General features: G+C 41.0%; 1 pseudogene across 1 annotated transcript; it reads right to left on the bottom strand.

Annotated features, from left to right (window-relative positions):
- Window positions 1–39,096: 39,096 nt before the first annotated feature.
- LOC147887995 (5-methyltetrahydropteroyltriglutamate--homocysteine methyltransferase 2-like) lies at window positions 39,097–44,147 on the bottom strand (annotated as a pseudogene). Its single transcript, XR_015543083.1, has 13 exons — window positions 43,635–44,147; window positions 43,463–43,550; window positions 43,252–43,379; window positions 42,801–42,992; window positions 42,499–42,701; window positions 42,175–42,338; window positions 42,010–42,090; window positions 41,520–41,686; window positions 41,036–41,428; window positions 40,879–40,951; window positions 40,573–40,701; window positions 40,263–40,484; window positions 39,097–40,123 (listed from the first exon to the last, which is right to left on the bottom strand). The product of XR_015543083.1 is annotated as a 5-methyltetrahydropteroyltriglutamate--homocysteine methyltransferase 2-like (transcript).
- Between the last annotated feature and the right edge of the window lie 27,942 nt (window positions 44,148–72,089).

The raw sequence follows: 72,089 nt of genomic DNA, 5'->3' as shown, positions 1-72,089 counted from the left end.
GGCCCTCGTGAGCTGCGCCTGATCCCTGGCCCTCATGAGCTGCGCATGATCCCTCATCATCATCGCTCACCTCCACTGATGGGATGCTTGAGCTTTGATTCTAAGAGTGAAACCATATTAATTGGAAATTAGATTGGAACTTAAAGAATAAAACAGTTTAAAAAGTCAGATTACAAGTAGGAGTAGACTTATACTATGTGAGCAGCCATCTCAGCCCAATCAGCTGTCTCTCCCATTGCCTCCTACTCAATAAACACAGATTTGTTCCTATGCGAAACGTGTGTCTCGTATCTGTGTCTATAGGAAGTTGATCGATCGCAGCTTGTTATGGGCCCAATTTATGAGAGTTAGATAAAGTGCATGCAATATGTAGTAAAACAAATAGAACAATACATTAAATGAGAAGAAGTAGACTTATCACGGTTGCCTTGAACGCCAACCATCCGCCTGTACCAAAGTGCAAAGTACCTATGGCATCCAGCTGTCTTCTCGCAGCCCTCGTTTGACCCTCGAACATTTTGGGATGGTCCCTGTTCTGCTTCTTGAGAAACTTCGAATCAGCTTTGTCTACCCAGCTGGGTTTAGCCCTCCCCATTGCGATGGAAGTATGAAAGATTGACCTATGATGCTTCAAGACCAAACCCATGCACTCTTGCATGTAATTCTCATTGAACTCCCAATTTGGGAGGTTAGGGTATTTTGCTTTCAATTCATCGATGACTGCCTACTTCTTTTGGTCATCTTGATACCGCTAGTCTGCCGCTTCTAAAGTGGTGGCTCATCAACCGCCTCATGGTGTCCATCATTGCTATGCCTTTTTTATCTTCTATTATCTCTCCAACAGCCGTGATTTAATAGGACAGGTCCTCGACCGGGTAAGGAGGACTCATGGTAGTGGCAGAGTCAGAGCAAGTGGTGTTTGTGCGAGCACTTCCGGAGCGAGGAGTAGTAGTGGGAGTAGGAGAGGGCAAGAGACCTGACCTCGGGGGGGTCACTATATATAAACCCTCTATGCCACGTGCGTTCAAGGTCTATTTCTAAAATCCCTTATCTGTAAAATTTTCATTAATAAAATGTACCCCTTTTCTATACAAATCTGTAAATTTTTTCCAAAACTATTTTAATTAGTCCCTTATGTATATTTATTTTTGTAAATTTTATAAATTAAAAATATCCTTCTGTTGAACTCATGTGATAGGGTTACATATGATGAGTGACCCCCCCGAGGACCTGACTGGTAGTGGGTCTCGGGACCAAGTGGAAACCTGTAGGTATGTGAGTGTGCTGACTTGTCTACATTTCCTGAGTCAGCACAATATAAGCAACCCCTCCTACTCTTCCTTCCCTTACGATGGGCACACCTAGCTGATGACCCCTCAGTCAAAGGGGCTAGAGGGGACGGCTGGGTAGTAGGTCCAGCCATCGGTGTAGGAGAGGGATTTGTTGAGGTCCTCTAGGATAGCAGAGAGAAGAATCTCCCTACCTCCTCATCGGTCATCTGTGTAACAAACTCGTCGGGACTCCCAACAAAGCCATGGGCTGCTAGCAAAGGAGTTCCCCAAAAGTCCTTCGGAGAATAGAGATCATGATGTCTCCTCCTACGAGGGTTTCCATACTCGTCAGACATACGATGTGATCCCATGTCTAATTTGGGGGGATTGGACAAACATAGACACAAACACGAAAACAAAAAATAAAAAATAAGATGTATTCTCTCATGCATATGCTTTCTCTCTTTTTTCTCTTATGCATATTTGGTTCTTTTCCCTCTTTCAATCTCTTTTTCCCTTTTCTTTCTCTTCTTTTTCCCTCTCCTTCTCTTATGCTTCTCCTTCTCTTTTGCTTCTTATGCTTTCCCTCATATGCTTTCCGCTATATGCATAGGCATAGGCATAGGCATATGCTTATGAAAAGAAGAGAAAAAGAGAGGAAAAAAGAAGAGAAGGAAAGGAGAAGGAGAAGGAGAAGGAGAAGGACATGCATAAACATAAGCATAAGCATAGGCATAGGCATAGGCATATGCTTATGAAAAGAAGAGAAAAAGAGAGGGAAAACGAAGAGAAGGAAAGGAGAAGGAGAATGAGACATATGCTCATGCATAAGCATAGGCATAAGAGAAGGAAGAGGAAAAACGAGCATAAGCAAAAGAGAAAAGGAAAGAAAGCATATGCTCATGCTTATGCATGAGCATATGAGCATAAAAGAAAAAGAGAGAAAGCATAAGCTTGTGCTTATGCATGAGCATATGAGGATATGCTCCTGCATGAGCATATGAGGATATGCTCCTGCATGAGCATAAGCATAGGCAAATACATATGCTTTATGAAAAGAGATTGAAAGAGGGAAAAGAGGGGGGAAAGAGAGAGGAAAAGAGGAAAAGAGGAGAAGAAGAAGGAGAAGAGGAAGGCTCAGGGGGGTCACTATGTATAAACCCTCTATATCACGTGCATTCAAGGCCTATTTCTAAAATCCCTTATTTGTAAATTTTTCATTAATAAAATGTACCCTTTTTCTATACAAATCTGTAAATTTTTTCCAAAATTGTTTTAAATACTCCCTTATGTACATTAACTTTTGTATAATCTAGATATTAAAAGGGCATAAACATAAGAGAAGGAAGAGGGGAAAAGAGATTAAAAGAAGAGAAGGAAAGGAGGGAAAAAGAGATTGAAAGAGGGGAAAAAAGAAGAGGGGAAAAGAGATTGAAAGAAGAGAAGGAAAGGAGGGGAAAAGAGATTGAAAGAGGGCAAAAAAGAAGAGGGGAAAAAAGAAGAGGGAAAAAGAAGAGAAAGAAGAGGGGAAAAGAGGGGAAGAAGAGGGAATAAGAGAAGAGAGGGGAAGAGAGGGTTCCTACGCCCATCATTGCAGTTAGCGCTTAAGGCGCTAGCTATAGGCCAATGCAAATAACAAAAATAACAAAAGGAAAAAAGAGGAAGCACTTTCCTACCTAGGATAGTCCCGCTCGATGTTTTGTGGACTGGCCCTACAAAAGAGAGGAAACGTACCATTTTTTAAATAACTAGTTAGAGGAAGGAGGTGTTTAGAGAAGCAACTTCTCAAAGGGATTGGATTGAAGAGACAAGCATAAGCCTACAAACAAAGAGAAAGCATAAGCCTACAAACAATGAGAAAGAGAAGGAAGAGAAATACCAAAAAAAGAAGAGGTGAGTATTCTTTCTTTCACCAAATCTCGTTTTTTGTCCTTATCCTCTGAAAATCAAGCATGAAAACTAGCACATAACCTTAGCAATACAAGGAGAAACATGCTTCAACACTCACAAAACGAAATCTCACAAAAAATGAACCTACATTACTTAAAGAGACTCGCCTTCTTGAAAAACTTCTTTTCACACAAGCAGAGAGGGAGAAGGGTGGAGAGGGAGCACAAGGGTTAGGAGAGGGGTTGGGTAGGGGTGAGGAGTGGAGAATAGAGAGGAGGAAAGCGAGGTCATCGAATATAAGGTTTTTGCTTTTCTCGCAATAGAGATGCCAAAGAAAGCATCGTGCGAGGTTTCGGGTTTAAGCCCCCAGCATCGCTATATAGCGACGTTGGTCAATCGCTATATAGCAACGTTTATATGTAAAAAGCATCGCTATATAGCGATGCTTTTTAGCGATGAAACAAGGCAAATCGTCGCTATATAGTGATGGAACAGTGCAAAGCGTCGCTCTATAGCAATGGTTCAGGGCACTTATTGTTAGAAGAGAGAAAAGTAGCTCATGGGTGGCTATTTTTTAGATCTTAATAGATTTCTCTATAGCTCATGTTGTGATTTTGAAAGTGTACAGAGGGAAGGGACGAGTGAAAGCTTGTCAAATGATGCGCCAATGCTCGGGAGCACAGAGTGGCTTACTAAGAGGTTGTATTGTAATTGCACTCATTGCAAGCGAGAAGTACGACATCAACGTCATATTATCATCTGCCACTTGCGGATGTATGGAGAGGAGCCCAAACCAGTACCCACCATTGGTGTTGCACGTGGTGATGGATCATCGATAAGTCAATGCTATTTGATCAATTCGTGGTTAATATTGGATACCATTATGACACAAAACCTTGAGACAAGATCTTATATTTACACAAAATCTTGAAACAAGATGAGGAGGGTGGAGAGGGTGCACAAATACCTTCACACTTTGAGCAAGACTATAGTCTCCTGGATGATGATGAGGGTATGGTGGACATGATGGATTCTATTTTTAGGGGCACTATATCACATGTACACGTGATGTCAAAGTCTGAGGTCAAAATACGAGAGTTGCAATCAACACAGATGTACGAGGGTGCTAGGATGTCTAAACCATGGGCTTGTCTCTCAATCTTGAATTTGCAAGTAAACTATGGGTGGTCGGATACAAGTGTCTCGGCCTTAATGAGGTACGGTTCCTGCATAATTTGACTCATTATTTGGATATTGTTTGTTTTGAGAATCATCATGTATGTTTGAGAATCATCATTATTTGAAGCTGTGTATGTTTGAATTGTGACTCTCTTTTATCCTCTCTTTTCGTCTCTTTTCTCCTCTCTTTTTCTCTCTAATCTCCTCTTTTTGTCTCTTTTTCTCTCTTTTCTCCTCTCTTTCCTTCTCTTTTATCCCCACTTTTTCTCTTTTCACTTTCTCTCTTTTTCTCTCTTATCTCCTCTCTTATCTCCTCTCTTTTTCTATCTTTTTTCTCCTCTCTTTTCTCCTTTTTCTCCTCTCTTTTTCTCTCTTTTATCTCCTCTCTTTTCCTCTCTCTTTCCTTCTCTTTTTTCCCACGTGAAGCTTCAATAGCCTACCATTGAGCAAACAAATACAGACTTCTGTCACTCTAATTCAAAGAATGCAGGAGTCTGTAAATGTTTGCTCAATGTCAAGCTGTAGGATAAGCTGTAGGATTAGTGGCATGACTTCTTTGTTGCTTTGAGGATCATCATTTAAAGCCTATGTATGCTTGAATTGTGATAGGTTGCTCCAGAAGATGTTGCTTGCACCAAATACCATCCCAAATCAAGAGATGAAGTGAAGAAGATGTTAAAAACGGTGGGTATGGATTATGATACCATCCATGCTTGCTGTAATGACTGTATTCTGTTTTGTCATGAGCATGGAGATTTGGCTAGTTGTCCGAAGTGTGGGGAACAATGATATAGAGATGACTTGCAAGGTGAGCAGATACTTATAAAGATCTTGAGACACTCTCCCATCATTGCAAGAATACAACACATGTTCCAATGTAAATCCATAGTAGAGTTGATGACATGGCATGCATCTCATCCGCCCACTGATGACACATTGAGGATTCTTGCAGATTGTGCAACTTGGAAGCACATAGACAATCAGTGGACAGACTTTGCAAGGGAGCGCCCACGTAACTTATATCTTGCGCTCGCCATGGACGGCATGAATCCTTTCGGGTTACGCTCGACATGGCCCATAGTCTTGGTGAATTACAATATCCCACCATGGCTAATAATAAATAAGGGACACCTCATGCTTGCAGTACTTATGCTAGGGAAGTACAAGGCTAAAAATATGGACATGTATATGGCACCTTTGATAGAGGAGTTATAGATCTTATGGAGAGGAGTGCAGGTCTTTGATATTTCCCAAGCTCCTAGACATACCAATGATATTTTTGTCAGGGGTATCTTGATGTGGACCATGCATGACTCCCTATGATATGGAGAGTGTGCAGGTATGTGATTGTGTCTTTACATGTATAATATAGGATTATGCTTTTATGACTCTTTCGCATGCATGTCTTATACTAACACATTCATGCACGCATGCAAGACTTGTTACAAGTGGGTACCATGCTTGTCATGTTTGTGGACCGGGTTTGAAATCGCTTGCACGATACTCCAAACATATGAGGAAAAATGTTTATGAAGGTCATGCTCGATACCTTCCACTGGACCATCTCCCGCGTGGAGGTCAGCTTGATCCACCACCACCATATTTGAAGGCAAGTGACTGGATTTAGGCTTGTAGGGAAAATGGAAAGGAACCTCCTCATGGTATGAAGAGGCTATCGATCTTTCACAAGCTTCCTTATTGGGTTCAATTACAAATCAATCATCTCTTGGATCCCATGCATATCTTTAAGAATGTGGGGGCTACTATTTGGGCACACTTGGTTGGTTCCAAAGACTCGAGAGGAGTGCGAGAAGACTTACGTGCTATAAATAGGATGTCTCGTTTGTCGTCCCAAGTGCGTGCTTCAGGAAAAGTTATCCTCCTGAAAGCAATATGGATCTTCTCTATGAGAGAGGAGGCAGCAATCAAGGCAGACATTGCCTCTTTTCAAACACCCACATGGTACATGCGTTGCTTGAAAGGAGCATTTTCAAAGGACAATAAGCTTAGTGGGCTCAAGTCCCATGATTGGCAAAAGGTCTTACAGGTATTCTAAGCTGTAGGATTAGTGTACCGATAATTGTGATGCATTAGTGTAATTATGATTATGTTATATTGTTGACATTCAACTTCTTTGTTGCTTTAATAGTTCATCCTCCCAATTACAATAAAAGGGTGCTTACAAGAAGATGTTAGAAATGCTATATTCAAGATCAGTGGTATTGTGAGGTATGCTTACTATCAAATCGCATTGATTGCATTTTCTTCAATTTAAGCTAAATAATTTGTAGACTGATTATGAATATATCTTACATGGGCATGTGAAAAAGGTGGATATCTCAAAAAGTGATCACGCGTACCGTATTCGTAATTTTGAAAAAATCCCAACATTTTGGGAAATGAAATGCGAAGAGAGGATCTTACATTTTCCCATTTTAGGGTCCCTTCCTCATTTTTTTCTCATCTTTCTTGTCCACCTTTACTCACCTCAAGCATTTCAATTTCATTAATTTTGGGAATCTCCTATTCTATCTATAGTGGCAATTTCATTTTGATATTTTAGAAATGTATCCATTGTTTGATCAATTTGGAAAATGATTCTTATTATCGTTGATAATTTTAATTTATTAAAAAACTATGTCAAACGTTTTATTAATTTTGGGAAAAAATTATTGTCACGTGTAATCTCCAAATTTTGGTTCAATTGTAATACTATACAAGTCACCTATACATCTTACTTAGTATTTGATAGTGAAAAAGTAAAAACATAATGCAGATGAGAGGATTTAATTGTGATTTAAAAAAAGTATTTCAAGCGTTTATCAAATTGTCAACATATCATAGGTGATGTAAAGGTACGTCATTTGTTTGAAGATATAAAAAGCATGAAGGTACACCATTTGTTTAAGACAACTCCCTCCTTGTTCATTAAAATTTTTCAACCAACTAAAAAAATAAAGACAACCAGCTTTTGAAGATAGCAACATGTTAGACCAATCCACACTCTTATCTATTACTTCATCGACCCCTTCTAGGTTGCTTCTGCATTGTCACATGTAGTACATGGAATTTTGGTCTTCTTGGGATTTCCCCCTCCTTTTAGTGTCCAACTCCATACTATTCCTCCATACTCAGACGAGCGACCAGGCTAGAGGGGTACCCAAGAAAGGCTATTAAGAAGTCAATGCCAGAGAAAGGGGGATTGAAGAAGAAAATCCATGGACAACTCAGAGAAGCAACATCACTGCCATGGCATTCCATTCCTGGTTGAAAAACAAGACTTTATCATGCCGATGGGGTCATAGGGTAAATAGGGCCATTTATGTGAGGCTGATCCATGAGAACCAAGGCTTTTCTTAGTTCTTGCTTAGCACAGATGCATCCTTTGTGTTCTATAGAGCATTGTTGAACAGAAGGGCTATTGACCAAAAGCATGCGAATCATGAAAGAAATACTTCATAATGCAAACGAAGTTCTTGATTTGAGCTCCATAATGCCCCTAAGGTGGAAACGGCTTGGTTGGCTTCCTGTAGCACAAAGCTGAATCATGGGGCTCTTCTCCCTCACCATTGTCCTCCCCCTTGGTATCCTCTTCTTCTTTTCTGGCCTCATCATCATCAATGCTCTCCAGGTATCTACTGCTTTTCTTCTCTCCTTTTTGTAGTCTAAGTTTACTGGATCGGATTGCAAATGGTGCCGCTTCTTTATGAGATGGTGTTTCTAGTCAAGTATTAGTTTATTTTCCCTCATGTCTCTCGATCATGCTCATGTGACTGCCTTCTTCCATCATTCAAGCCTTGCTAAAGCCCTTGTCAGCAATTATGTTCACGATTACCATGGTTGTATACTACTATAAGTAACATCATTATACCTCATTGTGTCAAGTCCTCCTTTCATTTTTCTCAAAACCTGTGTGGTTGACGGATTGGTGGGTAGGTGTTCAAGTCATTTGACATTGTTTTTGTGATTGAGATAGGGACATATTTTGTCTAGGAATTTTCTTTCCATAGACAAAGTATTCACATTTGCATACTCGTCCTTTCCACACAAAAGCCATGAACATATAAGATTTTTAAATCTCTGCTAGTGGAATATGCTTTCGATAGACAATATTCACGTTTGCATACTAGTTCTTTCCACACAAAATCCATAAATGTATAAATCTCTATTGTAAATTTATAGTCATTTGATTAGTTTTATATTAGAATTTTAAGAGGAAAGATAAATATTTTGCAATAGTAAAAAATCGTTATTTTATGCATAGTTTCCAAAGACTTACAACATGGGTAAGTCCCAACTACGCAGTGTACTCTCAAGGCAGCATCCTTTGTATAGGACAAATTGGAGGATAGAAATATAATGACCATCAAAACCTATAATGTGTTATCATAATATTTATTCACTATAGGGGGAAAATGCTGGGACTTAACTTTCTTACATTGTAGTTCTTGTGTGTATACAACACAAGTTTTTGCCTTTCTTTCATTGTGACAATTAATGTGTCAAGTCAAAACATCTTTTACTAGTATGTGTATGTGATTCTATCAAACTGCTTTGTGAAAAAGATTTGCATAAAATGTTGGTACCTGGACATGCTTTACTTTAGACGAATCATACATACATGCACACATATAATGTATATGTATATATATGTGTAGATATTATTTATTTTATTTGTATCATATGGCTTTTGATCTCGGGGGGGTCACACAAGTTTTGGTGGGTGCAAAACACCCTAATCTTCTTTTTCATTCATTTATATATGTGTTTGAGTATTGTACATAACTGGGGTAAAGGCACATTGACCTTTAACCCCCACAACCTCCCACTTAAAGGACAATTTGCCTTTAAGGGAGAACAACCAGTGAGCATACTATCCAATGCCCATCAATACACGACAATACTCAAACCGCTGACTAGGTAGACTCTTCGTCAGCATATCTACAGGGTTATCATCTATATGAATCTTGACAAGCTCTATGCGCTTGTCCTCAAGTACCTCCCTGATGAAATGGTACCTAACCTCAATGTGTTTAGTCTTTGCATGAAAGACCGGATTTTGTGCTAGCTGAATAGCACTCATGGAATCACTATGCAATGTCGGTACACCTATATGAATCTCCAAATCTCCTACTAGCTTATCAAGCCATATAGCCTCCTTGCAACCCTCTGTGGTAGCAACATACTCAGTCTCTGTGGTAGACAAAGCAATGCTCTTCTATGCACGAGACATCCACAACACTGCACCACCTGCAAAGGTGAACACATAACCAGAAGTGGATCTCCTACTATCCACATGCCCTGCATAGTCTGAATCTGTGTACCCAAGTACACGCATGTCTCCTCTACCAAAGCAGTTGGTACCCTTGATGTACCTCATGATGCACTTAACTGCCTCCCAATGCCTCTTTCTTGGATTAGCCATATACTAGCTAACAACTCCCACTGCAAATGCAATGTCTGGTCTAGTAGCTATCATAGCATACATAAGACTCCCAACTACTGATGCATAAGGAACCTTGGCCATCATGTCCCCTTTCCTCATCTGATTTGGGACTATCTATATGACTCAGTTTCACATATGGAGGCAATGGAGTACTCACTGCCTTCCCCCCCTCCATATTGAAATGCTACAATACTTTTGTAACATACTCTTTTTGTGAAAGCCAAAGGAGTTTCCTACTTCGATCACGCGTGATGCACATACCAAGAATATGACCTAAAAGTCCCAAATCCTTCATATCAAAGGCCTCATGCAACTTGGCCTTTAATGCATCTAGCTCATAAGTATTCTTGCTAGCCAATAGCATATCATCCACATATAGTGCCAAGATTATCAGGCTATTATCCTTAGCCCTTTTAGTGTAGAGGCAATGATCAATTTCACTCCTTCTAAAAACCTGGGACCGAATGAAAGCATCAAACTTCTGATACCATTCTCTAGGCGCTTGCTTAAGACCATAGAGACTCTTCTTCAACTTGCAAACTAAATGCTCTTTGCCCTTTTCTTCAAAGCCTTCCGGCCACACCATGTAAATTTCCTCATGCAAATCCCCATGCAAGAAAGATGTCTTGACATCCATCTGCATAAGCTCCATATCCTCTGATGCTACTAGTCCAAGCATGCATCTAAGTGTGGTCATCTTCACAACCGGAGAGAATATCTCATCAAAGTCCACACCCTTCTCTTGCTTGAACCCTTTAGCGACCAAATGGCCTTGTACCTAGGCACTTCATCACCTGTGACCTTCATTTTGTAGACCCATTTACATGGCAATGCTTTCTTTCCATGTGGTAAAGAAACCAAGTCCCAAGTCTTATTCTTCATAAGTGAACTCATCTCTGATTGCATAGCATACTCCCACTTGTGTTGATCCTCGTGCATCATAGCCTCTCTGTAGCAAGAAGGATCCCCGCAATCAATAAGCATCACATAGTCTACCCCTGGAACAATCCTATCAGGCAGTCTAAACACTCTAGATAATCTTCTCGAGGGCATTTCAGCTTGCTGTCCCACCTGCATATCAGCCACATTTGGCTCATCATTTCCACCAATAGATGATCCATCATCTACCCTTGATTGTATACCTGTGGCAGTACTTGTTGGTACCATTTCTTGCACATTTGGTGCATGGACAGCTTGCTGTCTATCAACATATGCAAGTGGATTCACATCCTGGAAAGTGATTCTCCTCATTTCCACATCCCTCATGGGTGCATTATGCATCTTCTTCTCATTGAAGACTACATCATGGCTACATATGATCTTCTTTGCTTCTGGCTCCCAGAGACGATAGCCCCTCTCTCCACTTTCACCATAACCCAGAAAGATGCATTTCTTAGACTTAGGATCTAGCTTCTTTCGAAGCTCTTTTGGCACATGTGCATATGCCTCACACCCAAATATACGCAAATGCATAACACTAGGAGGAAAACGATGTATAATGCATGATAGACCATGCAAATCATATCATATGCACACAATAATCTGCATTAATCTCAAACTAGATGTTATTGACTTGGTTGCAAAGTTTGATAGTACTTGTAAGGATAACACATGGATGTGCATCACAATGAGACAAAAACGGTGTTTAATGCGGGAATCGGCCATGCAAAGCATATCAAATGGGCATAATAATTTGCAAGAACCTTAACCTAGGTGTTATCTACTTGCATGCAAAGTGGCGCACCCATCCCATAAGTACTTGTTGAGATAACACACCTATGAGCACGTTTTTTTGACGGTTGTGCATAACACTAGGGAAAAAATAGTATATAATGCATGATTGAGCATGCAAGGCATATCCGATGGGCACAATACTTTGCACAAACCTCAACCTAGGTGATATTTATTTTTCTGCAATGTGGCATGCCAATCTGATAAGTACTTGTTGGAATAACAGACCTAGGACAATGTTTTTTGACGCTTGTGCATGACACTAAGGCAAAAGCGGAGGTTAATGCTTGGTTAACCATGCATATCATATCCGATGGCCTCAATACTTTGTACAAGTCTCTATTCATGTGATATTGGTGTGCATGCAAAGTGGCATGCCCATACCATAAGTACCTATTCGGATAACACACCTCGGAGCGCTTTTATTGACGGTTGTGAATAACACTAGGAGGAAAACGTTATATAATGCATGATTGAGCATGCAAATCATATCTGATGGAGACAATACTTTGCATGCATCTCAACCTAGATGGTATTAACTTGCATGCAAAGTGGTACACCCATCCAATAAGTACTTGTTTGGATAACACACCTATGAGCATGTTTTTGGACGGATGTGCATCACATTGAGGCAAAAATGGTGTTTAATGCTTGATTGACAATGCAAATCCTATCTGATTGGAAAAATACTTTTCAACACCTCAACCTAGGTGATATTTATATGCTTGAAAAGTGGATTGCCCATCCAATAAGTACATGTTGGAATAACACACCTAGGACCATGTTTTCATATGGTTGTGCATGACACTAAGGCAAAAACAATGTTTAATTCTTGGTCGACCATTCAAAGCATATGCGATGGGCACAATACTTTGCACACACCTCAACTTAGATGGTATGGACTTGCATGCAAAGGTTCGCATCCATATGATAAGTTCTTGTTTGAATAACACACCTAGGACTATGTTTTTTTTATGATGGTGCATAACACTAGGGGGAAAACGATGTATAATGCGTGATCGACCATGCAAACCATATCCGATGGACATATTACTTTGCATGAATCTTAACCTAGGTGTTATTTACATGCTTGTAAAGTGGTGCACCCATCCAATAAGTACTTATTGGAATAACACACCTACGACCATGTTTTTATATGGTTGTGCATGACATAGGCAAAAACGATGTTTAATTCTTGATCAACCATACAAAGCATATCCGATGGACGTAATAATTTGTATGCATCTCAATCTAGATGGTATTGACTTGGGTGCAAAGTGGTGCACCCATCCGATAGGTACTTGTTCGGATAACACACCTAGGAGTGCGTTTTTTTAGGAATGTGCATCACACTGAGGAAAAAATGGTGTTTAATGCTTGATTAATAATGCAAAGCTTATTAGATGGACACAATAATTTTCATGCCCCTCAACCTAGGTGGTATTGACTTAGGTGCAAAGTAGCGTACCCATCTGATAAGTACTCGTTTAGTTAACACACCTAAGAGTTCATAAATTTAGTAGTTTTAAAAAAGGCATGATTCAATGGATAGCCAATTTTGAGTAACAATTGACATGAAAAGTATTTGTGAGGTTAGTAATTTAAAACAACTCATATTTATTAAGAAAATAATTGAGTCTAATTATTATGAAATCATTTATGCTTAGTAGGATATTTATTAATTAAGAAAAGGATGCCTATAGAAAACTATTTGTGAGGTTAGTAGATTTAAAAAAGGCATGTTTATTATTAAAATAATTGAGTATAATTAATCAAGAATAATTGTGCTTAGTATGAAAGAGAGAGAAGGGTGAAAGTAAAGGAAAAGGAAAAAGGCTAGTGAAAGGAAAGAAAAGGAAAAAGAAAAGAGGGGTAGAAAAGGAAAATCTTAATTTGCCCTAAAGAAGTATAAAAAGGTCTTCTTCTCTTCATTCGTTCTTATCTCAATCAATTGGAGCAAGAAGGAGCAAGAGGAAGAATCAAGGAGCGTGTCTACAAAACCGAGTCTACATCCTATCTACAAAACCTTCAACCAGCTTAGCTAGGTATATAGAATTTATATTCATGTTTTCTTTTCTCAAATATTTAAGAAACTGAAATTGAGAGAAAGGAGAGAGAAACGAATCTTTTGGCCGACGGAAAAAGGAAGACAAGAGAGAGAAGGATGAATGGAAGGGAGGGAACGGGACCTAAGGAAAGGGATGGGATGAGAATGACCGAGGGAGGGAAGTCGTGAAGACAAAAGGGAGGAAACGGCCGTGTGATGAAAGGGAAGCGATGTGCACAAAACAATCGCAATCATTGCGACGGAAGGGTGAAATCAGGACACAAGGGAGCGATGGAATAAGGGCGGAGGGAAGTGACGAAATGGCATGAGGATCCATTCTCTTATTCCCTGGTAGCTGTGGTCACTAGGTAATAAGGGAAGGACTTATCCCTTCCCTTTACAAAGTGTGGGCGGGCGGGTGGGTGGTGATTGCACCGACGGGCGGGCGGGCGGCAAGCGCGGGTGGCGATGGCTAGCTGGCAGTGGCAATGGCGATGGAATTTTTGGTGGATAATGAGTGATGGTGGTGGCGAACAAAATTTTTGGCGATGGCGCATTGTGGCGATGGCAATGGTGATGGCAGTGGCGATGGTGGCGATGGCGATGGGGAACGACAGAATTTTTGAACATAAATCGATGTAGTAGCGGGGACTACGAGAAATCAACGTTGTGGCAAGTGATGGACATGAACGTCGACAAAAATTTTGATTGACGAACATTCCGAAGCAGGATGGAGGGAGAGAAAGAGCTTGGAAGAAATTGGGATGGAAAACCAAGTAGAAGTACCAGAGAAGGGAGTGAAAAGAAAGTGGGAGGAGCCAACTAGAAGTGTCGTACTCTTAAAAAATACAACAGAGAAAAAATGTCGGAAAGATCTCTTACTCCCGTACTATTGTCAGTAAGACATCTTGGGAAAGAGAATGTCGTGCGAGAGAATGTCGTGCATTTTCGGTGAGGAAAGGATGAAAGAATGTTTAGGAGAATGTCAGGTTTTTTTGTTTAGGAGAATGTTCGCTCTTTTATTTGTAGTTTAAATTCAAATCCTCCTACTCTTTTAGTTTATATTTCAAATTTGAATCTCCCAAGCAAATTTTCTCCTAGACTCTCTAGAAATTTGAATCTTCTCATTTCTATTCTCACTTTCATCATCTCTTCTTTTCCTAATCTCCTCCTCCCCTAATTCATCGTCGTCAACACCAATGATCCTAACAAGTCGAGATTTTACTCTCTCCTCCCCTTTCTTCCCACCCCTTAATCTCCACCATATCTTTAATCCCCACCCCTTAATCTCTCCAAACTTCTATTGCTCTATCTGAATCTTCATCGTCGCAACGCGATGGAAGAGAGGGAATGGGACGATGGAAAAAAGGAGAGGGGATGGACATCGAAAGAGAGGCGATGGGATTGGGGAAGGTTCACTACCCCTCCCCTTATTCCCTGGCATCCACTTCACTACCCCTCCCTATTGTCCCCTCCCCCTTATTCCCTAGCGGCCACCATGGAATAAGGGGGAGGGGGTAGCGCGGCCGCCAGGGAATAAGGGGGAGGGAGTAGTGAGCGTGGCCGCCAGGGAATAAGGGGGAGGGTGTAGTGAACCACCCCCTTATTCCCTGGCAGCCACAGCTGCCAAGGAATATGGAGGGGGGTTATAAGGGAGGGGTAGTTAATATAGGGGATTATAAGTGAGGGGTTAGTTAAGGGGAAAGGGGTTATAAGGGAGGGGGGTTGTAAGGGATGGGGTTAGTTAAGGGGAGGGGTTATAGGGAAGGGGGGTTAGTAAATTAATTAGTTAAGGGAAGGGGATTAGTAAATTAACTAGTTAATTAATAAGGTATAAGGGGAGGGGGTTAGTAAATTAATTAGTTAATTAATAACGCGAGGGTTATAGGGGAGGGGGTTAGTACATTAATTATTTATTTATTTATTTATTTATTTATTTAGTTGAATACTTACTTAGTTAATTAGATATTAGTTAATCTAGTGTAAAGTGGAGAGGGAGGTCTACCATTTCAGAATTTCAATTTCATTAGTTTGTATATCATTTTTTATTTAAATTAAAATTAATGAATTTAGTATATATTTATTTATTTTAAATTTTTGAATTTAATTATATTAATTTTTAAATTCATTTTACATTAAATATATATTTAATTTAGTTTAAAATGTTATGCTATATATACATATGCATATATATATATATGTATACATACATACATACATACATACATACATACATATATATATAAGAGGAAAAAAAATTGAAGGATTTTTTTTATGTCTATCATTTTGTCATTTTATTTTTATTTATTTTACCTTAGTTTATAATTTATGTGTTTACATACTCTCTATTTCATGAGTTTGTAATTTTTATTTAATCTTTAATTTTTAATTCATTTTACATTAAATGTATATTTGAAGTATATTTAATTTAGTTTAAAATATTTTGCTAAATTAAATATACTTTAATTATATGTGAAAAGAATCAAACTATATATATATATATGTGTGTGTGTGTGTGTGTGTGTGTGTATATGTATATATGTATATATAAAAGAAAAAAATGAAGGATTTTTTTTTATGTCTATCATTTCATCATTTATTTTTATTTATTTTACCTTAGTTTATAATTTATGTATTTACATACTCTCTATTTCATGAGTTTGTAATTTTTGTTTGATCTTTATTTTTAAATTCATTTTACATTAAATATATATTTAGAGTATATTTAATTTAGTTTAAAATATTTTGCTAAATTAAATATACTTTAATTATATGTGAAAAGAATCAAAATTTGTTTATAATTCTTGTCTTGCAGGTAATCTGTTAAAATGATTATGAAAAAGAAATTATTTCTTGCATTTTCTTTGATTCGATGGTTGGTATAGCTTAGATTAGCATAGATTAGTTTATCCTTAGAGGAGAGAACTCCAAAACAACCAATCAAAGCCATGCTCAAAAATTCCTGACTAGTTCCTAATTGGCGTCAATCCTACATTCACATGCAGTTTCACACTCATAACAAAACCCTATGAGCAAAGTTTCAGATGATAGATGACACATCAGAGTTAGAGTTTCAATGGACACAATGTAATTGTCAATGATGGATCATAGTTTTTTTTTTGCTCATCTCATTGTAAAGCCTTATTGGCTATTATTTTTAAATTTATGTATATATATTGAGCCTTATAAAGCCTTTGGGGCTATTTTTGATCATCCATTCAAAGATTTTGTTAAATGGACACACAATTAATTGTATCAGTGCGTGGACACATTACAGCTTGGGCACATTACAGTACGATGGGCAAAATGCATTGTCTTTCAGCTTGGGCACATTACACTATGATGGGCAAAATGCATTGTCTTTCAGCTTACATACAGTATGATGGGCAAAATGCATTGTCTTTCAGCTTGGGCACATTACAGTATGATGTGCAAAATATATTGTCTTTCAGTTTGTACTTTAATGCCCTATTGGCTATTTTAGAAAGGATAGAGCAAAGAAAGAGAAGCATTGGAAGGGTTGCATTGTTGGGTTTCGTAATACTAAAAGAGGACTTAAGGTGAAGGTTCAGCACGTGTACATGGCTAGAGACATGAACTTGGACCCTGCCAGTCGGACTTGCTTTCCTTCAAATTGTATCTCTCTTTTACATTAACTTTTTTTCATTTTCAGTTCAATTGTGCATTCTAATGATTGTATGTGTGCATGCATTTTGAGAGAGGGTGTCTTGTGGTGATAGTAGGGGGGGAGGGGGGGAGGGGGGGAGGGAGAGAGAGAGAGAGATGGGGGGGTTGAGGGGTGTTAGGGGGAGATAGTAGAGGGGAGAGATTTGTGTGTGTGTGTGTGTGTGTGTGTGTGTGTGTGTGTGTGTGTGTGTGTGTGTGAGAGAGAGAGAGAGAGAGAGAGGTGTGTGAGAGAGAGATAGGTAGAAAGTGAGAGAGATAGATTGATTGGCCCATTAACATCTTTCTTTGCTTTCTATGTAGATATCTTTCCCTCTACCAAAGTTGAAACCTAGCCTCTAGATAGTCTTAGGGAATATTTCAAGCTTTCCATTCAAATATCGGGGAATTAATGTTCTCAGGAGGGAGTGTTGCCTCCTTGACAAAGTCTAGTAATTTTTTCTATAATTCATGTTACCAAGTTCCTCGAAGAGAAGGTGCATATGGAAGCCTCCGTCCTATTCCTCTCCCTAACTTTGATACTTTGGAATGGCCTCTTCCTGATGCATTCTCTATAGATGCATTTAGAAAGAAGGTGAGATCAAATATTCAATCATCAATGAAGTTTACTTTTGGTTCAAAATCTGTGGGAGTTAGTTGGTTCATGCCCTCCATTACATTTATTTATTTTTTCAAATCAGTCTTCGTTCACAAGACAAAGACCATGTGGGTATGCAAAGGCCTAGAAAATCAATTTCTTGAGAATCTTCTATACCCAATGTGGGACGTTAGGGAAGGTTTGCAGAAGGGAGACCATTTTCGATGTATACTTACTAAAGAACGTACAGTAATAAGATATCAAGTAGTGCGGAGTATTGGCTACATGAGATACGCTTACAGACGTTGGAAAAATAATCATGGCACATGGATACCTATGGATTGCGATGTAATGGACACCACAGAGGTAGATGTACATATGCCCAATGGGGATATTCAATATCTTGAGGTCACAGATAGTTGGAGCTTGAAGCACGTTCAAGAATACATCGCTGTCATCTTTGATGATAGTGATTTTTTCTTTACACTAAATGGGAAGATAGTGAGAAGGTGACTCGAAGGAACATCAATGCTTGAGAAATGGAAGCCTCCTTGTAACTTGTCCATTCATACTCGTATTGAATAAATGAAATAGTTTTTGAAGTGTGATGTCATTTGTACTGGCAATGAGTCTATACTTAATAAAATTAGTAGTTTTTTATGTGTGTTGTAATAGTTTTGAAAATATGATATAGTTTTTGAAGTGTGTTGTAATAGCACTTGAATAAATGTAAAAGTTTGAAAACTGTGTTGTAATAGTTTTTTACTAAATGTAATAGTTTTTGTTAAGTGTGATGCCATTTGTACTAACATAGGGCCCCCTAAATTCCCAAAAAAAAATTCATTATTTTGGGTGGCGGGTGGAGGCGAGAGTGGAATATGATGGCAAATTATTTAGGCCAATATATTACATTGTCCAATATTTTATTACCTAGGACCTTTAAGGTATTTAAAGAGTATGAAGTAAACTATATAAAGGGCCATTAGGTATGACATAGCCTTTATTTTCCTCACTTCCTAGATAGCCTGCTCTTGCCATCTTCCACAAACCTCCAATGGCCACACCCCGCGAGGCATACCATGACTTTGTTGCTTCTACTCATCATTCGAGTAGAGAGGCAAAGTTGTATGACATTTTTGATTGTCAGATAGATGTCATCGGCAGAGTCCACAAGCATCTAGATCTCTTTAGAGATGTGGTAGATTACATGAGAGAGAAAATCAAGCCTTACTTGATTAGACTAGACCTGTGAATCTCCTCATTGACTATCACCGGGCTGATGGCACTTTCAAGTTTAGGTTGCAGAGAATTGGCAAATCCCATAGTCCAAAAAGTTTTAGAAGGATTTCCAAGGATGAAGAGTTGGATCTGCAAGCGGGTCCTATAGGAACTCGTTTTGTATCCCTGGAAATAGCCTATCATGTAATTCTTTTGGAAATGGAGGACACAAATGCACCTCCATTCATCAATGTAGAGCAAGCTCTTCTTTTAGCAGTAGGGCAAGACATTAACGTTGAGGAGAATCCCGATGTGGTTGTGTGACTGCCGCTGTTGCTCTAGATTGGTCTAGTGCAACTTTGGACAAGAGAAAGCACACAACAGAAATAGAGCAGACGACAAAGTTGGTCATGGTTCCCGAAGCAGGCGAGACATCATCCCCCACAGGACAACCAGAAGAGGAAGAGGAGGAAGGAGAGCAAAAAGAGGATGAAGAAGGTATGACGGATGAGGTTTTGATGCAAACCCTTCCGTATATTTTGATTGAAAACTTGGGGCACTCTCCGCTTGGGAGAGTAGTAGTAACTTAGGTTACCGAGAAGAGGGGTTGGATAGGTGCACATATTTGGCACTTGCAATCACTTTGGAGCATCCAATCTTAACTGTGTGGGAGGAAATTCATGATTCTACTAATGCAGCAGTTATAGAGATGGAGTTCCGTGAGGTCCAAGAAAGATTGAAGGCAGAGAGGGATCAAAAACACCAGAGAGTTGAGAATACTATAGAGGCCTCATCATCAACACCACCTTGAGCAATTGATGAGAGCAAAAGCTCCATCAACATAACTCGGTCGGGAATGGATGAACAATATGCTGCCCACATTGTAAGTTCATGATTTTTTGTCAATATGAATGAATTTATGTTCCTAGTTTGGCATTGAGAAGATTACTGATGATGTTATCTCAATTTTCAAGATGTCATCAAAGTTGATCAGTTTGCAACACATAAAGGGGTCGAGGTAATAGCATTTATGTGGATTCAGCACAAGGACACTACATGGGAATGTTCAAGTGCCATAGCCTAGTGTGCTTCCATACTTTGTTCTCCCCTTATGGGAAGGAGGAGATGATAAAGTGAATGACACTGTCAAAGCTAGTCTCCCTTGTGCCTTTACCCCCTTTTGCACGCAAGTGTATTTTGGTGAGGCGGAATTTGGCACTATCTACTTTTGGAGAGAAACTAGCAAGAAGAATCATGGCGGTTGCTGCTATGGATGCTTCGATAGGTGTTTATGATGCTAGGCAGCTTGTAGAATTTTAGTGAACCCACTGTTTTGTCAACTCAAAGGAGATCAGAAATAGTAGCTAAAGCTAAGCAAGCAAATATTTTGTAAAAAGTGCATCTATTAGATGCAATATACAATAAATATTGTATAGACATCAAATTTTAATATATATTTCTCTTGTTTTCCAAATGGGTGGTGTTTTGCATTATAATTGAGTTTCATTTCTTGGATTTTAGTGTATTCTTGTATTCTCCAAATTTTGCATCAACTAGGGCTTGTTTTTTAATTAAAAAAGTCAAGTAGGACGTGAGGCTAGAGCAAGAGGGAGAGTACTATACATGAAGTTGATGAACTGCAAAAGTGGATAATTATAAATGATACTATGAAATTCCATGAGGCAATGATACTATGAAATTTCTTAATTTAAATATACGGTTGATTTTGAAGAAAAGTGCATTCCCTTATCAAAGGTTTCAAGAATTCTTCAAGTTACTAGGTGTATGAATAGACAAGATCAAGATTGCCGATGAATTCTAATCAAGATAGCAACAAAAGGTTAAATTGGATGCACAATCTCAAAACCTTCCATATTTAGATTCATCTTGGGACTAGGAATGTTTCTTTGTGAGACTCCATTTCCATTGAGATTTCTGTGAATCTCATACATTTTCGTCCACTATTCTTTTGTGTGTGAGAGAGTTCTTTTGATTGATTGCGAGAGTGTAGAGAATTTCAGCTGAGTTTGTGAGAAAGATAGGGAGAGTTCATCGAGAGAAAGAGAGATCTGAGATACATCTAGATCTGAGATACATCTCTTCCCTTGAGAGATTGAGAGAGAGATTCTCGCTATATTTTATTTCCTGTTTTATTTTCCTTTTGAGAACATTGAGAGAGTTTGGCTTCCCTGCAGTATGGGCTGCTAAATCCATAGAAGTATGCAAGCTAGAGGGCTCAAAGAGCACCTCTTCTACTTCAATGACTAAGCTCTTTGAGGTTAGCAGCGTTTTTCAACAACCAAGGCAAGTAGTCCAACGCTTCAGTCGACTGCTCAACGGTTCCTATACGAGCCATGGTGACTACCTCAACGAGCACCTCATTACATGGGCTGCACATCATAGCCTAAGACCTTCATGTTCAACCGCCTCCCTACAACAAGCTCCTGCGATGCTAGCAACAAGGTACCAACAGAAGCAAAAGTGAAGCAGAGCCTCCTCTCGACAAAGCGCATCCATCTCCATGCTCTAGGCAACTCCTCACGGCCCAATAGTAGCTCCTTCCAAAAGCGTTAGATAGCCAGTTGCCAATCAGTGTGACGCCAGCCCACAGTGCCTCCAAAGCTATAACCCTCCAAAGCCCACGGCACAGCCTCGACCACATACTACAAGGGAGTCTCCAGCAAGCTTCTTCATCGACGCTCGTGAGCGACCACGCTAGCAAACCTCTCCATGGCATGACTGAGATGACCTTTACAACACCTCCTACCTATAGCTTCATGGCGATCTCACAGAGAATGGAGGAGTGACTCTAGCAATGAGCAATCGCTCTTTGCTCCTGGCCCCCAGTTCCCGTCTGCCCAGTGCAACTCTACAGCCAGCAAGAAACGATGACCAGGGAGCTTAGGAGCCTATGGACTACGGCCCCTTGCCTGCAACGCCGTACGCTGGCTCCTGCTCTCCATACATAGCAAACTAGTCGACATGCCTCCTACAACACAGAGTCTCTACAATAGCCCACGACTCCACACGACACAGCTCTCAATATCAACCCGCTCCTCATGGCAACGCAACACTTCTTCAATGTCCAACAATGAACAGAAATCCACAGACAGACAGAGTCTCCATAGATTCCATCTAAATCTCAAAAGAGGGCTGCCAGTACAATGACACATGGTAGATAAGCCTTGACCTGAGCTAGGTCAGTGGAATCTGGGTTTGGTCTCACTGGTCTGATTTTTCCACCTCAGCAATCTCTCTTATCCTACCATGTAATCAAGTCATCTGATCTACCACATCATCAGATCTAATCCTCTTGCCATGTCACCAATGACATGTCATCTACCACATCATTAGTGCCACATCACCAATGCCACATCATCAATGCCGTGTCACCAATGCCACATCATCAGTGACACATCACCAATGCCACATCACTAATGCCACATCATTTGCCACATCACCACTGCCACATCATCATGCAGTACCAGATAAGCATGCCATGTCATCTCAACAGCAACAGATGCCACTATCTGCAAAATGGCACAAGAGATATGGTCATGTTAATTTCAAGTACTTGTTAGATCTTAGGAATCAGAATATGGCAATTGGGATTCCAAAGCTACAGTTTCTTGGAAAGGTTTGCGAAGCATGCTGCTTCGGTAAACAAAAGTGAACCAATTTTGGCAGAACTACCTCTCGTGCGAGGTATTATTGATTTAATTCATACAAATGTATGGGGTTATGCCCAGACCCATAGCATTAATGGTTCACTTTATTACTTGACTTTCATTGACAACTACAACAGATATTGTTGGGTCTACTTTCTGAAAGATAAATCTGAAGTATTTTCAAGATTTAAAGAATTCATCAATGCGTCTGGAGCGGGCCAAAACCCGTAGAAAGACTTTTAAAACACTGAAAACAACCCCCCAAAGGCCCAAAAAAGGATAGAAAGGCTTGGAAATCCACCTTTGTAAATGAAAGCGATTTGATAGGTTGGACAGGGTTTTGGCCCGCTCTGGATGCTCTGGTGACTCCACAACCGTAGCACGATATGTGTTGGGCCGATCTTGATTGGCATAGACTGGTATTAAACCTTGTTCTCCTTCCACATAGTACATCAGGCACTCAACTTCATACTCAAATTGCAAATCCACTTTCTTAGCTTGAAGTTGTTGTATTGGAACTACCGAAGGAGCTAGATTTGGCACTCTTGGATAAGGTCATGGATTTGGATTCTTGAGTAATTGCGAACCTTGGATCTGTACGGGAACAAGATTCAGACTCGAAGAAGCAGGTGCTTGTGCAAGTTTCGGTTGCTTGTACACTGGGATGGGTGCTGGTTGGTATTGTTGAGGTCAAGGCGGGTTGTTGCACATGTTGAAGATGCAACTATTTTCATCATGCCTACAGACTATACAGATATGGCACCACAACCTTGGTGGTGGATTGGCTTGTGCATTGATCCTCGCTCTTAGGACAGGGCATTCATTGGTTGTATGATTGGACATGCAGTGTTGACGCCATACATTTTCTCACCGTGGATAAGTCTGAGGTGGCGAGCTGAGACATGTGAAGCTTTTATTCCATGTCCTACATCATTTCTTCTCTTAGCTTCATGGTCATGGCTTCTAGGCAATCTTCATTAGATGTTTCTACAATGAACTTTGATTTTTCCTTTTTAGAGTGCTTATCTCGCACACTGGCTCTTCCATCATCATTGCTGGTGTCAGAGTTGGTCATGCCATCCTTAATGGCTGCCGCATGTGCAGCACTGAATGTTTCGTAACTGCTAATCTTTTTCATATCTTTGTAGATTTTCTTACTTTAAAGTCTTGCAATGAACCATGTCGTGAGCCTGGGGCGCCAACTCCCTTTAATAAGAAAACCTATCAAAATCTTGAGTATGAGATGGACCTAACAATATGCCATGAGTAGAAATTATTCAAATTAACATGGTTGTGTTCCACACTAAAAGAGCTTCAAATATGTCTCTACACCTTGAAATTTGAGTAACACTTAAAAAAGTTACATTAATTTGAAAGGAGATGGGTTTTCATATTTTAGTGTATTTTTTGTTTTCCCCCCCTCATCGAAAAGAACCCCCCCCCTTGGGCCTCACATATTATGAAAAATATGTACAAATCTTAAAATATTGCATATTTTTCAAGGTATATAACTTATGTTTTGTGGGAGGGGGGACATTAAATTTTCATATTTTTCCCTTGCATATTTTAAATTTATAAAGGAAATCCATGCATATTATATATGGACCTTGTCCCCCCATACCCTGGATTCTGGACGATAGTAGTAACATATTATATATTGAGTTGGTGCCCCAGGGCTGTGAGGTACTTATCATCGGGGCATGGGTCACATTTGGCAATTAAGCATTTCATCTTGCCCAAGTACATGCGTACATCTTCTTGTCGACCTTGTTTGAGCTTGCTTAGTTTGAGAGAAGGATCATCTTGTAGTCTCTTCGTTTGAAAGCGCCTCTTGAATTTAGTTTTCAGCACGTCCAATGTGGCTTTTTCTTCCACTAGGAGGTCTAGGTACCATTCTGAGGCTTCATCGGTCAAGGCCATGGGGAACCACCAGGCAACCTTGGTCTCATTGGATTGATCTCCTCCAGCTCAATAGGTAGCATCAAAATGCTGGAGGAATCAGGCTGGATTGCCCCTACCATTGTATTTGGGAATTTCAAGATTACCGTTGCAACCAAAATTGTTGTGAGGGTTAAAGAAACTATAACCCTCCGCTTCGAGTTCAAGGTCACCATCATCGCGGTCGGCCATGTCGTGTCATGGAGGAATCAAAGGGATTGGCTGAATTTGAGGGGGGAATTTTAGGGCAAAGGGTTATCGAAGGCATTGGTTAGAGCGTAGTTGCATGCAAATTTGTCGAGAGGTGAAATGGGTGCCTCTTTCTCCAAGTGTGGGCGTTGATGTAGGTGTGTTAGGGGGGTTAGATATGCGTTAATGTTGTAGTAACCATCATGGACCTCAGGTCGTATTCCGGTGAGAGATGTAGGCTTAAGTGTGGTAAGCAAACATAGTGCATGCATGTGTGAAAGGAACATGCATCATCATGAATGGGGTAATGAAGGCTTTCACCTTCATTAGGGGTTGAAGGGTTTAGGAGGAGTTTAAGGGTTAGAGGGAGCTTCAAGGTTTAGAAGGAGGTTCCAAGGTTTATTACAAGGTTTAAGGGTTCAAAAGGGATTTAAGGGTTAGAAGGAGCATCCAAGGTTTAGGGTAGAGTACATGGTGGGAAACTCGCCTCCCTCGTAGATCATGGAGGTCAAGGATTGAGGGACTAAGGGTTTAGGGGGAGCATAGGAGTGGAAGAGGAAGAAGGTATAAGAGCATGGGGGAGGAGGAGAGGGTGGAGAAGGGAGGAGGACAAGGGAGGAGAGAGGAGGAGAGGGGAGGGGGAGGGGGAGGAGGAGGAGGGGGAGGGGGAGGAGGAGGAGGAGGAGGAGGGGGGGGAGGGGGAGGAGAAGGAGGGAGAGGAGGGGTTGCAAGGTTGGAGGAGAGGGAACAAGGAGTTGCAAGGTTAGGTTCACATACTTATGAACATGGAGTGCAACGAAGCATGGACACATAGAGACAATTGCTTGGAATACCAAAGTATAACTCAACACAATGCCCCAAAGAGTGAGGGCTTCATTCCATTATGGGGTATTTATAAAAGTTGGAGAGCTTCTCTCTCTACATGTAGAAATTGTCAGACATTCTCTCTCTACATGTAGAACTTGCATCTAGAAGTTGCATGTAGGAGTTGCAAGTTGCATGTAGGAGTTGCATATAGAACTCACATGTAGAACATGCATGTAGGAATTGCATGTAGGAGTTGCATGTAGGACTTGCATGTCGAACATGCATGTAGGAGTTGCATGTACAAACTGCATGTAGGAATCGTATGTAGAACTTGCGTGTAGAACAAGCATGTAGGAATCGCATGCAGGACTTGCATGTTGAAGATGCATGTTAAGGATTCCTAAGAGAGATTATTCATAGCCTTATGCAAGTACAAGCGGAGCTTTTCTGCTACTGTACACATGCATTCTGTGTTACCTAAGTCCATGTTGGCATAGAGACAACACCCACCCATCAAATCATGGAAGATTAAGTTCCCGTAACCTGCCCCCTCCCTTCAAACACCTTGCAACCTGCATGCACCTCGACCTAACCTTGTGCAAACTTTGGTTTGGCAATGTCTTCTTTTGGGTAAGTTGTCTTGAAATTCAAAAATAAAAAGCAATATACTTGTTATTGTCTAATGTGTGAAGTTGAGACCATCAGGCTAAACCAGCTTGGTGGTTAGATTTGAGACAGTGTCCTAAACCATCCCGGTGGTTGAAAGGGGACGAGCATTTTTTGAGCGAAATCTTCCGAGCGTCCGAGCGAAGGAAAAAAAAAGCTTCCAACTATGAATAAATATGGCAAAAATCGATCAGAAGAAAACATAGTTTCACTTAGAAATATGCAAAGTATTATAGCAATGCCTATTTTATATAAAAATCTTTAGGTGAATCTTTAGGAGTGGTGAGAGCATAATGGGGTGGCTTTTGAAGAAACCCACATGTAGAGTAGACTTCTCTATGAAAATTCCCTTATGATCCTTCTTACAACTTTTACTTAATAGGGGGTGACATTGAAAACCCTCTCTCAACCTATCTTCATGAAAGGGTTTCTTCAAAGAAAACTCATTGAAGCAAGCCATCCAGGTAGTTTCGCCAGCGAAACCCCTTTGAAGCAGGTCTCCCAAGGTAGTTTCGCTGGCGAAACTACCTTGGACAGCACTTTTAAAAGTGACATAACTTTCATATCCAATGTCCAAATATAGTCATTCAACCACTCAAATTGATCGGAACACCCCCTTTGAGCACATCTATGAAGTTATATTTTGAAAAATCTTGCATATATAGTATTAAATATTACATGTATTTTATGAGAGTGATATATAAGCCCAAGTGCCATATGATATAAATCTATTAATAAGTAATTATCTATGCATAGTATTATTACATTGAGAGTGATTATGAAGGATGTTTCTTAAAGGAATCAACACTTTTTTAAGGTAATAACAGGGGTACAAAGGGATGTCTCTAAATAAGAAAATTATGTTGTGTAAAAATGAATGAGTGACTACTCTATATATTTTTATGATAAAGGGATCTAGTTCTAGTGAAAGTAAAAGTGTAAAAACCATGTTTCCTAAAGAAATACATTTTTTTAAATCTCTTGAAAAACACGCTCGGATAAACCTGCTCATAGGTTTTTGCTCGTAAAATTGACGCATCCGTGGTTGAAATTGTGATTGTCCTAAATGTGTCCTAAACCATCCCGGTGGTTGACTATCCTAAACATGTCCTAAACCAGCCCGGTGATTGAAATTGTGACTATCCTAAACCAACCTAGTAGTTGAAATTGTGACTGTCCTAAACCAACATGGTGGTTGAAAATTGTTTTGCCTCATTATATACTTTAATTAGACTGTGTTTTGTCTTGTTTTAGTAGTGCAAAAAGGGGGCTCACTGTACTATTGTTCCATTTCAAAGAGGGCTCACTATTCTATTATTCCTGCATTTTAGGTCAGTAGACGGAGCTCTATCTCAAGTTTATAGATCGAAATCCAGACATTTCAATTGGGCAGAGGAGTTTTGAGCATTGTAATCCTTGGTACGTCAAGAAACTAAAAGATAGAAATGTTTATTGTTGCAAAACACACATAGACTTTGACCTGGCCCGGCAAGCTATGAATGACTTGAGATCTGGTCATGTTGGAGCATTTCTCCATGGGGATCTATGCCCATGTCTCCCCGATGAATGCACAGTTTGCAGGCCACCTAGATCCTTATCATGTGTTGCAAGGGAGAGCAGGTTTTGTAGCCTAAGTTCTCTGTGGGAGCCAGTGGTTTGTCCAAAGGAGGGAGACCATGAGTGGCACACATTGAATGCATTCATTGTAGTCTGAAGCTAAAGAAGAAGACATTTCATGTCTCTCCAATGAAATGAGGGAAGGCAACCATGCTGCTCTAAAATGAAAGAGATTTGAAAATGTCAATGTTGAAGGATTCATTAAGAAGAGATGGCTACTATCATATAAGAGCACTCAACCAAGGGGGCTTATAGGTCGCGTGGCTCAATCCATCCCAAAAATATGTGCTTCACAATTTCACGGCCAACTCGTAGGATAAGCAATTTAGGACGTGCCTTGCTTTGCTAGTTCAAAGAATACTTAGTAAAACTTTTTTCGAGCCTCATTAAAGGGAAAATTTGAGTTTTTGCATTAAAAAGTTCATTTTTTGAATTGCATGAACTTACAAATAACATTATGTTGTTACAACTAGGAAGCTCAACAAATATTTTGGCATTTCATTCAAAAGGAGTATTAATGTCTGGAGTGCATGATATTACAAATAATATTGAATCGTTGCAACTATAGAGCTTAAGGAATTTTTAAGGTATTTCTTGTCAAATGGATCATTGATGTTGAGAGCCTCCTAAGCTGAAGCCAGTGCTTTTGTGCATACATGCACTCTTGTTTATTCTATTGCTATGTGTGTCTTGCTCTAGGCTTGCTCTCCTCATCTTTGAATGACCTAGCTTTAAATATATTTATTCTAAACACTTTGCACATGATGTCCATGTAGTACACTATGATTTGTAGGTTTGTAGAGGGCCCAGCTTAGAAGGGGCATCATTGAAGCTATTTTCAATATCTATATTGATGCTAGTATTAATGTTTCTTCCTAGTCTCTTTTCAATGCTTATATTGATGCTTGTTGATTCTTAAAAAAACATAGGCAAAAGTAAGCATTAGAATAGTATTGAATGGTACTAGTGATAAGACGTGATGTCCTACCATGGAGTGGTTTCTCTTCTTTGCTTTTTTGTTAACAAATATCTCTAGTATTAGTAATTGTTATCTACCCCGTGTGAAACTTCCTCTTTTTATTGAATCCATGAAATTCTAGAACCTAGTATGGCATTAAAAGGGGAGAAAAAGGGGAACAGATGAAAGGTGTGTGAACAATAATTGCAAAGAGTGAAATTCATGTCTTTGATGTTAGGTCTCTCATCAAGTATGGGGAAGATTTCTATTTTACGAATTGTTTAGAAGTTCATTTATTTGCTTGAAGTAAATGTTCTTGCAAAATAAAAACATATTAGCAGGAGGAGGAGGAGGTGACAAATTTCGATTAGCATGCCCCTGACTATCATGCCAACTCTCCCTCAACATATGGGAAAGTTTGTGGTCTTACGTATGTATAGAACATTTGACATGTACATGTATAGTACCCTCTATTCTATTTTGAAAAAAGTTCTTTAGAGTACAAACACATAGGATTCAAGAACAATGATAAAAGTTTAACATACAAACATGCATCAGCTTGCTAGCTAGGCTTATTTAAATTCACGAACATGAAATTATATCATTTTATGAAATGATGTGTTACTTTATAGTAGCATATAAGGTGGCAGAATAGTTTTTTCCAATCTTCCGCATTATCAAAATCAATTCGGTTTTTGCAATAGAAGGGTATTATTTGTTCAAATTTTGAGATATTTTTATTTACAAAAGGCTATCATCTAAAGAATTTTGAGAAAGAATTAGAGATTTGAATAGAAAAGAGGTGTGCATAAATCTCACAAAATTCATAGATAAGGATTTTACATATACCCCTTCAATGCATGCAATATAGAGTGAACCCCTTCAACGCATGCAATATAATGGGATTTCATAGAGTGAACCACTTGAGGATTCAAAAGTTTATAAAAGGCCTTAAAGTTTGTTCCCCTGATGAACACTAAGCTAGTTAAATTTTGGAAAGCAAGATCTAAGGATCTGGATGATGTGGCAGAGATGTGGCCTTTCCAATGACACTGGTAAGAAGTTTATTTTAAAGTATTTTCTCCTTAATGGTGACCTACAATAAGTGAGTAAGGTATTGCTCAAACAACATGATGGAGAACGATGTGACCTTTCCAATGACCTTGATAAGAGGTTTATTTTAAAGTAATTGTAATGATGACCTAGGTACATTAAGTGAATAAGCTATTGCTCCATGTGGATTTAATCCTAAAATGAGAACTTGGACCTTTTTATAGCAAGGTTGCTAGTTGTAAATTTCTTTTCTATTAGGAGCATGAGACAAAGGAGAATGAGCAAGACAATGAATTTCATTCAAAGGGCTAGCCATTAGTTAGGCAGTGGCAATTTAGCTCACGTAAGCTAAGATTAACTAGGATTAACCCTACATAAAATCTTGAGGATTCCCCTTGACTTCGGATTATAAAGCATATCTCCATGCAAAGAAGTGAGTAGCCAACTAGGGGGATGCAATTCCTTGGGTGAGATGTAAAAATAAGCTAAGAAGGATGACTCGATCTATTACAAGCGTTGAGAAAGAGATGGAGCCACTTAAAAAGCAAAAGCTTTTGGCTTAACCATGTATATAGAGTACGTTAAAACCGGATGATTTTTCAATTAAAAAATTGGCATGATAATTCATTCGATTGTATAAGGCCTTAAAGTTGGCATAACTTCATTAAAAATTGAACAAGTTGGCATGATAATTTATTCGAAAAGCACTTGGGTCACATGATCTAGTGCATAGGCTATGTAAGCATCTTCCACGTGGGGGAGGCAAGGAATCATCTTCGATGCATCATATGATTATTGGTGATGGCATTGCTTGCAAACTTGTGACTTAAGTTTTTTTTTAATTGGTTTGAATGGACATAATGGGTCTACTTTTTTCTAAAGGCTATAACTTTTGATCTAAAGCTCGAATGAGCATGATGCCAAGCCTAATGGTTTTCTATTTTCTAGTGTAAAAATGATGTGCAGAAAAACCAATTACAAAAAGCATTTTAAAATTTGTCATGAATTAGGAATTGATCTTGACCTTAGAGGTTGATTTTTATGCCATGAAGGTTCGAGGGTCATTGTAAAATAACGGAAGCTGTCCAAGAAAATGAGAAAACAAGGTTGCTGTACTCCCTATTCTTGTCTATTCCGTTGTTGTTGTTGCACTTTCGAGCTCAGAAATCGGCTCCAATATCCCCGGGCCCCCCAAACTCCAAACCTCCTCCCCTAGTCCTCAATGCTTTGAGGGAAATGCCCGCGGGACAAATTGCAACGAGCCAAGGAAAATAGAGGAAAATGCGACCGAGGGGATTTCTCATGCTCCAAGGTCTGACATTGAAAGCGACAAGACGTTGATCTTCTACATGCCAAATCGGAGAAGCATGATGTGTCAGCTCGCGCGCTCAGATCCATCTTCCGAAAGAGAAGATGCTGTGATCAGACGGCCGGGGCCCGGAATTCTCTTCCAGCCGCCCTGGACCTTGACGGAAGGAAAAACTGTGACGTTGGACTCATGCCGAGTGGGAAATGTGCTGGAAGCCACCCAACGGCTTAGCGTAAGCTGCTTAATTTCACACAATGGGCTTAGCCCAAGCTGCTTAATTTCACAACTATATTGCTTCTTGCTGCTTAATTTTCAGCACAGCTTCTTGTTGCTTATTTTTGCACACTATTTCAGCATACCTTACTCACACCTGCCGAGTATGGCTTCATCAGAGAGCATCTCGACCAAGAGAGAAAGCCTCCAGATCGAAGGCAGCGCGCTTTACTTTGAAGTCTACAACGACAATTTGGATTTATCCGTCAAGAGAGAAAAGCTCGCCCGTGCGGAGGAGCTTTTCGATGAGGCACTTGGCATAAGCTCGAGCTCAGTAGAACGAGCTTCCTGTTGCAAGCTCTTGGCTGGCCTCAAGTTTCTGTGGTGCCAGGTGGAGCTGGAATCGTTTCCATCTTGGGAAGCCGCACTATCTACCGACTTCCTGGCTGCCTTCAAAGACCACCTGGCGCAGTGCGTGGAGTTTTTTTTCAAGGCCAAGGCGGAGGGAGCCCGCACAGGAAAGCCGAAAGAGTGGGCCGAACAAGCGGAAGCGTATCTGAAAGTTGTGGTGAAATGGGCGGCGGAACAATCGCGGGTACTGGGTGTTCAAGACGCACCGATCTTGAGAAGTCTGTGCGACGATTTCGATGGAGCAATGGGCAAAGGGGGTGTGAAATCGGAAGCAGCGGCGGTTGCAAATGTGGAGCTGGCGCAGTTTTTGCTGGACGAAGGCGAAACAAAGGCGAGGAAAGAGCAAGATGGGGCGGGGTGGATAGAGCAGTGCGAGCAACCATTGCAGAGGGCGTGTCAACACTTTTTAAGTTCGCGATCCAACGATGAAGAGCTACGAGAGAAGATAAGCAAACTTGATGCACAGCTGCAATTCTATGCGTTAAGGAGACCTCGCAAATTTACGTGGGCTTGTTGCTCTCCTTCATGGTGCCGCCATCGCCGGGCTATCAAGGCAAATGCTCGCAGACTAAAATCCTTTAGAGTTTCTCGGGTTTGCCGAAGCTGGAGGCCTCCTATTACTTTGAGTACATTTCATCTTAACATCCTCGATGCCATGCCTCCACCTAAGTCCGATTGCATAGTTTTAGGTGAATGCCTTTGAAACTTTTAAGAAATGCAACTCTTTGCCTGAGAATAAGGCACGAACGAAGTTGAAGGCTCTTAGATCTCATACTGAAAGACAATACTAACAGCAAATTCAACAAGCCATGGAACTTTGTCAAGAGTTTCAGGAGCTAAGAGTGTGATTCCTTTGACCAGTTATATACAACACACAAGTTTTGAGTCTATGTAATTACTCCTATCACCACTGTATAAAACACAGAAGTTTTGAGTCTATGTAAATTCACAAGCTTCAAACTCTTCTACTTCAAGGTTCTTTTAAGAAATTCCAAGTTTTGGAAATAAAACAAAACTCGAACATAGCCAAATTTGCAGGATTTGGAAAATTCCAACAATGGAAATTTGAAGTTTACTTGGTTTTTGTGTACATTAACTATTCCATGTGGACTTTTTAGAATTCCCTACATGGAGGAGTGATATAGCGGAGACTCGACAGCTACTATTCATAACGCGCACACATGTACAAACACAGAACACATGCGTGTACTTGTTTGCATGATGCATACATGGATACATTACATAAATACAAATGTAATATATGTGAATTTACAATACATGATTCCATGTATAAAAATAAACCTGCAAAATTCAGATGTAGATGTTATCACACATGTAGACTTCTCAACATTTAGTAATACGGTGTCACCATCATGAAACAATTGCTTTTCAAGGTATGCACTGGGGAACATAATTGTTAGCAATTTATGAGATTCTCCACATCTTTTTAATTTAAACAAACTTCCAGTATTATTTTATGGGGATTCGCATCTCTCTCTCTCTCTCTCTCTCTCTCTCTCTCTCTCTCTCTCTCTCTCTCTCTCTCTCTTCATTAGTCCATCTATGATTTACCTATACTATATGAAAAGGGAGCAATACGCTTGAAATGAAACTATCATTTATGCAAAATCACACGTGTGTGTTGGAAATGAAACTCTTGTTGAAATGAAATCACATTGAATTTTATCAAAATTACATTACTTAGGAGATTGGGTTTATGTTGAGGATGTGTGTGCTTTGGCTTGGAGGAGTCAGATTGCATAGAGGTGATGGTGCCTAATTACATTGCATTTGGAGATTTTGTTGATGTTGATTCAGATGCAAGTGTTTCTACTTGAAGAAGACACATCTCTAGGAAGTGCTTGTGCCTAACCCTTTCCTAACTATTTCTTCTGGTAGCTCTATTCTATTGTAACTTGAAATATCTTCTCCTTTCATTCTGTTAATCCCAGTTCAATTGGCTTGTGCAATAGTTTGCTTAGGCAATGCATACTCAAATTTGTCCATTCAATTTGAGTGGTCACAGAAACCTTTGGCTCTTATAAAGAATATTCACAACTTTGAACTAACAAGTTTAAGGGGAAAGCCTTGCGAGAGGGGTTCAAACTCTATGCTATATCCATTCACTATTGTTTGATTACGAATTGCACGAAAACTCTCATTGATGAAATCATACTTGCATGTCGGAAATGAAACTCTCATTGAAATGAAATAGTTTTGGCACAATTAAGTTTCTTTTGGAGATTTTATTCATATTGGGGGATGCTCATGTTTTCTCCTTGGAAGAAACACATTTTGCATGGGGCCATGAGAAGTTGGTTATGTTCGGAGATTTTGTTCTTGTGACGATCTTTCTTTTTTTGTCATAGTGAATTGTTTTTTAATTTGTGTCTTTCCCTTTTGGCTTTGTGGTCCCTTGTAACACCCTGGTGTCTCCTATGTGCAAGAACCCACCTAGCACATCTTGATGGATAGAGAAATCCTGGGACAGACTCCCACAATAGGTTGTCAGGATGATCCTAGACCCAATACATGAGCTAATGAAGGCAATGAAGCTTCCCAAAATTTGGTCTTCTACCTTGCTAATATCAAATATATGTGTCTCGAATAAAAATAATTCCTTGACCTAGAAGTGCATTGAGGAACACAGTATAAACAACTAAGGACTCTTGCCTATAATTTATACAAGCAACATGCTTAATGCCTTACAGCATGCATTCAAGGGGCGGTGTTTAAAATCCTACTTATACATATGGGTCTTACATTCCTCTCCCTTTTTTAAAAAAATTTGCGCATGCAATCAAATGAAGCCATGCAGTTCGATTTGTAACTCTAAAGATAAATATCCCAAGGTTTTTTCTTACAAACCAAAGGTCATTTCCCATTCAACACACCCACAATGTGTGGTTTCAAGGTGTGAATGAAATAGCTGAGTTTTGAATTCAAAAATTTCTAACCAAAGTGTTTAACTCTCAATCACCAACTATCACATCATCATGGTTCCAACATGCACAATGTGTGAACAAACACAATTTACATTCTCATTTCCATTAACTTACCTACAATATTGCTCACAATTCACCACCACAAATGATTGATTCGTGTAAACCACATGAAACCATATAAAATCACATTTTTAAGTGAAAATTAACAAAGTAACTACTATAATAGATGCACAAATAGCTAATCAAACCTCCTCAAGTGCAAGAGCATGAAAAAATAATAGGACTTTGATTTTGAAGTTTTCCATTTTTAAGTTTTCATGCAAAGTTATGAGCAAATTCAGAGACCCTAGATATTTATGTGTCGTTGACGTGAACACCTTGTATCTTGCACCCTACACTTCCCTACTTTACCCCATGTACTGCCAGTTCAAGCAATGTCACAGCCTGAAGCTCTGTAGTAAGACAGACTCGTAACTCCTGAATATATGATTGTTCATGCACCTTTGCCCTGAGGTGTACCACTAGAAAACCCTAAATACAACATGCATTCAAGGGGCGGTGTTTAAAATCCTACTTATACATATGGGTCTTACATTCCTCTCCCTTTTTTAAAAAAATTTGAGCTTTAATTGAAATACCCCTTTTGGATGCATACTTGTATAAGGCATGCAATCAAATGAAGCCATGCAGTTCTATTTGTAGCTCTCAAGATAAACATCCCAAGGTTTTTGCTTGCAAACCAAAGGTCATTTCCCATTCAACACACCCACAATGTGTGGTTTCAAGGTGTGAATGAAATAAGTGAGTTTTGAATTCAAAAATTTCTAACCAAAGTGTTTAACTCTCAATCACCAACTGTCACATCATCATGGTTCCAACATGCACAATGTGTGAACAAACACAATTTACATTCTCATTTCCATTAACTTACCTGCAATATTGCTCACAATTCACCATGACAAAGGATTGATTCATGTAAACCACATGAAACCATATAAAATCACATTTTTTAGTGAAAATTAACAAAGTAACTACTATAATAGATGCACAAATAGCTAATCAAACCTCCTCAAGTGCAAGAGCATGAAAAAATAATGGGACTTTGATTTTGAAGTTTTCCATTTTAAGTTTTCATGCAAAGTTATGAGCAAATTCAGAGATGCAATATTCAAGATATTGTTAGCATTTTCATTCCCTAGACCATCATGAAATTTAATAAGAAAGTCTATATATGATGCTCGATCCCAATGGGGGTAAAGTGGTCGAGTCAATGGTCAATGGTCGGCTATTGACTCAAGTTAGTAGTCAACAATCAAAGTTTTGATTAAGACTTAGCCAAAGTTCAAGTCTAGTCAAAGCACACACATAGTCAATAGTCTAGGTAACCTTAGTCAGAACATTGTCAGTTAAAGTCATAGGCAGTCCCATACTCATAGTGTTCAATTGTGATGTTTGTGAGCGTACTGGCCAATTGGTTCCTCTAGACCATATATGTTACAACCAAGCCAACAATGGTAAGAATTCCAATGTCGAAGTCTAGGCTATATGAGTCCATTTAAAAGTATATGCCAATATACATAGAATAGATATATTCTTGCAACTATATATTATGCTATAAAGTGGACCAAGGCTAAAGCCTTAAGGGACACCTCAGCTTGGACTATGGCTAAGTTTCTCTTTGAAAATATTATTTATTGGTGTGGTTGCACAATTGAATTTATTGGTGATAAGGAAACTCATTTTATGAATGAACTATTTGAGTTACTAACAAAAGAGTTTATGGTCGAATACTAAGCTACCGCAACATATTAGCCTTAGTGTAATGGACAAGAGAAGTCAGCAAACAAAACTTCCAAACTAGTACTTACGAAGATAGTGAGTACTCATTAACAGAATTGGGATACAAAGCTTCCTGCCACATTATGGACATACAATACACCTTATAAATTACCATAAATTTAACTGCATGTTTAGATTGAGTTGCATATTTAAGTTGCATGGTCCCATCAAGTGATACAAAAGAGAAAAAAATCGCATTTCATTCAATAATAGTGTATTTTTGCTTATGTGCTTGCCCAATTTTTCAGCTTGCAAATCGCTTCAACAATGGAGGTTCCTACCCCTATCCATATGAGACATCCTCGCTTCTGTTTGGCGTTCATCCACTACAACCTTTCCCTCTTCCCTTTTGTCTGTTTCAACAACCACTGAAGAGGAGGGGCCAACAAAGGGGAGGAAGAGATAAATAAAGGGGGGAGGAGATGATGGGAGGGGAGGAGATAGGTAGAGTGGAGAGAAAAGATACGGTGATGGAAGGAGATGACAATGAGGGGAAGACCGTGGTAGGAGAAGATGGCTAAGGGGAGAGGGAGGAGAAATCATGAGGTGGTAGAAAATCATAAGGAGGGTCAACGTGGGGAGTGTAGGACATGGAGCAGAGTGGCCAACAGGAGGAGAATGGGGAAACGTTCGTAGGTTGTCAGTGTAATCGAGGTGGCCAAAGGAGGAGGGTGGCTGAGTTGAGTAAAGGCAGGCGTGTATAAGAGGAATTAGGAGACGGACCGAAGTGGACAAAAGGAGGAGATGGGAGACATGAAGAGGAGTGTGCTCACAGGGTGTCAGGGCAGAGGAGGAGGGTGCATAGTTGTGTAAAGGTAGGGGTGGATAACAAGGGTGGGTGGGTAAACACATGAGGGAGAGTTAACAGTCAGAACCAAGTAGATCGGGGGTTTTGGATCACTATTGCTAGCCACGCACTTCTTGGCATTTGTTGGAATTTTTTAATGTCCGTCCCCGATCACAGCACACTATTCCCATGCTCTTGCAAAATCCACAATGGCATTGAGGAAGGAACCACACCACCAATGGCCACCCTTTATCACTAGTTTCTATCTTTCTTGCTGGGGGCTACATATCTTGGGCATCTTTCTTGTGATGCTAAATTGCAAGTCGAGTTTCTATTTTTCTTGCTAGGTGTTGTGTATCTTGGATGGCTTCTTATGATAATGAATTATAAGTCCACCAGATGGGAAGGTGGAAAAGAGCTATTAGCCCAAAAATGCCCACATCAAGATGGCTTTTTCATGTATCTAGCGGCATGGTGCAATGCCATTCCTTGGTGAAGAATTTTCAAGGGTAGTTAGTGGGAACCAAGCATTTTAAGGTATTCTCACTCAACTAGATGTGAAAGGGAAAGTCCTCTAAAAGGAGGTGACTTGTGAGGCTAGAAAAGGGATTAAGGGGGTAGAGGGTGGAAGGTCAGGGGTTTAAGATTATAGTTTCTGGGAAAGGGTAGATAGTTTCTCTCTTTGTTTTTCCCCACTAAGGAGTTTCCACCAAAAAGCGGGTTACATATCATGAGCAAATATAGGGAAAATGAAATACAGGAAAATGTGACTCATGCGTAAGAGACTGGTGAGTGCAATTCAAATTTAAAACGTGGATGTCGATGCCAAATCTGTGAAATACTCACTCAATGTCAATTAAGATCAAGGGTACCTCAAGGTCTCATCCCACCCTCACCACATGAAGTGCACTCAACTTGTAGGGTGAGGTAACCAACCCTATATCCCATGGTTTATCACCTCATTTGGTTAGGTGGAACCCCATCAAACAAACAAATAAAATTGATGAATCGAAAAAGGAAAAAGATGCACATAAAGATACACGTGTGCATGGCACACTAACTACTAGGAGACAAGTCCATCTCTCCCATTTACACATTTCTTTAGAGCTACCATGCAAGTGCACGTGCAAAGAAACACTCCAAATTAAAAAATGCAAAACAAACCAAAAAAGGGAAATCCATGCTACTAGTGTCGAAGTCATCACATATGCCACTGTCAATCCACTCAAGTATACCCACTTCCCATCATAGGTCAATGGATGCTAATGGCTCACAATCCACTGAAAAGTAACCATATGAAAAAAATACTAACCCATGAAATACCACAAACATGAAAAGAGTGTCTATACATGACTTTTTCCTGCCAGTATAACATGATCAGTAGACTGTTCAAGAACAGTGGGAAAGAAAGTGAGTGCATGTAGATACACTAGCCCAAATCATCAGCGTGACACAGTAACCATACCGCATCCAATCATTTGCTACTCATGAAAAACTCAATTCAACACACAAGGTAACAGCACACAAAAAACACAAAAAAGAAAGAAAAAATCCTAGGATTTGCCAAGCCTAAGAAACCCCTAGGATTACATAATACTCCCCATGCGAATGAAAAAGGAAAGCAGTTTACAACTTCATAGCAATCATCCACTATTACAGACCATCAAGCATTGTGGGGAACAACTACTATAACATCCCCACTAACACCATCTAACCACCCAAAAATGAGTGTAGAACTTTGTATCAACGTATGCTATGAGGACAGTTTGCAAAGCGGAAATATATTTTGCATCCACAATGTATCACCTTGACTTGCTACTCCTAAAATCATACAAAAATGTTTTAAGCCTTGGAACCAACACAAACAATATTCCAAAACACACAAGTCCTATACATAATAGTATGTATACATACATGCGAGCATGTGTAAACATGCATGCATGTATCACCTACATGAATCCTAAACAAGTATTCTAGAACACAAACAACATTTCCAAAACACATAAGTCCTATACGTAAAAGTATGTGTTACATACATACGTGCGTACGTACGTAAACACGCATGCATCACTTAGATGAATTCAAGGACACACACGTGCACGTGCACACGCATATTCCCTAGTTGATGGGTTTATTGTTTGACAACAGTCATTCATGAGGGGTGTGCGCGTGCACTCACATGCACATTCCCTGGTCGATGAGCGAGCGCGCGCGCACACATACACTCACGCATTCCCTAGTTGATGGGTTTATTGCTTGACAGTAGCCATTCATGAGGGGTGCGCACAGGCACACACACACATTTCGTAAATGAAGCCTGGCACTTAGGGAGACAGCTTGTTGCTTGAACAGCCACCACTTGCTTCTCAACCAAAGAACTAAAAGATGGAGTATTGAGTGTCATAATAAAACACTTTTGCTTTTTCTAAGCTCGCAAAATCTACTATCTGGCACATTGAGGTGGAAAACATCCTGTGAATACTGATGCAAGCCATCTGTACCATTGAGAAATTCACATGCGGACTCAACGTCTTCATTTCGTGCTGGCAAGCTCTACCCGAATCTTTTTGGCTGCCTCTACCATGTTGATCAATGCTGGCTTGACCTCAGCATACTTACGCGTCTTCAGACCACAATCTGGATTGACCCATAACACCTTTGCCTCCAGGACATCCAACATCTGGGATGAGCAAAACAACATAAACTGTCTTAAGTTCCACATAAGCTTTAAGCCCCACAAGTCACCATAATTACAGCAATTACATCAGAAACATTGACTTTAGAGAGATACAAGTCAGCTCCAGGCACGCATAGCATACCTTGCGAATGCGGTCTGCAATCTCTTCAGTGTCAGGAATCCGTGGGGAATGAATATCATAAACACCAGGCCCAATACCAGCATCATATTTCACACCCTCACGGAATACTCTAAGCAGCTTCTCATCTGAACGTGAGTTCTCAATTGTTATGACATCAGCATCCATGTCAATAATGGAATGAATGATATCATTAACGTGCGAGTAGCACATGTGTGTATGTATCTGGAAGGATCGATTGACAAGACATCAAATCAAAGGTGGGGAGACGTTAGTACGAAGCATAAATATAATGTTGGAATCCAGTACATACCTGCGTTGTGTCTTTTACACCACAATTAGTGATTCTGAATGAATGCACTGCCCAGTCCAGGTAATGAGCTTGTTCTGACTTCCTTAGAGGCAACCCTTCCCTCAGCGCAGCCTCATCGATCTGGATGACCTGTATTTTCGAAGGAAAGCACCAATGATGCTTCTACATGAAATTAGAGTCATTTTGCATTGTTCAATGTGAAGCACACCTTAGACAAGAGCCTAATGGGAAAACATCTTTGAAAAAAAAAAAAGAGCCTAATGGGAAAACAAAGGTGCAATAATCTGAAAGTGTTAAGTATAACACATGAATTCCAGCAGCCTCCAGGTCTTCAACTTCCTCTTTCATAGCCAAAGCAATTTGATAGCATGTTGCCGACCTGCATGGAACCAGCAGCATATCCAGAGATTCAGAGTGCTATACATGATCTATCTGCTTAATTTCTACACAGTGAGCAGCTGACCTTGGCTGATCATCCCTGACAAACGACCAATTTAGGATTGTCACTGGGCCAGTAAGCATTCCTTTCATTGGTCGGGCAGTCAAACTTTGTGCATACTTTGACCAGAAAACTGTCATTGCTATTGGACGGCTTACATCACCGTAGATGATCGGTGGCTTCACGCAGCGAGACCCATAAGACTGTACCCAGCCATTTACAGTGAAGATAAAGCCCTTAAGCTGCTCTCCAAAATACTCGACCATGTCATTTCGCTGTGAAATTGAAAGGGCAGGCGTCAGTCTTACTCCAGAACTGCCTAAGCAACCACATCAGAAAATATCAAGCTCTTCCTGCAGCTTACAAACTTTGCCAATTTCAGCCTGAATGGCCTTGATATACGCATCCTCTGAGATCCTGCACTGAGGAGCTGTTTGTGAGCCACAACAGCGATCATTTTAAGCTATACGCTAGCTTTGGAAGCAATCTCCCAGGGAACAGATCTTACTTATTAGCTTTGAACTCCCGTCGCACTCTTCGTAACTCCAATGTCTGGGGAAAAGATCCAGTCGTGGTGGTTGGCAGAATGGGGAGGCTCAGGTGTTTCTGTTGCTCATCAAGCCCGACCACTACACGAGTTGCTCGTCGGTGTTCACAGCCATGAAGTTCACGTGCCTGTTCAAAAAAGCATATAATTCACTATTTTGATATGGCTTGTGACACACGTAATTTCAAATAGTGACACTGTTACCGCCCTCGTTCACTACACTCCTAATCGTCAATTGTACAACTCCATCTTTGTCAAGCAAATTCCGTTTAGAGAAAAGGGACAAAGCAATAGGAACAATGGTGACTTGTTAACAAACTGATGATGCATCTCCACAGAAATCAAACAAAGACATGCTAAAGGTTGCATCAATATCAATGACATGGTTCGACAAATGCCTTCATCTGATGAAATGATAATAACATGAAGTTTGCCAGTGACTTAAATATACCTTTGTAAGCACTGCCTCATCATGAACTCGTGGAGAAACCTGTCTGGAGGCCTGAGCAGCTGCACTTGCTGAAAAAAATGCCTGTTCACAGCAGCGTAAAATTAGAAAGATCAAATTGGCAGCTTCAAAGCAAATGAGAAAATATTGGAGAATAATATGACTTGCCTCGTCTTTCTTGCCTTTAAGGGCATTGGCAAGGCCAACCACTTCTACAATCTTCTGAGCTGCAAATGCCAGCCAGGATTTGAGCTCTGCATCCAACTTTGTTTCGTTCTGGAGATCCACAGCTGTATGAAGAAGAGAACAGGAAGTCGAAACCACCACCCTGTCTGCTTTTTACAACAAAGGGCACTGATTAGATTCACAAAGATAACCATGCAATCATTACATCATTCAACTGCTCAATTTGCCTGGTGACTCCTGTCAGTCCTTTAAGACATCGATGTGCAACATCATAAATAAAGAACAAATTTTATGGAGATGTCAGACCTTTTCCCAAATTTGCACATAAGTCTCTCAACAAGGTCATTGAAGCAGACAAATTATTTGCCCAAATGTTTCGTCCATCAACCACTCCAGCAAACAAAACTTTCTCACCAGGAAGCCCAAATTCTTTGATAAGATCCAATGTCTTTTGCCCTCTAACGAGATCAATGCCAATGGCAGACACATGTTCTAAGCCAATGATTGTCCTGTTGCACAACCACACAATGCCAGGACGTTCAATGACATCCATGATCTATGAATATATCGTTTAAGAAAATTGTTGAAGGATTAGGGTGTGAACTTACTTGTATGTGTCAGCTGGAATGTCGGCAAAATATGTTTCAAGGAGGATTTTCATCCCATTAAGCTCAGCTCCAAGAAAGTTATACGCCCTCTTAAAAGCATGCAGCTTGGATGCATCATGATCAAGTACACAAGTGGGCTCGTCAAGTTGCACCCATGAGGCCCCAACTGTCTTCAACTGAACAATAACATCCCTGTCTCCAGAAATCATAGAATGACTGTAAGGCGATGCATACCATGCTCGTTAAGGTACCTTGACTGGGTTTATCAACTTTCTTATCTTGCAGCCTCTGTATAGTACTCTTGCAACCCATGACAAACTGCACTAGAATCACTGGAGGTCATGGTAAATCCAGGTAAACATGTCCATAATCCAAAAGTAACAGTATACAGTGATCATAATCCAAAATTAAGTGATCATAACAATTAGATAGTACCCGGAAGAATACTCACTTGTAAACAGGCAGGAGTGAATCGAGAAGAGAAAGGCAGTTGAATGCTGGATCTACTCCTTTTCCTGGTTTTGCCAAAAGCAGATAGGAGACAGGGCCCAAAAGCACCGGCACAGTCTCTATGCCAAGCTGCAAAAGTCGTGTAAGTCAATAACAATCTTACATGCTACTTCCACCATGAAGCTAACCAAGTATATGTCGATTGCACTAACCTCTTTCGCTTCCTTGTACTCCTCCACAGCTTTGCAGGATGAGATTGTAAATTCCGTTTCAGGACCAAGTTCTGGCACAATATAATGGCTGCAATGTAGAAATTCAGAAACGAGCAGCGATTAAATAACTATGCCCGGAAATAAACACAGATGGGTCCAGCTTCTCCCTTACTAATTAGTATCGAACCACTTGGTCATTTCCATAGCAGGATTCTTTGCATCACCACGAGCCATCGAGAAGTACACATCGAATCCAATCTCGCCACCGGTCCATCCGTAACGAGGAGGGACGGCGCCTAGCAAGGCAGTCATATCGAGTACCTGGTCGTAATACGAGAAAGTATTGCTGGGGATGTAGGTGATGCCAGCACCAAACATTTGTCTCCAAATGGAACATCTCAAATCCTTGGCAATCTGTTCCAACTCCGATGCTGGAGACTTGCCATCCCAGAAGGACTCCAGGGCGAACTTCAGTTCCCGTTTGGGTCCTATACGAGGGTACCCAGCAAGATGGGAAGCCATTACTGCAGAGCAACAAGAACCCAAAACGTTGTTTGGGTGAAGAAGGCTGAATCCTCAGAGTCTCGCAGCAGCCATGGGCGAACATTTGCAGATCACGGAGGTGACATGGCAGCTTCAGCATTTCTCGGATCCAAGGGCCTGTTTCCACGCAGCCCAGATGCATCCCTCTCGGTGTGCGCGGTCGCACACGTGGATTCGGTTCGGATTCACCGAGCCACCCACGTCCGGTGCTCACAGTGCCATCGCACCTGCCTGTGTGGAAACACACCCCAAAAAACTCGTCCGCCTGCAAAACGGCGGACCATCCCCCATTAAGAGGCTCCCACACATAGGCCTCTTCACACGCGTTCACTCGCCCCAGGTGCGAAAGAAATCTTAATGTCCTAAAGATGAAGGCCGCATAGAGGATTTAACTTGGGCCCCTACAAGAGGGTTCTACTAGCCAACAAAGCCGTCTTTGGTGAACAACATTTATTATGTGGATTTACCTGACCACCCTGGTGTGAATAACGGACGTAGTATCTCACCTCTAATGGAGGCGGACACCTCTTTGGTGAACAACATTTATTATGTGGATTTACCTGACCACCCTGGTGTGAATAACGGACGTAGTATCTCACCTCTAATCGGGGGCTTCACCCGCCCCCTGACAATTGTGAAACCCCCCTAACAAGGCTATGGATTGGCAAGGTGGAAGCTTTGTATAAAGTAAGGAGTGAGGAGCAAAGACTTTTTTTTTGGTAATACCCAAATAACACACATTTTTTTGTGGAAGAGCCCAAATAACATACACACACACACACACACACGCACGCACGACCTTGAAACAACCTTGAAATAGTATTGTAGAGTTGTAAAGGACTCAAGTGGTGACTAGGGGTATGCTTGCTTAGAAGGAGGAATCGAGGAGGAGAACTTTAGATGTTGGGGGGTTGGTGGATTTCATCGTTTGAGGAGGAAGACTTGGGAGTGTTGATGGTTATTGTTAGGGTCTTGGTAGCTCTACATCCACATTATAGTCCTCTTAAAGATATCAGAGAAGTTCAAATCTCTCAAAGCCCATCCCTACCTTGCCAAAAGTCGCACGTCGGCTACTTGTTAATATTAATCTAGATCAGTGTACGTTCCATCTAGGAATCCAACCGTCGGGAGATGCGGTCGATAGTACCAATGACCCACCCTATCAAGAGTGAGCAAGGAGCAGTTAGTTATGCAAGGAAAAAATAGGGAGCAAAACAAGATTACAAGCACTTTAACTTAAATTGTTTCGTCTTTAGAGCCAGTGCTTCTGTGCACCATGTGCACTCTTATTTTATTTTCCACTTCACTACTTTACATTATTCTTATATGAAGACTTAGTGGTTGTGCTTTCTTGTTTTAATTATTAGGAATGCGGACTTGTTAGATTGTGCAAATTGTAAGTTTTCAAACTATTAACTTGTCATGTGTGTGTTGAAAACAATTATTAGCAATAATACAACTAACATAGCTCCAAAGGGAGATGGTCTTCTCCAGCGATGGAGGAAGCAGGGTTGCCGCCATCTCTTCCCCTAGAGGTTCTACTATCCTTCCTACTGAATCCAACAATGAAAAGAGTGCACTCGACAGAGACTAAGACTGATATTGATGGGCTGCCAGCCAGTGAATCTATCGAGAGCATCAAAAGGCCCACTGCCTCATACAAACTCCTTGTTGCCTAGTACCTATTGAAGATGGCGTTGAGATGGATGGAGGCAATGAGGAGAGTGACATTCCAGGCCACTTTGTGTCCTTCTCTAGATTTACCCTGCACCTCAAGGAATATAACCTATGTGAAGGCTGCTCAAAAGAGACCGAGGCTCTAAAGCACTTCCTTGTTGGAATCGCTGGAGGCAACAAAAAACAAACCGCAATACCAACAAAGAGCGGAGAAGATCTCAGATGAGCACCGCCTCTGCAATATGGACTCTGAACAGAACACCCAACTCCTACCCACCTGCAACAACATGAGAAGGACAATCCATGGAGCCAACCAGTGTGCTAGCTACAAAATAGGACCTCTTATAGCAGGGCTCTCCAAGGGAACCTCTTCAAGGCTTCACCACTACCCAAGCAAAGTTCGTGGGAAATGCTCATCCTAGATCTTCCAAAAGGGTGTGGGAACCAAGCCGGTCAAGAAACTGCTTGAAAAGATGGGGAGCATGTTCCATGTAAGCTTCCTTGTGTTAAGGTGCACAATGGGATCCTAAACGATAGTACTAAATGGCTCTATTTGTGCATAGTTGTGGCTACATCCACCGTCCTAGGGCCCTGGCTATGTTTCTAGAAGATTGGGTCCACATCAACTGGACCCAAAAAGGGTATGTAGTGACCAGCATTCATCCAAAATGGTTTCGTAGCCTTCGTATCAAAAGCCAGAGATGGCTTTTAGAACGGAACTTGGACTATCCGCAATCACCCCCTATCTGTGCAGATGTGGGATCTAACGTTCAATCCTGACATGCTACACCCTTCCGAAGCACCTATCTGGGTGGAATTCTCGAACCTTCCCCTGTCTCTGTTTCCTCAGTTAGATACTCTATGCACTCCTTTGGGTCAATTCCTAGGAGTGGAAGCCGAAAAGTTTATCAGCCTGAGAGGCAACCCCCAAGCATGTGTGTTGATGGATTTGGCCGTTGACCCCCTAGCAACCATCAGAGTCGTAGATGGGGATGGGTGTGAGTTAATGCAGAAAGATTATTACAAGAATCTCCCGAACTCCTGCTTCTTGTGTGGATTGAGAGGGAATTTCATTAAAGATTTCCCTTCCCAAGTGAGTTGAAAGAAAAATAAGAAAACTAAGGAGGAATAGGAAAAGAAGAGTTCTGAGAAACTTGTTGAGGTAAAGATGGTTCCTCCTCAAATGACCAAAGAACAGGAGAAGAGAAAAGGTAAACTCGCAGAAACTCAAAACTCTTTTGAGCCTCTGAGAGCAGAGATTCGAATCAAATCTAGCTTGGAGGAGGAGGTTGTTCCATACACCCAAACCTTTGAGGAATAGTTCCTCCAAATCGACCGAGCCAATCATTAGGGGAGAATTGGGGTCTCAAAAGGGCCTCCAATTGATTTCAAGCGATTAGAGAGTGATTTTAGGTATACCAATGAGAGTGCTAGAAGGTGTGGGGCAATGGTATGTTGAGGTGGAGGGTGGGCAGGCCTGCAAAGAGCCCCTATTGGTTGCTCCCCTTACACTAGGGACCACCCAAACCATCCCCCCCCCCTCTTAACCCATGTTTGACCCTCCTACCAAGTGCACCTTCCCCACATGAGCCCAAAACTGCCTTCAATGGGATGGTAGGGCCCTTGTGGCGAATTTTTCTTCTTTCCTCCCTCTTTCTAGGACCCCTGCTCCCCACTGTTTTGGTTTAGCCTACCAAATCACTCAGATTTGAACCAAATCCCATGCATTTTCCCTCTCCCCCCTCTTTCTCTGCTCCCTCCTACTCTGGCCTGCTTGCTGCAGCTCCTCTCTCTCTCTCTCTCCCCCCTCTCCCTCTCCTGTGCCTCTGTTGGAGTTGCTCTGTCCCTCTTCTTCTCCCTCTCCAGTGCCTCTATTGCTGTTGCTATGTCCCTCTCCTTCTCCCTCTCCTGTGCCTCTGTTGCTACTGCTCTGTCCCTCTCCTTCTCCCTCTCCTATGCCTCTGTCTGTCCCTCTCCTTCTCCCTCTTTTGTGCCTCTATTGGAGCCACATTGCCGTGTGTAGGAGTCCCATTCTTGCTGTTGCAACCTCTGCAAGTATGGTGAGGAGAAAGGCTACAAGACCACGCAATGCTGTGATGTCTCGTGTCTTCCACAACACCAGAAATGCATTGGATGAGTGGATCCCTTGCACCTACAGCTTAAATGACTGGATAGTGATGAAAGGATTAGCCAAATGTCCACATAAGCTTCCTAAGAGCAAGAGAGGTGATATCTTGCATGAGTGGAAGGGGCGCATCTTGAAGTTCAAGTTTGGGAAGAAAGGATGGCTTGCAAAAGTGCAACATGTTTACATGGGAAAAGATATGCGGCTTCCTCCATCATTCAATCAATCTAGGATACCATCACACTGTGAGCCTTTTTATCTATGTACCTTTTTCACCTATAAGTGTAATGAGTCCATTTGAAAATTTTGTGTTTGGTTTCTAAGAGCTCTTATTCATGGTGGCAGATGTCTTCCCTTCGGACCTCGAGGAGTGGGAACCTGTTGAATCATTCATAGGCAAGTTCACTGCAATTCATGAGGATTTAGGTAAGCAAATGCATGCTGGGGAGAAGTTGGCCTCCTTGTGAATGAAGAATGTGTGTTGGTATAATGCAACATACATCACTCCAACGACATCATCAAGCTATGGCCGTTTGCAAACCATTGCACCACCACAACTTCAAGACATGGATTGCAACAATGTGGACTCGAGGACATTGCAATCGTACAAGGACAAGATTGCAAAGGATGTGGGCATGGCCATGAAGTTTACATTTGGATCCAAATGGGCAAGGTTATCTTGGTTTATGCCTCTGCACATTTTTGCTTCTTTATTTCAGAATATACATATGCATAGAACAAAAACTATGTGGTCCTGCAAGCATGTAGATGAAAATGCTCTTGAAGATTTACTTGGGATGAATTGGGGAACCAGGTCAGGTGACCAAAAGGGTGATGTGTTTCAATGTCACGCATGTAAAGACAATGTGGTTATTAGATACCATTTGTCACGCCAAAATGTTGTATTTAGATTTTCAGTACAGGCGCTGGAAGAAAACAAATGGCCGGTGGCTTCCCCTAAACTCTAATGATGATGACAATATGGGGGTAAGTTTATTTATTGATGTTGAAGAGGGAGATGTCAAGAATGTGAATGACACATCGCAATGGACTCTAAGGGATGTGCGAGAACACCTATTGGTCATGGAGGATGGCATGTCAGAGTCCTTCTATTTTACCTTAAATGGTGGTAAGATTAGCCGCCGTGTGGAGAAGTGCATGCATAGTGCCAATTTCATTCCTCCTGCAACTTTGAAGATTGCTAACAATGTGTTTGACTAGTGCAGCATTTAATTTTTTGTTTGTCGAATCCTAGTTATTGCTTCAAAAGATGATGGACAATTAGATTAAAATGTTATTTCTTTTAATGTTTACTCCTTTCAGTTCATGGTGGTAAATATTTTTCAAAAAATTCGGGGATTTTATGATTAATTTTAATTTTTATTAAGGGGTAAGAGCTCTTTTTACATCACATTCTCACTTTCACATTTAGAGAGCCATAGAAACTCCCGTCCTCAGAAGTTACTCCCTGCATCAACTACTATTTGCCATGGATTTAGCTAGAACTGTTCCATGACTTTATCTCACGAACTGTATTTGCAAATCGTGAGGAAGTGCTATTTTTAGTGTTTGATAGGACTTTAGATGTCCTAGGCACATATATGCAAGCCAAGGATGACTTCTCAGATGTCATCCTTTACATGCAAGATAATTTCTCAAATTTTGCCTATACAATTGACCACACTTCAAAGAGATGGGTTCCCATAGATTACATAAAGTATTTGTTCGTAGAGGAACCCAAGTTTGTAAAGCGCTTGGCCCACTTTTGTGACAACCTTACAAATGAAGGGTTTAGGATAGTCGAAGTTCAAGACATCCTAGACATAGGGATCACAAGAAATACAGTCACCAAATTCCTTTCATGGGAGATGAGATTCATCTTCCTTCTCCAAGAAGGAAATTTAGAGGAAGAAGCCTCATCGTCTAGCACCCCCTCTGTTAGAACTGCTAATCTGGTCATCCCTAGACTAGACTCGGACATCTACATGGAAGAGAGTCTTGACGATCCAACAGAGGAGATGGAAGCAGCCCAAGCATTGAGCCTACTTCAAGAGCCCCCAGTAGAGCAAGAATCTGCATCGGAGACCGTTGACCCAAAATCAGAATTATGGTCCTTGTCCCCTCTCATCATCAATGGAGAAGAGTACGTATTCCTCCATGACATAGAGATTCTTTTTGGACTACGAGAGGATGAGGCACTCGGAGTCCTATCGAGGTTCGATGTTGACACAAGTGTCAAAGATCCTGGGGTTCTAGGTATTGAAGACGAGACAATGGAAGACTTTCTCTTGACGATGCTGGTTTCAATGAGGGATGCAGACATGTCCGTATACGATGCACAACCCTCTCATGCAGAAGCTTCCACCTCCAACACAGGTCAAGAGAAAGCGTCCACCTCCCAAATGGAACATCACACAGCACCTGGTTCCATCAACATTGCAAATGAGGAAGGGATAGAAGCCGACGACACTGTAGCACTGGTAAGTTCGAACAATAATTTTTATTTTGATGTTCTTTCAGTATAATTTGTTTTGTCGGTCTTCTAATGTTTGTTGAATTGTCGTAGGATGCGTTCGAGTTTGATGAATTCTTATCTCGACGAGGTAATGTTCGCAGCACATTTGGGCGAGATCATTCTTTGGCCCATTAGCTTGGCAAAGTCGCAGAGCATATCATGGTCTTTCACGGCAAATTTTCTCCTCGAGGTCCTTCAGAGCTGCTGAAGTGCAAGGCATTGTCGCGCACTATTAGATACTCCAACATTACTCGGAATGCCGACAAAGTCATTTTGGTACACCGCCTGGCTACTATCAATGCCTTTGGATCGAACATTCATGGCAGGGCATTGACGGCAACAACTATGTCTTTGGTAGTAGGAGAGGAGGATGTTAGTGTTGTTGTGGCTAGATTTATATCTAGGAATCCACTAGGGGATTCAAACACCCCTATTCTCGATGTACTCGAACTAGCCAAGAAGAAAGATACCTTGTGAGGCCTTTTGTATATAAACATATATTTCAATGGATACATGACTACATGTCTTTATTATTTGTTTTAAGTTATCATTGCTTGTCATGAATTCCATTGTATTTTGTTTAAGTCGTTGATGATATATTTTCTCCATCATTTTAATTGTGTTAATTTAATAAATTTCTAGCCAATTTAGTATCATTTTCACCAATTCTGGGTATCAAGAGTTCATTTCTGTCAAATCCTGAAGGAATTTTACAATCGCGCAGAAGGGAAAACTGTCCAGCATGTCACCAGGACCCTAGAAAGCCCAAAACCTGCCACGGCACGAATTTGGGCATTCGAGCTTGAAATTTGTGGTGTGCCGGGTTTTGGGCTTTCTGGGGTCCTGGCAACATGCCGGGCACTTTTCCCTTCTGTGCAACTGTGAAATTCCTTCAGGATTTGACATAATTCAAAACTTAACTTAAAATGATCATTTACAGCAAGCATTGAAATGGAAAATATACAACAATGCGAGAGTGTAGAGAATGTCGATATATTTTATTTAAAAAATTGGACCCTTGGGCCTTAGATACAAGATAGTGCCTTCAAGGGCAGGGGGTGGTCTAAGTCCTAAGAGTGGGCTGCAAGAGAATCTAGGGCTTCAAACTTGGGTCACTCTGTAGCCGCTTCGCCAGAGCCATGTCCTTGTCCATGACCGTGACGCGCCTTGCATGGATGGCACACAAGTTGGCGTCCTTGAACAGAGCGGTGGTCACTTGCTCTACAGCCTCCTGGAGTGCCCCCATAGCTCTTGTGCTGAAGTGCACGTCATCCTTATATCCCTGTGCGATCTCCCATACCACACGTTGGAAGGGAGCATGCGAGATCAAGTTGTCAGTGATCTTTCTGCATTTGCCTGATCTCCCTCAGGGCCTGTGCTCTTGGTTTTGCTCGGTATGGCTTTCTAACTCTTGGTGGGGGCCTTACAGGTACCCGAACACCTTCCCACAGCCTCTTGTCTACCTTGAACTTCTTTCGTTGATCCTGTTTGCATTGGTCCTCCTCCGAGTCCTCCTCTCCATGATGTCTGGAGATTTAGCCTTCTTTGGGATGGGGCTTCCTCAGAGTCTTCTTTACCCTCCTCATGGGCACAGGGGTCATCTCTACCATGGGCTGTATCTCCGCGAGAGGGAAGATGGTGCTCTTCCTGGCAGTCTGTTGACCCTCAGGAAGCCTCTCTATATCCAGGAGGTTATTGAACACATTTTGTTCGATCGAGAGAGGGATCTCATGGGGAGGGGAAGGCTGAGGGGAAGGCTAGGGAGAAGGTTAAGGGAAAGGCTCATGCTCTTGGAGCTGGGGAGTGGGCTCACGGGACTTCAGAGGAGAAGAAGGCTCAAGAGACTGGGAAGTGGGCTCACGGGACTTGGGGGAGTTGGAGGAGGGCTCACAAGAGTCGAGGGAGGTGCCATCGGACCCGAGTAGGTTCACGTGCACAAAGCCATGAGGTGGTGGAGCTAGGGGAGGAAGGGTGGAGGCGGCATCCAGTGGGTCTAGCAGTGTTCTTCACTCTTGCCATTGAATAATGAGAGTTAGGGTTTTTTTTTACTTTTTATAAGGGCCCATCATGTTTTGACATCCCTTTTAATTACATTTAGGGTTTCATCGTGCCCCCTATCCTTGCCCTAACCCCTCCAACCCCCCCCACCCTCGTCGCCCTCCCCCCCTTGCCCTCCCCCTACTTGCCATGCCCACACCTGTTGCCCTCCCACATACGCCCATCCCCCCCTCCCCCCATCCTTGCTACCACTCCACCCCTCCCCTTGCCCTGCCCCACACCCCTCCCTTCTCTCCCCCCTCCTTCACCATGTCCCCACTTTCCCCAATGTCATGTGAGTACAAAAATTGTGGTCAAAATAAGCAAGATATTAAAGAGCGAGTACACAAATTGTGGTCAAAATAAGCAATATATTTATTTCATATTTGTATACAATTACACCATAGCTTCTGTTGGTGGTTGGATCCATCTGCTCCTTTCTTTCACTCTAGCTTGCAACCAACGCGTGCGACTCCTTGACTCCCTATGGATGCTTTCCAAGCACTATGCCTTCTATTCTTTGATACAATTTGAAGTGCTTTTGCAAGTTCTGATGCCGTTGCCTTTTCAGACTTCAAAGTCCTTCCTAGTAAACATCTAAAAAACCAGTCGAACATCTCATGCAATGCATTGCTGTGAGTGACACCACCACCATGCCTTGATTTCTTGAAGTAGGTTGCCTTGGCTCTATAGTGTGACTTCTCCATGCCTTGTGTATTCCAAATTGACAAATGACCCCAATTTTGTACAAACCATGGTCCGTGTGCATAGAGAATATGCTGCAAACAGGATGAGAATCAAATCAGCAACAAAAATTATTTATAAAGCAAGTGCTAAATATTACGATGGTGCCAAGATTACCATGTAATACATAATGTGCGACTCCCTCCATGCTTTCACCATTAATTGCATAAACTCTTTCACAGCCATCCTGAACCTTTCATAATACATCTCATCGATTTGAACCTGGCAAAGCAATTTTATCAATGCATCTACCTTTGTCCATACTTTAGCTCTCAAAGTTGCTACTTGAGGATGAGAAGCCTTAGTGATTGTGCATTCACACAATGCTTTCCAGTATTCCTAACCCAAACTACTTTGAGACAATGTATGGTTGTCTTTGTCGAGATTGTGGTTCAATAGGAATCTCCTTGCCTTCCCTCCATGCATGGACACTTTTGTAGGAAGATTCTATGTTGCCCCAGACATTTTCTTATCCTCCTTAAGTTTGACATGTCCTCCATGGAATCCCATCTCTGACAACAACTTCTCAGCTTCTGTAATGCATTGTGCGGATACTTCTTGCGGAATTATATTCCAAGCATAAACAAGATGTAAATACAACAACTTATCAAGTACATGAAGTTCTGCATGTAAAGTACATATGTGTACTCTCTCAAGTGGGATGGGCAAGATGGGATCCCACTTTGGATCCTTCTTATCGTGATTTGGAGCTTGCGTTTGGCTGCAAGATAGAATGCCATTCTCCCATTGTAAGCCAGCCTTTTGCTTACATTGTGAACACATGCAATAAAGGCATGTGTTCATTGCATTTGCCCCTATATCACAACCATGCAAGTACTTGAGGGTTTTCAAATCACCAGCAAGATGCCATTCAACTTGAAAGGTTCCATGGCCATCGACTGTCAATGTTTACCCTTCCTCTTGTCTTCGGATGGTCGAGTGGATTCCTGTTCTATCTAGAACCCACTTCAATGTCTCATGGCACTCTTTCGGAGTCTCAAATGCTGCAAGCCACCATATATCTTTCTCTGATTGCATTGAGAAATCTTGCTCTACTTCTTCATCCCCTTGAACAAAGGCTAAGGCTTTATTCATAATGCAGATGATGACTCTCTCTAACTTGTGTTCTTTCACCAATTGAGCTTCATCCATTTTGATGACAAATATGAGCTTTCCATTGCAACTTGTACAACAAAAGAGAAAAATCGTTAGGATAAACATGATATAGGAAATGAACTAAGTAAAGTGCAATGCTATAATGGATTTCCTCTTACCATCATCTCTCATGCCATAGAATTTGACCATTGCTTGTTGCAGTTTCTCAACATCTAAGTAGACATTGTTAAAAGCATTCATCTCAAAGGTTTGCAAGCCAGATTTCTTTTAACTCTTCTAAGTTATTGTGCCCCTTACGCAATGGTACCCTCCAAGCATTTCTCTTGCACATTGGTTTGTTTCTCGCCGTGCACATCTCACAGACCAAGGTGTGGGTAGGGGCACTGTAGATTTCTTATACTTTCCCAAAATAGCAGACTTGAAATTTTTAAAAACATATGTGTAAGCTTCACGACTTACAACGGTAGTATCACAAGCTGCAAACATCTCCTTTGCATCCATAATATCCTTGAAGTTCTTCATCACCTCCTCAGCAACTTGCACACATAGCCACTTGTGTCTTGGGCCCCTTAGTATCCCAATGACATCGCTTGACTTCAATAAACTAGCTAGAGAATATGAACAGTCAATATCATCCCTGTCTATTCTTCCCATCACATCTTCCATGAAGTTCCTAAAGAAGAACACAATAAAAACTTAGTCACAAACAGTGTAGCACAAAAGAGTGTAATCTCATTGGAACATTTGATAACCAACCTTGTAGCCCGGACTCTCCTCTTTCTAGCACCACTAGTGGGTGCCAATGCATCCATGTTATGTAAGTACCTTCTTTTCCTCTCCTTCAATCCCAAAGGTGTTTCTTTCATCTTTTGCACTCGTTCTTCGGCCTTCTCTCGTTCCTTCTCTACGACTTGTCGTACTTGATTGTATATAGATCTTTCCAAGCCTTCTTTGGACTCAGCTAGCTTACAGAGTAACTCTTCTAATTTATGTCACTCCAAGTCCAATGCTTTGGCTTTATCATAAAGATCATGGTTCTCCCTTTGAAGATTCTGCATAGAGTTATGCATTGCAACAATGGTGCTATTTCCTAAATGTGCTAGCATCTCTACTTGGGCTCTACCCATCTCGCTTGCTTGCATAGCCATTGACTGAGCATTATTTAACCGATTTCAATAACCAAGCAACCCCGCATGTCCATTTCCAACAAACCAAACTAGCTCATGCATTGTATGGAAAGGAGGGCTCTTTGGTTGGCAGGATCTAAAGGATACAAGGATCCTTCTACCCAAAGGTCGAGATGCTTCTTTCCTTGCGAACGAAGATTGTGGATTTTGGAAGCTCCACTCAATCCTAGACTACGTGTGCTTGCATATTTAGCCTCCAACTCTAAGTGAACCTGGTACTTGTTGGAGATGTCCTCGAATGGTGCCATGACTAAAGGAGTGTAGAGAAGGAGAAGGTGTGGAGATGCAGGCTTGAAGGAGCGGCATGCAAGAAGAGGGAGGGTGAGGAGGAGGAGGGATGGGGGAGGGAGGACTAGTAGTTGAAGAGGAGGAAAGGGGGGCAGACTAGTATGTGTGGAGGGTGAGGAGGAGTAGGCGTGGAGGAGGAAGGAGGGAGGAGGGAGGAGCAAGAGCGAGGGGGGAGGAGAAACAGCAGTGGAGGAGGAGGGAGGGGGAGGGTAGGAGGAGTAGGCATGGGGGAGGGAGGGAGGGGGAGGGCAGAAGGAGCAGGTGTGGAGGACGGAGGGAGGGAGTAGGAGGAGGAGGATGGGGGAGGAGGGAGTGAGGAGGGGGAGGGGAGGAGAGGGGAGGGGGAGGAGGGAGGGAGGGAGGGAGGGAGGGGGAGGAGGAGGGAGGGGGAGGAGGGAGTGAGGAGGGGGAGTGAGGGAGAGGGAGGGAGGAGGGGGAGGGAGGGAGGGAGGAGAGAGAAGGAGGGAGGGAATTCAAAATTTGAATTTTTGGATTTTGTATTTTTGAATTTTGAAAATTTTGGTTCCCACCTAGGAGTAAGAGTTGTGTAAGAGGTGGGGTCACTTGTGGTCTTAACCCACCTAGGTGAGGGGGGGTTAGGACTTTTTGGGACCTACTTTGGCCCTTTCATTAGGACTAATCCATTTCTTAATCCATTCCTTATGAGGCCCTTTTGAGACCCCAATTCTCCCCTAATGGCAGACGATGGAGGTCCTCCCTTCACAGTATTTCAGAGCAAGAAAGCCACTCAGATAGAAAAGAACAAAAACCAACAAATGATGCAAAAACAAAGAAAAGAGCCAGCTCTTTTGGAGCCGAGAGAAAGAAGAAGGCTCTCTAGAGGTTTTGCTATTTCACCCATGCAAAGCCCGATTAAATTTAAGAAAAAAGGAAATTAGAACACCCGGCAATAATGCCACACAAATCAAAAGGTAAATTTTCTTTTCTCAATATGAATGTACAAGGCTTCACTAATGATCTTAAGCCAATTATTCTAAAGAGATGGATCAGAATCTTAGAGCTTCACTCAAACTTCCTGGCTCTAAAGGCAGTTAAGGTAGGTGGGGACAAAGACAGATACAGCTAAGGCAGGTGGATTGCAATCAGATATGGTTAATCCTTAATCACAAGGAGTGGAAAGGAGGAGCTACACTAGGTGTGGTAGATAGTCTCGTAGACTTTGTCGATCACCCCCTTCCCACTCTAGGCTCAAGCAGAGTTGGCACTGAGTTTAGACATGAGAAGCTAGAATGTGACATCTTTTCCATTTACACTCCTAACTCAGCTCGGACAGGGCACTCCTTTGGGATAGGAGTCAATTTAATGGAAAGTCGTTGCTCATGGGAGACTTCAACATGGTGGAATTGAGGAGTGATAGGTAAATAGGCATTGGCAGCACAATTAGAGGCTCATAATTACAAGTCTAGGAGGAATGCAAGGAACGGGGTGAGTTTGTTGATGCTGCAGTGGACATCTCATTCATGTGGAGACATCTCATTCATGTGAAGAAATAATCCGTCAAAAATTATTTTGGATGACTCCTTGCTTAGTAGTTGTGCAGCCTTCTCTTCCTCCCCTTTTCTGACCATAAGCCTATTCTACTCAAATTGGATAGGGGTGTAGACAAAAGGTCCAAATCCTAGTTCAAAGCGAACACCTTCTTCTTCCAGCTCCCTTATGTCGAGGAGAAGATAATCAAGATTTGGTAGTCAGCTTTTGGGGGCACAGCTAGTTATATAGACAAATGGTTAAGAGCAATTGAGAGGAATAGATTTTTCCTTAAAGCCATTAACACTATTGCAGATGAAGTGAGAACTATTTCGTAGAAACGAGATCTAAATGGAATATTCTTTTTTAAACTGTTAAAAATTGCCATTTTTTACTCATTTCTAAGAAAATGGCTTCCTATAATACGTCCCAAAAAAAAAAACACTAGAAAAATGGAATTCTTGACTTAATTGGATTTGCATGAATACATAAAATTGAGCACATTCTCCATTAAACTGATGTACACACAAGGAGAAAAGTTAGCATGATTGCAATTTTATCATATCAAAATAAAATAAGAATCTACCCATCATACTCTCCACATATTTTTGTCTCCTCATCAAGCACGTATTTTGTAATTCCTGGATGATGCCAACATATATTGCATCCTCATCTATTTGTGGAAGTTTAAATTTGATCTCCATCCTGATATCTTTTTTTTAGAAGCCATGCAATGTTCTCACTTCATCTGCAATAGTGTTCATTGCCAAAAGATCCAATAGAGCTCACGTTAACTGGAGTAAAACCCTGGAGCAGAGGATACATGCACTGGAAAATGATGCTTCTACAGAGAGCTTAGACTAGAAGCCTCAATTCGTGGTGGGTAGGGAAAGGAGACAAAGTAAATGAGGACATGTTCTAAATTCTCGGAAAGAAACACGCATAAGAGAGTATTGAGGAGTTTCTAGTTGAGGGGAAAGTAGTCAGGGAAGAGACATAACTACTAAGGTTTGTGTTAGAGCATTTTAAAGGTATTCTAGGTGAACCGGAGGTGTTAACAGCTGAGAAATTGGTGGCAAGGGATTTGTGTGACATGGCCAGGACCAAGATAGTTTCAAAAGAAGATTTGGAGGGTGCCATCAAGGAATCAGCCAAAGAAAAAACCCTAGGGGAAGACAGCCTAGTTGGTCGCTTCCTAGTTCTACTTGGGCAAGAATCCCTTCAAAAATGTCATCTCGACCCACCCATCATAGATTGGAATGATCAAGATCATACCAAAAGGGGGATAGAAAGCGAACCTTAAAAAATGGAGGCCTTTAACTATGTTGAACACTTGCTATAAGATCTTTGCCAAGGCCCTAGCACTTAGATCAAAGCCCAAAATGTAGGATTGGAGTAGAGAGGAACAAAGGGTTTCATCTGAGGAAGACACATTCTGGAAGCAATGCTCCCGTTGTGGGAAGGATGGAATATGCAAAAGGCATCGGCTTTAAGGTGGACTTTGACAAGGCATATGATAGGATGGAATGCGATTTCATTCAAGACACCCTAGAAAAGATGGGGATGGGACCTCGATTTTGGTTCTTTGTGGATGTGCTTTTAAGGTAGACAAGAGCCAAAGTGGAGATCAATGCCATTCCAACTTAGAAGGTCTATTAGACAAGGGTGTCCGCTCTCCCCTTTGTTGTTTGCCATTGCAATAGATGCTTTGGGTTGGCTCAGCCAAGACAGAGTAGACAGGGGTGATATCCAAGGTATTGGTGTACAAGGGGGAAAACAGATTGTCAGCCAATAGCTCATAGATGATGCTAACCTTACCAACAGTTTGCAAATGATACTAACCTTACCCCTGAAATGATCCACATCAGTTGGAAAGGTGCTCCAATGTTTAGATACCTTCTGCCTACCACAGGATAAAAAATTAATCATAAGAGGACCGGGTGCCATGGAACGAAGAATGAACCCCTAGATGTTTTGGTCAATAAAGGGTGTAAACAAATCAAAGAAGGAGAGTCCTTGGTATTCCCATGGGCTTCAAATGCTCCAACAAAGATAGATGGGACTGGGTGTTGGATGTGGCCCTTAGACTGTAGAGATGTGGTAGAAGCCATGGGATATAAGGTTGGTTACCTCACACTACTAGCTAGGTGCACTTCATGTGGTGCGGTTCCTTCCCTAATACCATAGTGGATTTTGCAAGACCATGGGAATAGCATGCTATGAGTGGGGATGGACATTCAAAAATCCGAGAAATGCCCAACTAGTGGTGGTTATCCAAAATCCGATCTAGTAGTCCCTAACCCCTCACTGCTTAGATTGCCTTCCTTTTCCAACTATTCATTTGGTTTGAACTCTCGATCATACAACCTGCAAATTTGGCTATGTTCGAGATATGTTTTATTTCCAAAACTTGGAATAATTTCTTAAAAGAACCTTGAAGTCTAGAGGATTTGTGTACTTTACATAGACTCAAAAACTTACGTGTGTGTTATAGAGTGGTTGTAGGAGTATTTACATAGACTCATGTGTTATATACACTAGAATGGTTATAGGAGTATTTACATAGACTCATGTGTTATACACTGGTTATAGGAGGATGTAGATAGACTCAAAACTTGTGTGTGTCATAAATTGGTGATGATAGGAATCACTATCCTACCTCGTGAAACTATTGAGAAATTCCAAGCCTTGTTGATGAATGGACAATAGAGTAGGTGGACTGGTTAGAGGCATGGCATCGAGGATTTTAAGATGAAATGTACTCAAAGTAAGATGAAATGGCTTCCACCGAAACTGAACAGTTACTGTAGAGGATTTAAGTCTGCGAGCATTTGCCTTGATCGCCCAGCGATGGCGCCACCATGCAGGAGAGCAACACCCCCACCTAAATTTGCGAGGTCTCCTTAACGCATAGAATTGCAGCTGTGCGTCAAGTTTTCCTATCTTCTCTCGTAGCTCTTCATCGTTGGATCGTGAACTTATAAAGTGTTGACACGCCCGACCTTGTCCTGGGCTCGCCTTCGTTTCGCCTTCGTCCAGCAAAAACTGCGCCAGCTCCAAGTTTGCAACCACCGCTGCTTCGGATTTCACACCCCCTTTGCTCATGGCGCGGTCGAAATGGTCGCACAGACTTCTTACGATCGGTGCGTCTTGGAGACCCAGTACCCGCGATTGTTCCGCTGCCCATTTCACCACAGCTTTCAGATACGCTTCCGCTTGATCGGCCCATTCTTGCGGCTTTCCTGTGCGGGCCCCCTCAACCTTGGCTTTGAAAAAAAACTCCACGCATTGCGCGAGGTGATCTTTGAAGGCAGCCAGGAAGTCGGTGGATACTGCTGCTTCCCAAGATGGAAACGATTCCAGCTCCACTTGGCACCACAGAAACTTGAGGCCAGCCAAGAGCTTGCAACAGGAAGCTCGTTCTTCTGAGCTCGAGCTTATGCCAAATGCCTCATCGAAAAGCTCCTCCGCACGGGCGAGCTTTTCTCTCTTGACGGATAAGTCCAAATTGTCGTTGTAGACTTCAAGGTAAAGCGCGCTGCCTTCCATCCGGAGGCTTTCTCTCTTGGAGATGCTCTCTGATGAAGCCATACTGGGCAGGTGTGAGCAAGCTTTGCTGAAATAGTGTGCAAAAATAAGCACCAAGAAGAAGCTGCTTCTCATTTTTTATTTTGTTTTATTTTGGTATTTGAAATTTGGCAGCTTTCCATCACATTTCCCACGTGGCATCCATTGAGGACCCCGGTAAGGGGTCTACACTTGGGCCCTGGGGATCTTGAAGCCGGTTTCCAAGCTCAAAATTGCGACAACAACAACACGGAACGTTGATTACATAGACAAGAATAGGAAGTAGAGCAGACTTGTTTTCTCATTTCGTTGGATGGCTTCGGCTATTTTACAATGACCCTCGAGCCTTCATGGCATAAAAATTAGACTCTAAGATAGAAATCAGTTCTTAATTGATGACAAATTTTAAAAGAGCATTTTTATTGGTTTACACCAAAAAATAGAAAACTGCTGGGCTTGGCATCATGCTCATCGGAGCTATTGTTCAAAAGTTATAGGTTTTATAAAAAAGTAGGCCCATTATGTCCATTCAGAAAAAAGTAGACCCATGATGTCCATTCAAACCGATAAAAATACATTTAAGTCACACGATTGCAAACAATAACATCTCTAGCAATCATATGATGTATCAAAGATGATTCCTTGCCTCCCCACTTACAATACTCTTTGAATCAAATATCATGCCAACTTGTTCATTTTTTAATAAAGTCGTGCCAACTTTAACCTCTTATACGATCAAACAATTATCATGCCATTTTTAAAATGAAAAATCATGCCAGCTTTAGCGTATTCTATATACATGATTAAGCCAAAAGTTTTAGCTTTTTTGAGTGGCTCCATCTCTTTCTCAACATTTGTGCTAGATCGAGTCATCCTCTTTAGGGTGCTATGCTAGCTTATTTTTACATCTTACCTAGGAATTGGGTTCCCCTAGTTGGCTACTCACTTCTTTGCATGTTTTATTGTTCCAAAGTCATAGTAACGAGGAATCCTCAAGTTTTTAAGTAGGGTTGATCTTAGCTTAGGTGAGCTAAATTCTAACCTTTGGGGCACTTCCACAGATCTCCTTACTCTCTAAAAAGCGTCTAGCCCTTTGAATGAGATTCATGGTCCCACTCATTCTCCTTCATCGCATGCTCTTAATAGAAAAGAAAATTTACTACTATAGCCTTGCTATAAAAAGGCCTAAGTTCTCATTTTAATATTATTTACATAAAGATGTGTAGGATCCTTCTCCATCACCTTTTCTTCTCAAATTTAGAGCAATTATATCTTATTCGCATAATGTAGGTTGTCATTACAATTACTTTAAAATAAACCTCTTATCAAGGCCAGTGGAAAGGTCACATTCTTGTCCATCACCTTGTTTGAGCAATACCTTCCTCACTTAATGTAGGTCATCAATAGGGGCACCCAGTTGGTTGAATGTTGCACCTAGGACCAAGAGGAAAAGGAGAAGGCCTGCAAAGAATGGCGAGAAGAAGAAACAAATGTGAAAGTCTTGGAGTTGATTGTTAGAGTGGGGGTGGAGATGTAGATGTGAATTCATTGCTTCCAAACATGTAAAAGTTCTTGGACAAGGCATGTGTGTCTAGCTTATGTGCTATTGAGAGGGGATGTGCATTGTACCATCTTCATTTTCAAATGGTGGTGCAGATAAGCACTTGCAACATACAAATGATGAATAGGTTGATACAGAAGTACATTGGATGGGATGTAAACCGGCTACTTGATGGGTTGATAATGTTCCCATAATGTGTCGGTCATCGGCTGAAGCAACAGAATATGCATACTTACCAAGGTATGTTGGGCTACTACATGAAGGACTTTGATCAGGATCATTTCAAGAGCGTGTATAGAATGTGACTTCAGAAGAGTTGCAAGCTCAAACCGAGTTGTACATGCATTATGGAGCTGATGAAATGAAGACTAAGTAGCAGTAACATATTTGACCATTCTATGTTTCTAGAAGTCTAAGTTGGGCTACATGTATGCTACAATACTTAATAAATTCCTTTTGAAAATGCTGCAAAGTGGAACCTATTATCCATCAGCATCATAGTTTATTATTCTATATCAAGAAAAGGGAATGGATATTACATGAGTGCAATGCTTGTGGAAATCAATGGTTATGTTGTATATAGTGACGCCAACTGATGTGAGCAATATTTTATTTTCCAGTGATGCATGAACAACTTGGCCCAGGGACGAACACATAATGGGTATAACGAGAAGCTGCCATTTGTTGCATCATCCGCATTTGTTATCAGCCCAATATCATTTGCATTCGCTATCAACCCGGACTTGAAGTATCTAGAGCCACCATCAATAACACCCTTTATGTGTTTGTTTGCCCTGGCCAAGTTGTTCGTGCATCGAAGGAAAGGAAAATATTTCTCACATCACTTGGCATCACTACATACATCATAACCATTGATTTCCATAAGCATTGCGCTAGTGTGATATCCATTCCCTTTCCTTGATATGGAATATCCCACAATGTTGTTGAAGGATAATAGGTTCGACTTTGTAGCATTTCAAAACGAATTTACTAAGTGTCATAGCATACATGTAGCCCAACTTAAACTTCCAAAACATAAAAGAACAATCGAATATGTTACCTCTACTCATCTACAGACACAATTCTTCATTTCATTAGCTCCATACTCCATGCACATCTCGATTTCAGCTTGCAACTCTTTTGGAGTCACATTCTTACACACACTCTTGAAATGAGCCTGACCAAAGTCCTTCATACGGTATCCCAACATACCTTGGTAAGTATGCATATTCTGTTGCTTCAGCGAGACAACAGACACATTATCAACCCACTGAGTGGCTAGTTTGCATCCCATCCAATGTACTTTTGTATCAACTTGTTTACCATTTGTATGCTACAAGTGCTTATTTGCACCGCCATTTGAAAATGAAGATGATGCCTCCCCTCTCCACAACGTAGAAGCCAGACATGGATGCCTCATCCAAGAATTTTTGCATCTTTGGAAGCAGTGAATTCACGTCAATAGCTCCACCCTCAACTCCCACTATAACAATCAGCCCCAAGACTTTTCATAGCTTGTTTCTTCTTTTTGCAGGTCTTTCCCTTCTCCTCTTGATCCTACAACATTCAAAGATCATTAAAACAACAAACATCATTGCCAATACAGAACGATCACCCTGTGATTAATGTCCAAAAACATACTTTTCGCATGTGATTCTCGATAGGGATTCGATCCACAATAGAACCTCCATCTGCCTCTCGTTCATCATCTTCAAATTTGCATCATCATGCTCATGCAAAGATGCATGCGCCCTTCCTTGATAGCAAGCTCCATCTCCACAGCCAAAGCTTTATCACACAAGCTCCTTGCCAAGCCATCATGGGTGCTTCACATCATAATTCCCTCCTTGCTTCAATCCATCATTAGAAACTCTCTCCAATTGATCATAAAAAATCCATATGATTAATTCACCCAATCAGGAGATTAATTCACCACCTTGAAATTCTCTAAACTTGCAAGGACAGGCGGCCAATTGGCATGCACACGTGTCTCCATGGACAAGTGGATGGCTATCTTATCCCCCCCCTCCCCCCCGCCCACATCCCCCCATCTACTATAAGATTTTCTACCAACTGGGGACCCTATTGTACAAAGTACCACATCATTTCATAAAATCATAAAATTTCATGTTCATGAATTTAAATAAGCCTAGCTAGCAAGATGCAATTTTGTATGTTAAACTTTTATTATATTAGACCACAGTCTACTTAAAAATGTGGGGGGATAATTGCATGCAAGAAGTTAGATGTAAACCTTATACAGTCCACAAACGCATGAACTCTTGAAAGGCAAGTATAGAATAACAAATTTGTCTGCATAGTTTGTTGTGTGAATCATTGAATGAATCTACATGATCCTATAATAATACATCAACGACATCATGTTCATCATATTTTTATGTCTTTGAGTCTACATGATTCTCTAATAATATATCAACGACATCATGTTCATCATATTTTGAGTCTTTGATGTCCTACATGTTAAAGACTAGACTCCTCGCATCTAGGTCTAAGTAATGATCTCAAGAGCTTAGATGTCAATGTCTTGTGGACTTTGCATAGCCATTTAATCATGAGGTAGGGAAGGAGAATCAGAATTGCTTTCTTCCACACAAAGCTTGACATTTTGCTTCTCTTCCTCGCCATCCCATCTTCACAGACACATTGCTTCCTCTAATGAAAAATCACCTAAGAAAAGTTATGCTATTAGGTGCATCACCAATTGCAAAATCTATGGTTGAAACATTCAACAACAATAGTATAAAAATGTATGTAGCTATTCATAATGTTGAGGTAGCACAAATAAGGCCATCTCAAAATCCAATTGAGTAAATGGAAAAAAAATCGTTTGAATGTTTTCTCATAGTTTCTTGAGCCCTTTGGCACAAAATTTTGCACCATTTCAGATCAATATGAACATGTTGAAACCTCGAAATCTCACTTTCATGATAGCTTGTGTCGTTCAACATATTCTAGCTCACTTTCCAACATTTGGATATTCCTTCCACTAGCTAGACTCTCTTGGGAGAATTTTGCCATGATGCCATGACCAAATGTGCACATTAATCTTTTCTATGTGAACCTTGATGCCCATATGATCACATTGCATTGATTGAACTATACAGGAAACATGACATCAAAATAGAAAAATAAGTATTTTAGATGGTCAATGCTATTTCCAACTTCTCATCATGAGAGCCATCAAAGGAGAGCTAGACCACTATCTAGATGAAAAGCCCTTGGAATTTTCTCATCCCCTACTACTCATAATATCTCCCCTCTGACAGGCCTTTATCATTGCATCTTGGAGACATGTAGTTTTGCAAATAGAGATAAATCATGACATCGAAAATGCAATACAACATATCACAAAAATTCTCCCCTCACGACCTTAAAATAGAATATCCACATATTGAAATAAATTTCAAATCTCAAACCCACATACTCATACCTCCTTATCGTTTGGCACATGTGGCTGTAATTCAAACTTGCCATAGTCTCAAATATCCTTCCTAGATATAAAAACTTGCTTCCTTATGGAACCCTTGCATTGTGCACATTGACATAAAATTTTCTCATGTATTTGATTGAAATGTTTTTGGAGGTGCTCTACCACATTTGAAGTGCTCGATGACATCTATAAGTCACAAAATGTATAGCCATAAAATTTCGTAATAATATATGCAAAACAAACAATTATCTATTGGGGAAAATATAATTTAAATCCAAAATTTTGAAATAAGAAACCCTAACTATTGATATAAATAGATTTAAAACACTAACCATCAAAATTGCCATTGATATACTCTAAGCATCATCAATATAGGATAGTATAAGCATCATCAATATTGGATAGTATAGATAAAAACATTGATATAATCACTAAAGGATAGTTACACTGATGCTCATAGCTAAGTACTAGATTGCTTTCAAAGGGTCTTCTAAGTTAACTTGGCTTCCAAATTTTATGTGAGAGCATGGTAGGAAACACTCTTTACCATTTTGAATGTATATTGTCACTTGGCTCTTATTCCTATTTAAATAAAACACACTATTTAAAATTTTTGGACTTTCTCTCCTGGTTTGGACTTTTTTTTGGAGCATATCCTCTCCACTCAACTTCACTTAGTGAGCTCAAAAATTGGGTTTTTTAGAGCACTAAATGGGTCACTTATATACAAATATGGCCTTATTAAGCTAAAAAGTCAAGTGGTGACCTCTAATTTTTAAAAAAATGGATCAATGAAGCTATAATTCCCAAACTTGTGCATGGTGCCCCATCCAATAACTATAATAATAATAATAGTAGTCTCCTAACTCTAGTTCAATTTTAACACTATGAAGTGAAAATATGACACCGTATGAAAAGAGTTTGTTGAATTCAACATATAAGTGGTGTATAGATACACCATTTTTTTGAAAAAAAAGAGTTTGCTGAATTCAATATATAAGTGGTGTATAGATACACCCTTTTTTTTAAAAACAAACCATACAATACATTATCTTATTGGTGGTGTATAAATACACCATTTGTATGGAAAAAAGCATACAAAACATTATCTTTGTAAGAAAATAATACAACGTCTATGCTCAACAGATAACAGGATCTCATACGTAAGAGAGAAAACCAGATAGTATGGAGAATCAAAAATTTGATTACTGTAGAACTGATACAATAGATGGCACTGCCTCCCAACTGTGCGCTCCTGTGAAAGAATCTTCGATGGCAAGCTGGAAACAATAGAGGACCGAGGTTGGATGCTAAGGAATCAGGGTTGCTATAGCCAGTGATGAAATGGGCTTCACGGGCTTGCTCTTATATAGCCACTAGTTGTAGTCAGTTAGACCCAATATGGTGACTGACCCAGTCCGCCCAAACCAACCAACTGTGGGTCGGTCCCGAAATAGGCCACCGACCACATGATAGAATCGTGGCGTAAAATAGAGTAACTCACCTACGGTTTTCGTTCGGCCCATAGCCATCCGGGATCATCTCGGACTCCAAACGGGCCCCGCAACCCGAGAGTGGGCTGCCCTGGGAAATGCTCTGTCTACCCTCAGTGCGGTCAGTCATGGGATACCTTCTCGCACTTGCATGTAGCCTAGTTGGTAGTGTGCCAACTCCGTCTAGCCATCAGGCCACACATGGCCCCCATCTAGTGTAAACTAGGACCTACCGGATAACCGAGCTACTCAAGTGCCTTCTCCTCATACGGGGGGCTTACAACTAGAGTTAGCTGGTTCCCACGTAGTTACATGAGAGTGGAGCATTGATATCTAACACCCCCCCTCAATGTCCACCCGCAAGTGAATTTACTTTTTCGGTCTAATGCCAAGTTGATGAAGATGCCTCTCTAGCAAGTCTCTTCCAAGAGCCTTCGTGAAGATGTCCGTAGCATTCTCTGTAGTCGGACAGTACACCAAGTTGACCTCTCCATCCATGATGAGCTCGTGTACAAAGTGATATTGAATTTGTGGGAGCGTGGAACACCGGGTTCTTTGCAATGGCCATGCAACTCTGATTGTCACATGATAACTGCGTAGGCTTGTTCTGCACTGCACCCATGTCCCCCAAAATCCTCCTCAACCACACTGCCTTGCAAGAAGCAAAGCAAGCTGATTTGTACTCAGCCTCAGTGGAAGAAAGAGAAACTGTAGGTTGCTTCTTGCTGACCCATGACACATCTCCAGATCCAAGTGAGAAACAGTACCCTATCACTGATCTCCTGTTGTCCACATCTCCTACCCATTCTGAGTCACAGAATCCGGTCAAGATAATCCGGTCAAGATGTTGCCCTTGGTATAGGTGATGCCATAATCAAGTGTGCCTTTGATGTATTTCAACACCCGCATCCCTGCCCTCCAATGGTTCTCTCGGGGCTTATTGGAAAACCTGCTTAGTACACCAGTCGCAAAGCTGATGTCCGGCCGTGTGTTGCACAAGTAAATCAAACTGCCCACAAGCCTTCTGTACTTTGCTTCATCCACCAGTGGTGATGAATCCTCGTTTGAGAGCTTCACGTCAACCTCCATAGGGGTACCAACTGTCTTGCACTCAGCCATGCCAAATGCTTTCAGTATCTCTCCAGGAGGATTACCAAAGAGCGAGCAAGGAAAAGTGAGCGAGCCCAATTAAGCGAGCGTGATTAAACAACAGGCAAGCGAGCAGCCCTTGATCCACTATATGATTAATCAAATTTCATTGGAGAGAGGAGTCATGTCCCAAAATGATATTGCTTCCCTCCTTCCTTCTCATGCTATCACATTAGACTCATTATGGAGAGAGATTCAATAGTATATAAAATATATGATTCACAAAAACAAAGACTACTAAGTAGAGGGCACATTGTTCGAATTGCACATCTCCTTCCTTCTCATATATTTACATTACAATAAATTTGGCAAACAAACACATAGTGGTACTGAATACGAGATTTGAAAAAGAACTAACATTGCACACAAGTTTTACATTACATATCATGCCCGCCATGCTTATATGATTCTCATATGATTACATATTCCATACATGCATCATGAATACAAATATCAGGCTACACATATCCTTTCTCCCCATACTTGGTATCTTTCTCCATACACCCATCCAAAGAAAAGGAGTAGCCTACACATCATATTAAATACCTTTCTCTCCTTACTTTCACACTGAAATCCTTATGGAGAGACAACAACATAGGAGCAGGTAGAATATAGCCAAAACGTGCTCATACTCTACATGTACATATCATGCCTTCCATGTTTGCAGAAGTACATCTTCCAAACGTCTGATCCAAAAAATGGAAGGCATGTAGAGCAAAAAGGCACATTACATCTATTGCATCTTCTACTATTCACCTTAAAGGCTGACATATCTTGCCTCTAATGCTTGCAGAAGTATATCCTTACTTCGATTACAAAAACATAGAAGGATCCCTACCTCTATAATCCGCATGTTCAACAAAGAACAATAGAATGTCTTTCACATCATCTAGTCTATGGAAGATGGATTTCTTTTTCCAGCCAGTGCTTGAAACAACTCAATCTTAGTCAACGCTGCTTGATGCATAAACTGATGCACTGTATCACTCAATCCCAGCACTACAATGAACACAAAGTATATGTGCTTGCAAGGCATATAAGGAGTTTTACTTGTCTCCCTTTGAGTGAAATCAAGACATGTACAACGTGGGAATTCTGAAATTGAGACACAGTATGTTAACCCCTTGGAAATTGAACCTGATGTACGAATGTGGAAAAGATGCACCTCATTTGGAATAATAGTGCTCTCTCTTACAACCTCCCCATTCTCTGCAACTGCCTTGCTTATCCTTTCTTTGAATTCTTTATTCAACCTAGTTCTCCATGATACAAGCTTTCCATCACGATGAGATGGGCGCACATGGCTTGGCGTATGGATTTTTTGCATACGAGATGGGAAGCTCATGACACCAATAGCATCATCAGTCTCAAATACAAATCCTGCCCTTACCAGGGTCTCCCTCTCATCCACAGTAATTGACGTCCCACATGCAACCTTCCACACACCTGGAGAGTTTCCAGGAACACCTTGAATGGAATTATCCACCTTCCATGTATGGGTCACAGTACTATTACAAAACCAAACAAATTGTTCTGTCAATCCATTGGAATGTTGCCTTCTTCCCTTAAAGCAAGGCGCTGGCACACCATTGCTTGCACTTCTACCAAGCGCATTGATCATTGCCCCACACCGTCTCCGACTTTCTGTCAAGTAACCAAAGCATGTGACAACACTATGTGCTTCAGTTCTCCTAATTGCCCAATTGGCATCATGAATGTTTGCCTCTCTACAAACTACCTGGTTTGTAGGATTTAAAAAATCAAGTTGTCGTCTTTTTCCAATCACTCTCTTTGTAGTGACAGTGATGTATTCAGGGCGATGACTATCAAGTGCATGGACCATAGTTGAACATGTAGAACTCCTCTTTCTTCTCACACTTATCGGTTCTGTCATCGGTCTATCCATCTCTGGAGAGTGTAACCCAGCCTCTTCAATCACAGTGTGTGACAAATCAACAAGCCTATTTCTATCTCCTTTACTAGATCCACCACCATCAAGTATTCTTTGTCGTAGAACATCCAAATTTGGACCTGTACCCAAGTGTTTTCCATTCAAAAAGGCATTATAGTGAGCACTCTGAAGGATACTCATTGCAAGATCTGCAGCACAAGCTTCATACAATGTTATGTGTCTTGCATACCCATGTGCTGCTCTCATGCTAGAGTGTTTTGTCTCCGAAAGATTTACTGTAGGAACAAACCCAGAATTTTTCTCTTGCTGCAAAAACATTCCCCCCCATTGGTTGACTCTAACATCCCACCAAGCCAACCATGTGTGGAGTGCTGGCAACTCACCCTCTTTCACATGCAATGGAGACCAATACAAGGTCAATGTTCTCTTGCATTGATCTGCAGAAGCAGCTGTTGTTGCCTCCCTCCATTTCCTACATAGAACCTTATGCTCCTCCTGAAATTGTGGCTTAATGCATCTTTTGGTATGCTCAACCATGCTCATCTCCCAGTGAAAACCACAAGTCCTTTCTTTACCCTCCATTACATTTTCAGGCCCACCATTGTAAACTGTGCGGATAGCAAGCCAATTTGCTCCTGCTCCATCTGCCATGAATCCTCGGAATTGAGGTGGTTCAAAACCATTCTTCTCCATCTGACTATTCAAAAGCTTCCAGAGTTGCACTTGTGCATTGGTATCTTCCACCTTGAATTCACATATAGCTATTGTTAAGAGTTCCCTTATGTAAGGGTCATACACATGAGCACCCATAGTTGACCATCCTTTTACTTGATGGACGTGGTCAAAATGCACCCATTGTGATCCAAGGCTACCTCCTGGCCGCATTCGATTCACCAAATCAACCCCTGATCCTGGACCAATGGTCGACATTTTGAAAATATGTGGTTGTTGTTCATCTTGCAACTGCCCAGGAAACAAGATACTTTGCACATATGGATATCTGCATCTCTTTTTCAAACCCAGTATTGAATCCATTTCACCATCTCCTCCTCTAGCATCACATCTTGCACTCTGCACTATTCTCTGAAGCCTTCTCCTTTGTGTCATTGGTGTGATTGTATCCAAAACCTCTTCAAATTGTTGGTAATCTAGAGGTTCCATAGCAACCCCCTCCTTTGCAAGCAACATATCCATCATAAGGTCTTGTGTAACTGAGACCTCAATGTTTTTGCAAGATGAATTTGCATTTAGCCTAGCACGCATTGAAACAAGATCATCCACTTGCAATTCCTTTGCACGACTTTTTCCTTTCTCAACAGGATGGTCATGGAACCCAACATGCACAGCACATCTTGTCGTCTTCGCTCTTTCATGAGGCAAGCAATAATATATGATAGCACTGCATTGATAAACACACTCTGGGATTTCTAAACAATGCTTGCAGACAATTGATCCCAAGGTTGGATCAATTGGACCAGGCATAGGTGGCTTCCTAAGCTTTCCCTTCCATTGTGTATCATTCAGAACTCCCATTCGTTCAAGGTAAGGACAATGAATGTTACAGCATCTCAAGTATCCAGAACACCTACTCATCCTTACAATTCCATTGAAAAAGTCTTGTGAACATGTTGAATATTTTGTCCATACATGACCATCGGCATTTTGTTCCATTCCAGACATTGGAGATCCATCAGGCAAAGGGGGGAGTTCAAAGACAACATACCCATCATAAGTTTTAGGCAGTTCAACAACCTTCTCAACTCTAACTGCTGAA

This window comes from Dipteris shenzhenensis, chromosome 22, assembly GCF_047967505.1.
Source record: "Dipteris shenzhenensis isolate YYH24624 ecotype China chromosome 22, Dip_SZ_1.0, whole genome shotgun sequence".
NCBI classification, from domain to species: Eukaryota; Viridiplantae; Streptophyta; class Polypodiopsida; order Gleicheniales; family Dipteridaceae; genus Dipteris; species Dipteris shenzhenensis.
This window is presented reverse-complemented; position numbering and strand designations above follow the sequence as displayed.